Here is a 71,864-nt window from a genome sequence, read left to right as displayed (position 1 = left end):
ATTCAACAAATAACATAAACTATCTCATTCTCTCTTTTTTCATCTATCTTATATTATCTTTACATTGATACGTGATAATGATTAAAATAATAAAAGTTAATTTTCTATATTTGAATCATAATATTAATTATACAAAATCTATAAAATTACGTTCTTTTATGTCCTATATTAGATATGTTTTTATATTCATTTCCATTCTAAGTAAAACATTCTCACTTTATTAGATAACCTATAACTTTGTTTTCCTATTTTCTTAGATCATTTGTTTTGTTTTGTCTAGATAATATTTTTTTACTACATCATTCTTCATTTTTTCCATCAATTATTTGACCCATTTGATATTTATTAAAATAATTTGGATTCTTAATGCTTTTGTTTTATACAGTTTCAATTATTTGTTTTTTACTTTCTCCAAATGATGTATTATATTTTTAAAAATAAATAAATATTAATTTTATCAAATTAAACTATTTTTAGGATGAAAATTCGACAATTTATGTTTTTCTAAATATTCTTATTTTTTGTTTATTCTTATTATATATAAAAATGTCTACATATCAATTTTGATTGTTTAATTGCGTAAACTTTTAACAGTTTATTAGAAAACCTAAAATGTTTGCCTTCTCCTTTCATTTGGTTCTTTAATTTCATTTTATTTGAATAATTATTTTTTCATTACATAACTTTTCATTGTTTCAATGTTTAACTCAATCACAAAGTTGACTTAAATTCTTATAACATTTCAGTGAACCTTACAATTTAATGAATTACAAGATCAAATAAATTGGTATCAACCTTTTTGCATCTTGATCAATTACAATAAAAATAATTAATTTTTTTTTATTATAATTTAGACTATGAATACTAAATAACCAGTATTACAAACTCAAAATTAGTTGGTCAATATGGTTGAAACTCAAATTCATTTTTTTAATTATTTTCTCTCTTAATCCTTCTTTGTTATAAACTCTTGCAGCTATTGATGACATCTTCGACAATTGTTTGTGATGTTTGGTACTTTGGAACCACAAAATCTGAAGTCAGGAGAGATACCAATTGAGTTTGCAGAAAGATAAATAATGTTGTTCGTGATGGTGAGATATGTTTTTGGCTTTATCTTGGTCGTAAGATAGTCACTCTTGAATTAACTATGCAAGGTAAGAGACATAATCTCATTGCATGTTGGCATTAAAAAGGTTATTTGGGATGGATATCTAAAGTATTCTCATCCTATAGGCTAAAGCACAGAGAAAAGAAGTACATTAAGTTTCTTGAATTTTTTTTCTCTGGTGTGAAATTTGTTGTCATATGGTTTGTCACAAAGGTGTTATAGTTTAAAGGTTTAAATCAGATCAAGGTTCCTAAAAGTAATGTATTTTTGTTTTGTTTTAGTCTTTGCAAAAAAAAAATGCTATTTTTAGATATTGACATTTTGTAAAAAATGGTTCTTATATCCTTTACAAAAAAATATCAAAGAAATACTTTATCTAAAAGATTTCTTATAAAAAAAATTCTTTTTCAGATCTTGACATATTGTAAAAAAAATGGCAATAGCTATATCTAAGATAATATTAGATTGTGTTTTTAAAATAGATTTTTTTTTCTGTAACAGCTCATAATTTGAGTTAGGATGTACATGTTTTTTTATGTTTCTCTACAGATTTAACGAAGCTGTTAGAAAAAGAAAATAATTTTATATTTCTTGCTTCAATAATATGAATATGAAATATATATGATTGAAGGAAGTTAGAAAAAGAAAATAATTTTATATCTTTTGGTTCAATAATATGAATAGGAAATATACTTGAAGGAAGAATAGAAGCTATACCTCAAGGAAATGTTTATTCAATAATATGAATAGGAGATATATATTTTAAATTATCTAAATGGATAACTTAAAAGAATATAAAATAGATAAGTAATGTTATTACAAAAATATGCATTTGTAAGAACAATTTCAATGTCCAAATATAAATCCTGGTTTACTTCTTAAATGAATTTAGAAATTTGGAGGAGAGTGATTGAATGAATTTGAGAGGATTTGAAGGTAAATTTTTTATTGTTTATTTGAGTGAATTTTGAAGATAAATGAGAGTAGATCTGAAAGTAAGTTTTTTTAATGGGTGACATCAATCAAATTCTACACTAATTCTCACAAACTTTACTTCCAAATTCATTCTCACTTCTTCAAAATCCACTCAAATAACAACAAATTTATCTTCAAATCCTCTCAAATTCATTCAATCAATCTCTTTTAAATCTATTTAAGTGTACAAAACTTTAGGATACGAGATGAAATTGTCTATGCTTTTACGTAAGAGAACATTTGTACAATGATAGAAGAATCTATATGAACGCAGTTGTCCATTTTCAATTCCTTAAGGAAAGGAAGATCGCAAGTGTGCAGGAGAGTTTATAGCACATTGAAAAGTGAGTATTTTCGAGTGTGGTAGATGTGAGCTTAGGAATAGAAAGCACAATTTTGAGCTCAAAAGTTTGCCAGCAGACTATGTTTTTCAATTCTCAAAAACCGAAATGTTAGGGTTTGATATGCAAAGAGTATATGATGAATGACTAAGCATCGAATGTTCCAGGAGCAATTTGGAAGAGGCTCGACGTTAATATCATCTCTCAGTGTGAAAGTGATTTGAGAGATGGAAGGTTTTCAAAGACGGTAGCGGAAGAGATGAAAAGTCTCATGGGGGAGGAAGAGGAATTGGCGTAGAGGTCAATATATCATTCAAAATCGAAATGGATTTTATAATTATGATATTTAAAGCTGAAGTAAACGAGGTAATGGATTATTTAGTACGGAATTGTTAAGCAACAAATGTTAATGAGATAGTGCTAAAAAAAGTTATGTCCATGTTCGTAACTTTGTACTCTAATTGTCTTGTTTATGGTGTTTTATTGCTTGCTTTTGATATATGATAAGAACGGTTCAATATTTAATTTTGTTAAAAAGTTAAAGTGAAATTTGAATATATGACTTCAATTTTATCAATAGATTTCAAAATAATTTACTTTTATTTTGCTTTATGCAAAATTTAAAATTAAAATAATGTTTATAAATAGTATTTTAATTTAATGAAGTATTCTTTTAAAACATGATCTATTTATTTTTTCAAATTTTACTCATTTCAGTAATTTCAAACAACTTACACGAGATTGGTAGAGAAAATGGTGAGAATGTTCCCTAACTTTATTTGATTTCAAATTTAACATTGAAATTCACCTTGAATTACAGGTATCTTAGCTAGCTAAGCTAACATAACTCAAAATCTGGAACCTGCAGGAAGTCGAGTGAAAACTGAGGGGAATCAGTTCTTTATATATTTATTTATATTTTCTTTTTCCTTTACTCTTTCAATTTTCAAGCATTGAAACAGCGTCAAAGCCCAACCCGTTTGAGTTCTCACAAGGTAAAGTCCTCTTGTGTTCTTCTTTCGCGCCTGAAAGCTGATTGTGGTTGTGTTATTACAAAACCACGGGATTGTGCCTACTTTCAGAATGGAGAAGACAACACTTAAAGTTCGATGCCAGAGGATTGGGTGCGACGCCACCTTCTCCGAGGACGACAATCCCGACGGTTCCTGTCGATACCATGATTCGGTACTCTCTCTCTCTCTCTCTTGCTTTCTTGCATAACCCTCATGTCCAAGTTTCCACCTTTATCACAACCCACCTGCACTTTTCCCTTTCATTTCGGATAATTCTGCTCTGTAACTCCCCATCTTTAATTTTTCACCTAATGCCTAGCCCTAACTTATGCTCTTGTTTCAAGGGCACTTGATTTAATTTCCTAAGCCTGCGCACAATTATTCTATAATTAATTGATCTCTCTGCAAATTGGTTTGCGTCCAACCCTGTTCTTCTGCCTTCTCTTTTGTAATTCGTCATTGCAGTGTATTAAAGATCTTGGTTTCTTTAAGCTTGTGCCTTTTCTTGTGGGACTTGGCTCCGTGAAATATCGCGTTAGAGCAAATAGTAAGAAATCTGCATCATTGATGAGGAAATTAACTCGTGATATTACCTACAGATGGTATCTCCTGATGTTACATGCACGGGCAGGAGTGCAATAAACTGTGAAATGCTTACTATCTTTACTCGTTTGATTTTCTCTTTAACTGTTAAGAGTTGAGAACTTGAGATATTTCACTTTCACTTTTCTTTTCGAAGTGGTTTACTCATATTAGAGAAGTTAATTTCATTCTGTGGAAGCTATTCTATGTAGTGTAGTGGTTCAGTTCAGCTCGAGTGGCACATCTATGGTAGTACTTTAGCACTTTGGCCAAGGAACCGTATGATACTAAAACAATGTTAGAACTGATTGCTTTTGCATATCTGAAAGTTTGGAGTGATTTAGGTTAAATTAATGACTAAGGTAGTCATAATCGAGATCTTACCAAGGATTGACAAGGTTAGGGAAACAAGTTGGACCGTGCAGCTGAGAATCAGCCCATGCATTGCTGGATTGGCCATATAGCTTCCAACGAGCCTAGTGTCTAACAAATGTTGATGCAACTTGTTGACCGGTTGACCTCCGTAGACTGATCACTGTAACCAACTCACTCTCACATCCCTGTCTTAATACCTACGGGCCTCAAGCCCTTAGACCTATTACAAAAAGATTCTAGATTCTTCCAACCTATGATGCATGGATAATATATCAGATCAATGCCAAGACAATACGGTAATATGCTTATTATAAGAATAAACGGATACAATAAGTGACAAATGCATATTTAAAAATGTATAAAAATTCGTAAAACATAATAAATATATAATTACAATTGTACATATTCAAATTAAAATCACATTTCTTAGACACTGCCAAAATAAAAAATTATAAATTATTGTCGTCATAAAAGTACTCATGCTTCTGCTCCATAGGGCTGGATACTTCATCAATTTGTACCTAACAGTATTATAGAATATCGGATGGATATGTGAAACAAATTGTAGTATAGCTGCATCAGATCTTCACACACATGACTAAACCATTAATCACCTCCTCACGCGTGTGAAGTATTACATTATGTATGCCAGTCCTCGAGAAAAGGCAGGAACCACTGTAGAACCATTAAAACACATGTTAAATTGTGTTACCATTTAGGTCACGCCAGGTCAGACTGTGTAGAACTTGCCGTTGATTTTGAGTTCCCGCCTGGCTTTAGGACTCCCCAATGAGTGTGTTCTCTAGTATTAACACAAGTGAGTCATTTAATTGTAATGTGGATGCCTAAAATTCAACTATATTTGAAGACGCATGCATGCATTAAAAGTAACAAATGAGCAAAATCACTTTAAATTACTAACAGCTACAAACTTACAAGTCACGCCAATTCCAAATTTTGAACCCCACGAATGGCACCAACAGAGATGCTTCCAACTTTAAGAGTATCTGTAACCCCCTCCCCCCCCCCCCCCCCCCCCCCCCCCCCCCCCGCCCCTCTCCCCTCATCCTCCCTAGCAGTTCCTAGTTTCTTTTCCACTTAAAAACATTATGAATAGCAGAACAGATTGGGGGAGTGGAACCAGCAGTAATCAGAAACTTAAACCCGGGGTCCTAAACAGCTCAGTAACCACACCAAAATTCAAACAAGCATGCAAACCAAGCAGAAGAACACCATGCTGAGGTGCAGTTGAGTGTAGAGTGCTGAACTCAAGAAAAAGAACCGACTAGGGATTTGGAACTTTTATGTTTAATCAGAGGAGCCAAAAAAAAATAGTGCCAATGGTAAAGTGTTTGGGGCTTTAATGTAACGAGTCGGCCAAAATTATAATGCTTTTCATTCAACTCAATTGAAAGTGTACATATGCTCACGTATAATTTTGAGATTTTAGAAAGGGAATTCACATTAAAGCTTTAGGGGAAACACCACAATTATGATATTTTTGGATGTGAGATAATAGCCAATCCTTTATCATTTGGTTCTACATTTTCTTTTTCTTAATTAATGATATAATTGATTCTATTTTTCAGCTCTTAGGGCTTTAGTTAAGGAATTAAAAGAGAAAAAGTTTTTTTTTTATTTGGATGTGTAGATATGCGCTTCCCTCTGTTGTTTTAATGTGCCTGCATATGATTTCTAATAGAACTTTCTCCTTCTAATTCCCTAACTAGTGCTCAACACTAATAAGCATGATCCTTCTCTTTATGAGGTGTGTTTTCCATTTTCTTTTATCTAATATAGTTTGTAGCAATCATGCTTAATACTTATTTTCTAGGGGGCTTGATTTGTCATTTGGTTCTAGTTTTCAACATATCTCTTCATCTTTGGTTGCTAGCCCTAGTTTGTCAATAATGGCTTGGTAGTAGCAGCTAGCACTCTATATTGAAAGTTACTAAAACTAGTATTTTCTTCCATACTGTTCAGTTCCTATAAGAACTCTTTTGGCTTAAATTTTTGTTTGCGTTGTTTCATGAACTTTAGTAATTTCATTTTAGCTAATGCCATCATTAATGCATACTCATGCTTGTGAACTTTAGTACAATTTTGTATCCCTCCGATATATCATTTTGTTGATTTATGATACGGCATTTGTTTGAGATCTTACTGATTCACTTTCCATCTGGCATGTTTGGGATTTGAAATTTATGCTGCTGGGGCTTCTTCCATTGTTCAGGGGGTAAGTCCAATGTCTATAAATCTATTTCTTCACAATGTATTCTTTCTATTATGATTAGTTATCAGTTTATTGTAACTGATTACATTTATCTTTTAACTTCCAGCCTATATTTCATGATGGAACAAAAGAATGGAGTTGTTGCAAGAAAAGAAGTCATGATTTTAGCTTGTTTTTGGAAATTCCGGGGTGAGAGATCATTATTCAATTTCTTTTTTCTTTTCTGTGGTTTCCTGTTTTAGAATATAGAGTTTGGTCTGCGGTCGACTGGTCAATTTGAGAGAATTCAACTTTTTTGGGTAGAATCTACTAATAGGTCGTAGAGATGACTTTCTGTAATAGAGAAAGGAAAAGAATCGTAGAGAAGTATTGTCAAAATATCCTAGGTTGATTATGGATGTTTTACTCCAAATTTCATTTATCAGTTCCGCATGGGTTGATATCATCTTCATATTTGGGGAAGTAACATCACGTTACTCCTGTTTCAATGTGCAATGATCTGTATTTAGAATCTCCAATCTTTGTTTTACACTGGTATGAGTCCGCTCTTCATTGCAATTCGTGCTTCGAAGTTGCTTATGGTGGAAGAAAATGCTTACTGAGTAAATATGGTTTCTAAATTTAACATTAATGAAATGGAAATTAGAAGTGGATTCCACCTAGCAGTTATTCTTGTATAAACTTTCTTATAAAACATTTTCAATTGAAAATATTTGCTGCTCCTGGAGACATTTTCATTATCTCCTGCAGATGATTTTGCTTGTGTCTAATTTGATCTCTGGGATTCTTTATAGTATTAGATCTTACAAAATGTAATATGATCATATGTATGTTGAGTTTGAAAAACATGGTTCATTGGCTTAAATGTGCTAGCAATGAAACAGCGTATTTTACTTTTACTTGCGGCAATATTCTCGTAGTATAAAAAATTAAGTCGGTTATGTCCATTACTTTACAATTTCTTTTAATGTTCGCTGCATATATTGATCAAAGTTTCTCTCTGTGATCAAGATGTAAGACTGGAAAACATACAGCAGTCAAGCAAGTAATTGCTCCAGTGAAGAAGAACACCTCGCCCTCTCCAACTGCTGTTTCTTCAACCAATGCTTCATCAAAGGACTCTTGTTCTAGATGTAGGCAGGGTTTCTTTTGCTCAGATCATGGTATTTACATGCTTCTGCTCATGGCACTGTCTCAAGTCCTTTGATTAGTTACTTTTTGCTAATCCCCCATGTCGTGCTTTCAAAGCTAATTTTCTTTCTCCTATCCCTCTCTTCTTCATTAGGTTCTCAAAGCAAACCAGTTAACGTTGTAGACAAGTCCCCAAATCTTGTTGGAGATGCCTCTGCTATTAACAATTCAAGTGTTCAGGCTCCCAAACCTAAGAAGATAGTCGATATAAATGAGCCCCAAGTATGTAAAAATAAAGGATGCGGTCAAACTTTCAAGGAAAAGGATAATCATGACACTGCTTGCAGCTACCATCCCGGCCCTGCTGTTTTTCATGACCGGATGAGAGGGGTCAGTATTGAGTATTCCACTGTAGTTTGATCTCATTTCTTTCCAAATCAATGCTTGTACTGTAGCTGAGACATGTTCTCTGAGAACTGTATTTATTTTTCCCTTGTCACTCTTTTTTGTAGTGGAAGTGCTGTGATATTCATGTAAAAGAATTTGATGAGTTTATGAACATTCCTCCATGCTCAAAGGGATGGCATAGTGCAGATCCAGAGTCCTGATCACGGAAGACACCGAAGAACCTTTTTTTTCCTTACAGTAGCTGATACTTTCATTGAGATGGAAAAGGTATTGTTGATTGATGTTTTGGTGTCATTGATTAAATATTAGTGTCTACTCTTTTTGCATACCTCGCCTCCTTTCAATTGGCCATCCTTGATTGTTAATTTTCTTAGTCAATCCATCTGGATGGTTATTGTGTTACTATACTGTGTGAATCTGTTTTCCTTAGTTCTTCGAATGTCGTAATTTGCTTTTGTTGGACTGTGTTGGACTTGGCTAATCTTGAAAGATGTTAAACAATGGTCCCATTCACAATGGCCTTGTTTATTCAGAGCCAAAATATATGTTTTTCGGCTTAAAACACGGCATTGGGCTATCTTGATGATGTCATTGTTACTTAGCGATCACATTTATTCATGAAATATTTTTTTTAAGAGAAATGTTCATATATTAAAATTAGTTAAGGAGACAAAAGCTATAGGATGTGTTGTGTTACTAAAATGGTTGTACGAATGGTATAATTCATTGAGAGTAGTAATAAAGAGACCACTTATATATAATTTGTGGTAATTCTGAAATTAGTAAATTTTGATTTTAGTGCTTTTAAAAATGGAAAATTCCTATTATTAAGTGATATTATTTTCCTAATAGCAATGTCACACTTGTGTTTACTGGGAAAAAAAATATGGGTTCTTGCTATGAAGTTATTCATCTACTTTTAAAATAAATTTGAATAATGAAAATAACTACTTTAGACTTTTGCAGAGATTACGACTAAATAAATTATAGGGATCAAACCTAAAACTAACTCATTTTAAAGAGACCAAGTTATTTATTTTTTACACGGGTTTAGAGACCAACACTAAGGGTGTGTTCTTTTGGAGTGATTTGTGAGAGATGATTTGGGGGAGATGATTTGAATGGATTTGAGTGGATTTGAGGGTAATTTTTTAGTTGTTTTTTTTAGTGGATTTGTGGGTAATTGAGAGTGGATTTGGAAATAAAGTTTATGAGAATTAGTGTAGAATTTGATTGATGTGATAGATAAAAAAATTCTTTAAATGATAAAAATTGAAGATTATCAAAATGTCCTTAGTGATTATTATAATATAAAATTATATTTGTTAACTTTATATTTAATATTTTATATTTAATAAGTGAAGATAATTATTGTAATACATGATGCATGTTGCAGTGTGTTTCTAAAATGGACACGCAAACACAAACGTTGCAAGACATCATCTTTAGTGTTCCTCCCTTCCTTTAGACATAACACCAACATGCTCTTTCTTCCCCACCACTATCATCAACGCCTACCTCCTTTCTCCCTCATTCTTCATTTACAAACTCATCCTTTTCTCGAAATATTATTTTCTCCTTTTTCTTTGTAAAGGAAACAAAAAAAGGTCAATTTTTGTCATTCCTTTCCTCTACCCTTTCGATCGCACGCACGCTGCATTCTCTCCGCACCTAAATTCATCCAATGTCTACTAATTCAACCTTTTAAAACTCAATTTGGGATCTATTTGGTGGATCTCAATTACTGAAATCCCAATGCACAGTTACACCTGCCTGAGCGGAGCAGCGCGTTCGTCGTCGTCGCCGCGATTCCACCACGGTCGGAGCAAGAACGGAAGTTGGAATTCATCTAAGGAGAGCAATTCCATGGAGAAGTTGGTCTTTATTCTTATGTCGGCAGTTTTTAGAAGGCGGGGTTTGCTTCTGTTTGCGCCTTTGCTGTACATTTCTGGAATGTTGTTGTATATGGGTTCCTTCAGCTTCGATGTTGTACTTCATTTTCATAAATTCTTCACTCTCTGGAACCGAATACTGCTACAAATACACCTCCAGTTCTTCCTCTTCAAATGCTTCAAATTGTTCTTCGTCTTCAACCATTTGAAGATCAACTAGGACTGGAGTTGAAATTATAAAATACGCAAAGGGTAAATTAGATATTGTATGTAAATCTTTGCAAATCTTTGCACTTCAACGGGTGATGAAAAATATTCCAATCCCGCAAATCCGCGCCTTTCCATCGTCGCAATTCCGTTAATGTAAACATGCATCGTCCTGCAAATCCGCGCTCCCATTCTCTTTTGAACAGTGAAATCAGCTCAAACAAACAGAGCCTAAAATATTTCTTTACTATAAAATATTAAGTCATGTTTATCTTTATTATAAAATAAAGTTATTTGTCATTTCACCTTGAAATATTAATTATTTCACCTTTAATGTTAATATCAACAAAATTTTGACACTTTAACATTTTTTTCTGCGGTCCATGATCTTGTTACCGTACATGAATGTTGCAAATTTAGTAATACTTGGGGCTATATTTTGGAAAAGCAGTTTAATTGCTTTTTTATTTATTAAATTTACATGACATCTTATGTTATGAGTTTAATAATATAAAATTTATGGAGAGAAAGTGTTACAAAAATATTTTTATGCCTTTTTGAGAGAAATAAATAATAATAATAATAATAATAATAATGAAAAAGAAACTCATTTTCATGAATCTAAATATTTTTTTGTATTTGTTCTAATAATAGAAATATTAAAGGAGTCTAACCAATTTATATAAAGTTATATAATCAATTTTCAGTTCTATAAAATAATTTTGACATTGTATACTTTTTCCGTGCTGCTTCAATGTTTTATTCAAACAACGATTAGGATTAACTTGGTGTAAAAAGCATAAGAAAGTTGAATGCGATGTAGGTTCAAAGTTTATTAGGGATATGATACACATAACATTTGTTTTTTTAAATTCATATTTGAATGTTATGTTTTTTTATATTCATATTTGAAAACAAATGTCTGTACATGCCCCATGCGATATTTGCACAAATAATGATTTAAACTTCATGATATTTGTATTAAAGCTATCCAAATAACAATTTAAATTTTAAAAAATAATTGTAATTACAAATAATATATACTAATAAAATAACAGCATATTCATAATAATAATAGTTACTATATTGTACTTTAGATTTTAAAAAATAGTTTGCTATAAATTAAAATAAGGTACATCATATTTGAAGATCATGACGTGATACAAAAAATAATTATTTTAAGTTTTAAAATTGTAAAGTCTTGAAATATCAATCTCATCATAAATTGTGAGTAGATATTACTATGTGAAGGAGGGAGGGAGAGTGTAAAAGGACCGATAGATTTTATTTATTTTTCATCTACATGAAAGATAACTTCCAATGGGAGTGTTTCTTCTTGCACCTCCCGGTCTTTATTCCTGCAAACCCATAAAATTTATATCCTCATTCTATAATTAAATTAAATTATATTTATAGATGTCAAAAGGGGGACAGGTGGGCCTGTCAAGAGAAAGGTGAGTGAGGTTGCATTTTTAATGGGTGCAAGAAGAAAGACTCCTTCCAATGACTCTCTTTCCACTGTGAACAAGTCTTCATCATTCCAATAACTATGGGCTTGTATGTCTTACAACTCACCTAATATCTGTTGTCTATTTCTACAGTTGTATTATAAATGGTAGTGTGTTTCATCATGTCCTTATCTCCAACTTTTTCAAAAAATTTCTTTTTTAATCTTAATAAATATTTTTTTAATAAAATAATCCTGTATCTCTTTAACTTTGCACTCTTCTAGTAAAAAAATTTAAAATTTTGTTTCTTATTTATAATTTAATAACTATTTATAAAAATCTAATATTATTTAATATATTTTCATATTTTAATAATTACTAAAATATCATTTGTATTATTATAATAGTTATATTAAAAAAATTAAAATTAAAATAATTTAAATAAAAGTAATAATGATAAAAATAAAAAACAAAAATAATAATATAAAATTTGATTTAATCTTTGTACATTTTAAAAAATTATTAAATTAATTAATCACTTCTTCTGGAAAAAACTATTAGAAACAGGCACTGTGTACAATGTAAAAAATTGTGTACCAAACAAATCAGTCTCCAAGAACACGATATAGTATAAATTGTTTAAAACAAGTTCTGTATTGAGACATCGGTGTGGAGAATAATTTCGAGTAAAAAATGTTAAAAATCACAACATTTAAAGTCATATAAGAAATAGTACAACATAGACCCTATTTGTAGCAAATTCAATGTTTGCAAAATTATCAAACATTTAAAGTCCATTTATATAAAAATAAAATATTAATAAAAAATGCATTTTATCAACTTCCCACGTAAGATAAGATACATTGAGTTTACTCAAATATTATTATAAATATAATAGAATATTAATAATATTTTTTAAATTATTTGTCAACCAGACACATATATTTAAATTATTAAGATATTCTTCCCCTCTCGTATTATCTTATATTTTTTAGGAGACTATTCTAATGAAGTAATGAATTATGAAGTAATAAATTTAGATTAATATTTCTCTTAAATATGATAGAATAAACTTTTTATGCTATATAGTTCAATTATATCGAAGTTGTTATATTATAAAAAAATTCTCTCCCCTTCCCTCAAAATCACTGCAGTCTCATTTTCATTCCTCACATCTCTTATGTCAAACCATCACTAATCACCTGTATAAACCTAAAGCATACATCAATCATTTGTACATTATGTTAAATATATTATATTAAATAAATATATTATCTTTATTTTTTTATATTTAATTAGTTTGTTATCATTATTTATTTATATTTTAGAATTAATTTATTATTTTCTACTTAGATAAAAAAAATTAATAAAAAACACAGTTATAATTTCATGAACATACAATTTTTATATACCTTTCTTGTATCAACAAACAAATAGCTTTTTAAATTCACAAATATATTAGTTGCTACTTCCAAACACATATCCACAGTTTGCTGCGTTCATTTTAACATAATATCGAAGAAAAGGTGTATTTTGTGTGTTAGAAAAAAAAAACAAATAATTCAGAGTGCTAATGAAAACCTATGACATGGTATATACAATAGTATTAGGTCAAACTAAGAGCATTTACTAATAGATTGAGTCAAGATTCAGAAAAACACTATTTAGTCAAAAAAGAGGGTCTATTTTTGAGTCTTTTAAAAAGCTTTTTAAAGTTTGGTAGATTAGCTCATTTATATAAATATTATAACGCGTGATAATAATGTCATTGTGTAGGTATTAGACTCTTAAATAGCCTTTCAAATCACTCTGAATTTTGAAAAAGAGAAGAATCAAACCTAAAAAAATGGACTGCAAAACAAGCTAAGCAAATCAAACTTTTTCATTATATTAAATATCTAGATAGACTCAAACCATGCCAGCTTTAAAACAACTTATTTCCATCTTTCGTGTTATAGTTATAAATGATGTTCAAAAGGATGTGTTGAATCATATTTATATTTATAGATTAAAGATTTCATTGGTTTTATCTTACTTGTGATTCTTTAAATTTAAAGTAAACAACGGAATATTTTCAAAATCATTCTTTTACTCTTTTTATAGTAGTATATCATTGTTTATCAAAATATATTATACAAGTCGTATACAAATCATGTCTTACAATACAATTTATGAGATTTAGTAAGATATAAATTTATTTATTTAAATTATATTAAAGGATTTATTTTCACAATATTCGTTTAGATCACAAAATCAATTTCACTTCATAGATTAATTTATAAAATTAATTTATACACATATTTTGAATTAATAACAATAACATTTATTTTGGAAAATTTTAAAATTTTAAAATATTTATTGCGACTTTATTCGATCATGGTATTTAGAGCTGTCAAAACAGGCCACCCGACCCGACCACCACGGGTTGGTCACTTAGTGAGCCAACCCAACCCGGCTCATTTATTAGCGAGCCAGAAAAATTCGAACCCGGTCCGACCCACCACGGGTTGATGGGTAAACGGGTTGGCTCACTGGCTCACTTAATTACAATTTTTTTAAATAAAAAAATTACAAACTTTGTATAATTCAAATCTAAACAAATTTCACTCCTAAATTTCACTCCCAACATGGGTGTTTAGTTAATTTTGAAAATAAAGAACTTAAATCATTTTTTCAAGCAAAAAAAAAATAATAAATATTTTTTTATAAAATTAAATTTTAATAAAATAAAATTATGTAGGTGGGTTGGTGGGTCAACTCTGTCCACCACGGGTTCAACCCGCATAAGCCGGGTTTAAATGAGTCGAGTTGAAATCTGACCCGCATAAAAAAAATACAATTTTTTCAAACCCGTGGTGGACCGGGTTGACCCACAGATTATGACCTATTTTGACAGCTCTAATGGTATTTTTTTAATTATATCAATGTCAACATTTTTTTCAAGAATTGTTTTCTTTTATGGGTTGATATTAAATTATTCATTTATTACAATATTTATCTATTAAAAAATAATTATTCATAAAAAGTTACGATTTTATGTTAACAATGTGTTATTATATACTAACATGTTACCAGTTCATCAATTGATAATTCACTACATATTGCAGCAAGTGTAGATTTCATAATTTATATTGATAATTTTTTTAATAAAATTTATATAGTGATGAAATAATTTGTTTTTTTTATGACGTGAATATAAACTATTATTAAATATTGTTTTATCATACTAATGCGGTACGATTAATTACAGCATCCATAAATAATATTAAAAAGTAACTATATAATTACATTAAATGCACAAATATAACAAAGTTTGTAATATTGTAGAGTCCTCTAACATGAATATTTCAAATCTATATTTAACTTATGTTATTCTAAAATACATGTTAACATTAGATAACAACACCGCAGAAAAAACACGTAGATAAGTTAGAGTTAATTTAAAACATAAATTTTAAATAAAAGATATATATACTAACAATTTAGAAAATAATAACATGGCTTTCACAACACATGCAATATGCCTCTAAATATAAAGACTCTAGTAGTCTATTTATAAACCAAAAGCTATAAAAAATAATCCGTGAAGAATTAATATATTAATTAAATTTTAAAATCATACATCTCTCCTTACTCGTTTATTCTTATCTCTAAGTATGAACATGTTTTGACCTCTCCTCGATCCATAAACCATGACATAGTAAATTTTATATTTCACCAGCTTGACTTTAGTCGACTCATTTTATATATGAATATTTTGTTAACTCTTACAAATAGTTATTTCATATATGTGAATCAAATTACTAGTATAGCCAAAATGATTTAATTTTTGTCCATGTTGTTAATAAACTACACATGCACAATTATGCTAGTATTCTCATCCCATAAATAATTGTTTCCTCATTTCATTCAATTCACATAAATCATAACAAATTCTACCAGACATAGACTCTTTATACCAATTTAGATTAGTAAGTTATTGCTTAACAAAGTCTTGTATCACTCAACGAATGTTCATTGCAAGGAGACCTGCCTAAGGAACACAACACTCGCCTAGGGATAAGGTTACTCTAATACTCTTTGACTTGGCTAAAAAGCTATTACTCAGCAACATACAAACTCGCTTAGAGAGAAAACGTTGGAAATAAACTCCTTAAAAAATATATTCCAACTAGACTATCTTATTTAGAAAGACAAGCACACACCTTCCTTTTAAGTTTCTAACATTTATAGACTCTACGAACAATACTTTGACTTACTTAGTGAGTATATCCTTTGATATTACTTTTAATAAGCTTACTTAGCAAAATGATACTCACCCCGTAAATCCAAAAGTTTGATCTTTTTAATTTGCAAATTATGTATTTTTGTTCAACGAGCCAACTTCTCACTCAACAAGTCTATATAATCATGTAGCTTAGTTTTGCTAAGAGTATAATCATGTCCAGTTATTTACTATTATTACTATTATTTACTATTATAATTCAACATTTTAGTAACGAAGTAATCAAACATAATTTTTTAAAAACTACACATACTATCATTTACTATCTTTTTATATCCTTGAAAATGTTTATTAGGTTAAATTTCAAGTAAATAATTACAATGCATGATAAATTATAAAATTTAATTTAAATAGATACATAAATTCCTTATTAACCTTTTTACCAATCCATGTAATTTATGTTGATTTTCTAGTATGGTTTTCGTTTGAAATTTAAATTAAAGGTATTAAATATAGAAAACAGTAATACATAGTTATTTTATTAATAGGTGAAATTAAAATTAGTATAAATACTAAATTTTGTTTTACGTACAGATTTTGATACTTCGACATTTACTAAAATTTTCAACTAGATATAATTTTTTTTACAGATTATACTCTTTAAAAATAGTTATCACTTGATTAGTTGAATTTGAATTGAAAATTAGTTCTCATTGGCTAATTAATAAATACAATAATAATATAAAAAAAAAAAAGGAAGACGGAATGAGCTGCATTGGGATTGGCATGGGCTTCACGGATCGTATGATGGTACAGTCATTTATGAATCTCTTCTTTATATCTCAACAACATTTCTGTCCATTGTTATTATAAACTAAAATTAAACCAACAAAACGAAACAAACACTCTGTTAAAACCACTCATTTTAGGAATTCATGTCTGCAATTCAAAATCTACAATTCCGTCTTTTTATTCAAACTGCTCTCTCTTCAACTTCTTTAATTCCCTCCAACTTTTTGAAAGCCCTATTTAACTAGTTATTGGGCTACTCACTCTAAAATTATTATTTTTATTATTAACTATTAAATGCATGCTTTTTCCGGTTCATAAAAACGAACTAAACATTTATTTGCCCATGATAATAACTGCACGCTTTAATAATTATTTATTGACTATTCAATGTTTCCATTTTTATTCAAATCTCCACTGTATGCTTTATGTTTCTTGTTTATCACTGTTTTAATTAGTAATAATTAATATGTTTACCTTTTCTAAGAAAAATATTTAATCTGATGATGAGTAGCCGTTACCGTTCCATCTCCGTCCGATTGTTTTCGTGGGTCAGTGTATCCTTTATATAGTCCAATGGAACAAAATTTGTGTTTGTTTTTGGTGCATACGTCAAAACAAAACTCTAATCTATCGGCATGTTTTTTTCTTAAAAACAAAAATTTATTTTTTTAACAATTATTTTACTTCTAAAATAGATTGTCAAATGACCCTTTAAATATAAAAAAAAAAATGATTTTCCTTAAATAATACCTAAATCTGATACAAATACCTAAACCAGATAGATGGACTCATTTAGAGTTTCTGGTTAAAAACTAGTATTTCCAAGTTTATCCACAAAAATAGTTATGCCGTTATTGTATAAAATAATTTAAATATATAATTGTAAATTACATATGTAAATTAGTTACTAATAACCCAGATAAATAAACATTTTCTTACAACGAAATTATCTTTATCAGAAATTATATTATACCTATGAAACGTCAAAACAAAACTACAAAAGAAAATATAAATATTTAACTTTTTATATATTTTTTTAATTTTTCTTTTGTTGATAATTTTCATGTAACATTATTTATTGTCGTCACGTTTCATCTAATCATATAAAAGTAATAAGTAAAACATTGAAAGTTTGATAAATAAAAAGAGATAGTTATAAACATATATGATATTAATAAAATTATATAAAATAATAACTATAATAATAAAATATATACAAACTATTTATGAATCACGTAAATTTTTCAAAAAATAATAACTCTTATACAAAACAACTACTAAAAAGCTATAAAACTACTCAATAACAACATTACCTAAAGGTGTATCATTACCTAACTTTCAATACACTTATATTGTGAAGTGATCATTTGTAGAATAAAAAAAAATACAAATGAAAAACAGAGTAAGTTAGTGTGCAAAAGAATTATCCTAAATATTTAAACAATATAAATTATAATCTAAAGATGCATAAAATACAATAAATTGTGTATATTTACACAAATAATTAATATTAGTTTCAATTTTTATATGTATACTTTTGACATTAAGATTCAATGTAGACATACACTTGTATTAGTATTTATGTTCTGTAAAGTCATAAACAAAAATTAGCACTCTATTACTCACCATGTTAGTCTCATTCGTTCCTAAGATCAAATTGTATAGTTATTAAGAATTCATTCGACTCTCACCACAAAACTAATACTATATTTAAGTTTGAATAGTTATTAGAAATTACGATACTTCCTTATTGGCATTCATATGTTAATGCATACATTACTATTATCATCACAATAAATTTTTGCTTAAAATTATTCCAAAACATCATCTTAATATATGTCCACAACTATATTATCACTTTAATCAAACAAAATAATAATCATAAACATACATAAAGTATATTATAACTTTATCTCAAATGGTCAAAGAAGAAAACAAATCCAACATATAAATTGACGCTTAACTATCTGTTGACATTGATGTACTCATTACAAAGAAAAATCTTACCATTTTCGATTTAAAAATAAATGAACAAATTATAAGAAATATTAAAGATAAGGAAGAAAACTTTTATAAAAGAGTTTATAGAGAAATAAAGTGTTTTTAAATAATGAAACTTTTTTGAGTTTTTTTATTTAAATGAAAATATTTTATCATAAAAATTGTTGGAATTCTCACATCGACCAAAGATAAGGCCAAATTATAATATATAAGTGAGGTGCAAACCTCACCTTACAAGCCAGTTTTGTGGGGTTGAGTTAGGCTTAAACTCACCTTCTAATATGTTATCAGAGCCATAGAGCATATCCTAACGAGTCCTAAGTGGACATTCTATTATTCTATTCCACCCGCTATCGGGCCGTTATCGGACCACCCAATTTCTACTATCACGCATGAGATGTCTATACTATCATATATTATATAGGTTTGCTACCTCCCTCTTAAAGTGTATTAACTTTAAGTTCACAAAAATACTATCATATATTATGGATTTTAAGTTTTAAGGTTAATAATATTTAAATAATTTTTTTATTTTTTATTATTTTAAATTAAAAATAAAAAATATTAAAATATTCGTATGTCTTTTTTTTATGAATTCAAATTTTGTTGTCAACTAAAATTTAGTATACTTTAAAAAATTACATAAATTATATATATATATATATATATATATTACAATAATGGACAATAACTAAAATATTAATTAATTAATTAAGAATTTATTAAATATCAAATTTACATCTTCCAACCAAAAAACTATATATCATGTTATAAAAGTTATTAATATCCTATATTGATTATAATTTGAAAAAGATTATATATCATGTTATAAAAGTTATTAATATCATTATAATTTGAAAAAGATTATATATCATGTTAATAAAGTTATTAATATCCTACATTGATTCTATTTTGAAAAGACTCATTCACTTAATTAATCCTAAATATGTGTATTTATTATATAATTTCATTAAATTATTATCACAACAAAATTACATAAAAACTCAATCGCTTATATGACACAATAAATTTATATTACTTATCAGACACCATACACGTTATTCAATAATTTTCTTTAACTTTCAGTATTTAATATTATTTTCAACGTATCATTAGAAGCAAGATATCTGCTAGATACTTTCAAATTCATGTTTTATCCCAATTATACCACTTATACTCTTAAATAATTTATTACATCCTTACATAAAATATTAGTATAATTTATTACATCCTTACATCCTTAAATATTAAGTTGTTTTCAACATCAGAACAAAAAAATGTATTAAATAAATTAATAATACTATTAAAAATGTCGTAATAAACTTCATCTCTATTATTCTATATTTTAAATACCGTTGATTGGAAATTAATTAAACTAAGATATCAATTGTTTAATTAATCATACTAAAACACTTTGGGTTGAAAATTACAGTTTGGTGTAATCATTGTGACGGCACTAATCGTGTTATGCGTCATTTTTCACATTCGTTTTAAATGTTCGTTTAACCAAGGTAATCACAGGTCTTATTGATTTTTTTATTTTATTAAAAACAGATATTTTAGTCACTCTCAAGTAACGAGGTAGTGTGAATGTATTTATTGCATCACAGGTCATCATTTAGTAGTGAAAGACACTTTAAAATAAACAATTGTGAGAATTTAAAACATGCTAACAATTACTCTAAAAAGTAGGAATAGTTTCTCAGGAATAATGAAATACTGAATGCAAACATTATTTTAAATTTTTTATATATTCCGGACTTATTTAGATTAAGTAAGAAACAACATTTAGGGTGTGTTTACTTGGAGGAGAGGATTTGGAGGAGAGTGAGTGGATGGATTTGAGAGGATTTGAGGGTGAATTTTTTGTTATTTGTTTGAGTGGATTTGGAAGTAATTGATAGTGGATTTAGAAATAAAGTTTATCAGAATTAGTGTAAGATTTGATTAATGTTATAAATAAAAAAAATTGTTTAATGAATAAAAATGAAAGATTACCAAAATACCCCTAATTATTAAAGTAATATAAAATGATAATTATTAATATTATAATTAGTAAAAATTGAAGATTTTATATAGTAAAAATTGAAGATTTTAATTAGTAAAAATTGAAGATTTTAATTAGTAAAAATTGAAGATTTTAATTAGTAAAAATTGAAGATTATTAAAATATATTTAATAGTAAAAATAATATAAAATTATAATTATTAATATTATATATAATTCTAAAAATTATTATAAGAAAAGAAAAAAATAAAAATTAATTTTTAATATGAAAAAATTGTATTATTATTATTACTATTTATTATTATTATTATAATAATAATTATTTTATTATTATTATTATAATAATTACTTTATTATTATTATTATTATTATTATTATTATTATTAAAGCCATAAGGGTAATATAATAAAATTACACCAAATTCCTTCAAATCTCTCCTAACATGAGATATGGGAGTTGGTAAACAATCCCGCATTTCCATCCGTGGGAAATCCGCTCAGACGAACATAACATTAGGTGTGTGTTATTTTATAAAGATGAATATAAAAAAAAAGTAAATAAATTTATTTGTGAGGATTTGAAACTAAAATTTGTGTTAATTTTTTTGAAAGAAATAATAAAATACTGAATGCAAACATTAATTTTAATTTCTATTTATATATTCCGGACTTAATTAGTTTAAGTAAGAAACAACTTTTAGGTGTGTGTTATTTTATAAAGATGAATATGAAAAAATAAATAAATTTGTTTAAGAAAATTTGAAAGTAAAATTTATGTTAATTTTTTTTAAAGGATTTAGAAGTGAAAGTGACAGTGGTTTTGAATATAAAATTTTGTGAGTGATTTAACTGTTATAATAAATAAAAATAAATTTTAATAGAAATAAATAGAAACGATCAAATTATAATTTATGATAAAAGTAATATAAAATGATTTTTGGATGAATATAAAATATTTTTTTAATTTTTATTCAATTAGTTTGAAAAAAATGATTAATAATAAAAATAAATAAAGAATTGGTGTAAATTTTGATATAAAATAATTAAATATTTAGTTAGATACTAATCATCATCATTGATAAAAGTTTGTTGAATAAATAATGTTCAATTTTGTCACTAAAAATAATTGAAAAAGTTATTATTTATAAAAATTATTATTAGTTTTAAACAAATCGTGTTCGAAAATCATAATTAGTTTCAAGTGGCAAGAGAATCAATAACATCAACGTGATATCATGAAATCGTTTCCAACAAATTGAAAATCGATTCCATCGCACCTCAAACCATACTTACCATTCTGAATCTTCATTCTCATGATTTTATTGCATGACAAATCTTTATCTCATAAGACGAGATCAGTAGCTTATCATGCTAATAAATATATTGACACAGACGAAGACAGTCTTAATATGTATTTAGAAAAGAAAAAGGCCTTCCTTTTGGTTGGTGTTGTATTGAAGATTAACGAACTTGCCTAGGAACTTGAACCCTTATTAAACCATGTCGCAGCAACATGATGGGAAAAGTAAAGGGCTTAAGCATAATTAACTACAATGTTCAGAGATGGGTTTTTGAATTTCTTTTTTAAATGCATAAAGAAATAATGGTATGTTGGTAGTGTCAGAGGGAGGATATACGATAAGTAACCATCTATCATCATTTTCAAGTAATTTGTTGTTCCTGTGTCCCAAGAACAAATACATCTAACTTTGTCTTCACTGTCTGTGGGACCCACATCATGGTGTCACGCCGGCCAACCGTACCCTTCTGACGGCGGAATACCGGCGGATATGGTGCCGTCAGAATCTCTTTCTGAAGCACTGTCTCCACTGACTCTCCTGCTCTGCTCTTCCTCTTCCCCTTATTCATTTTATCATTCAACATCACAACCCTCACCCACAAATACCACAAAACTTTCTTTTAAATACACCTTATTACTCAATTAGGGTTTAGTTTTGCTTTATTATAATGATTTTTCAATGATAAATTAATGGACCATTTATAATTTTTAGTAACCGTTTCACCATTATTTAAAGATTAAATGGAAACGGATTTTTTTATTCTGATAGTTGAGAACTCACATCGCTCACCAATCATTAATTTGGATTTTAAATTTCACATAACTTTGTTAACTCAAAAAAGTACAGCCTAATAATTTGCTGCAAGATTTGGGAAAACGGAAAGTGTTTGGTGACGGATCATGAAACACGAATTGGTTTTGGACCCCTTTTATGAAACATTAGTTCAGAACTTTATTGTTCTTTTTTCTCTTCTGTTCCAATTTCAACAACTTGTGACTCTTTAGATCTAGGATAATTTCACAACCTGTTAAATTGTTTAATAGAATCAATATACTATGATATAATTAGTGGGTAATTTTATCCTCAGATATTTGATTACGAATTTGATGAAAACAGTTTTATACATACGAAAAAACAATCAGAAAAAGTGTATTTAAAAAAAAAATTCATATATCTACATAATAATCATTAAGATTCTCCATAATAAAAGATCGCTAAGGGTATAAATCAAATATACTCCGTCCAATACTTAATATAATCATACACAAAAAGAAAATCAATTATAGTAATTGTGATATTAGTTAATTCACCAAAAAAAATATAACAATACCCTTATTTTTAGAAAGCAAAAAGTAAGATTTATAATAAATAAATATTAAAATGTTAATAATCCAACCAATTAAAGAAAAATAATTAAATTTCGATTCAAACATTTGAAAACGTTTATTTATTTTTTAAAATTTTGATGAATTTACATATTCTTTTTCTCCTTAAACCGTATCCAACCGTTTGATTTAAAATCAAATAACTTATTAAGTTTGAACAAAATGCTACAGACATAAAATTAATTAATAACTCAGAAAAATTAAAAAAATGTTGCTAAAAAGTTAGATTGTGATTTAATTATATTTCACTTACCATCTAATGATAAATTTATGTTATATCTTTTTAACTATAAGATTATAAATATAAGAATAGTTATTTAAAAAACATATTCTTTTTATTTGATAATAATGTATGGTTATAAAATGTTTAATAATAAATGTTTTTATCAAATTGGATACCCGATGCCAAATACAAGAAATGGTAAAATATTGATTTGATTTGGTTTTAAATTTAAATAAAATAAAACTTTATTTTTGTGTTTGTAATGGAAAGAAAAGAAAGGTAGCAATAAAGACCGAAGTATGAAGCGGAGGAAGTAGTGTTGTCATTACTTACATTACATGGAAGAAAGGAAAAAGGCAAAAGCTTTTGCAGAGCATTAAAAACAAGAAAAAGAAAAGAAAGTAAAGAGATAATTACCAAATGAAGGGAAGACAGTTATAATTTAAGAGGAAAAGGACTCAGCGAAGTCAGCTTTATACATTGCTATATGCAAATCTCTTTTATTGCTCATCACTCCAAACACTTTCAGACACAGTTCAGTCTTCTTTCTTTACCATTCGCCACCAAAACAATTCTCATTGTTTTGTGTGTTTTTTTTTTTTAAATTTTCATGCACACCAACTTCTCACCACCACCCCTAGTCTGATTCGCTTCACATGCAAATAGTAATTATCGTCATACATTTCGTAAAATGTTGCTATTTTCTTTTCTTTTTCTGTCATCGACTTATGCTATGAATATTAATATATCTTAATAGATTGGAATTTGTAGATCAATAGATCAATTTCTAGAGATACTCTCTCATGACATAACCAATGCATGTGCATTGCTTTCTGGCATAACGACAAAACCCTTCCTTCAATTTTTCTTATTTCCATTTCATGCAATAGATTGAAACCCCTCAAATAATGTCAACACCCAAACTTTTCCTACCAAATAAGGACAAAACCTTCGGAAAGTGATCTTACACATATTTATCACGATTCACCAAGGCTGTCTTAATGTTTGTTTTCTTAAACAAAGCAATCTTTTCATTTTTTTTGGAAGATGATCATTCATAAGTTTCCAAGGAAGATACGATATTTCGTATCTGTTTTTTTTTCTTCTATTTTTTTTTAATTCTTTTTTATCTGCATTCAATCTTTGTTTTCTATTTATATTTTTGTTGACGTGATTTTTAATCATTAAATTTTATACTTTTTTTTTTATAATAAACAACAATTAATAAGTACACAATCAACTTTAACTCAATACAAGTTTGTATGGCAATAAAAGATAACCGTGTAAACATTTAATAAAAGTTAAAAATAAAACAGTTCAAAGAATTAATTTTGGACATTTTGTTTCTAGCTCTAACTTAAATGCTTTAAAATACACTATTATTTGTCAGTCTATATAAATTAAAGTTACCGTAAATAGGGTGCTACATTTCTGTTGCATATTGAAAAAAAATATATATACAGGATGAGATAATAATATTTTATTATTTTATAATGCAAAACTTAGATATAAACTGTTAAAAGGTAAGGCATTGACATCAAACATAAATAACATTTTGTAATTAAGTCAAATATTAACGGTAAATAACGGAAAGTCTTACTAAAATCGTAATTCGAATGAAAACATTTAACAATTATACTAAAGACTTTTATTGAACTTATTTTTCTTTTAAGAAAAAAGTCATTATATATGAGTTGAATGTAACTTGGTATTTAAATATTGAGAACTAAAATGAAAATTTTGACATATGAGATAACTTGTAAACAGCCAAATTAATCTATCTCTTAATAAATATAATTTTAGAGTTCAGAGAAATAAATTAAGCCTATGTTTAATTTAATTCACCAATCACGCTTTACTCTCTAATTATATATTAATTCTTTGGAGCTACAATTACATACATAATAGCCCATAACAAAGACTGCACTTATATCCTATGCCGTTATTCGTTATTCACTAAACATTATTTATTTGTATGTTAAATGAAATTATTAAGAAGATGCATTTATTAGAGCAACGTGAAATACAGATATGGTAAGTGAGTTTGAAACATGTGTTTTTCTACTAGTGTTTAAGTGTGTAGTAGATTTGTGAAGTATAAAAAAATATCAAAAATCCCATTATCATAATCTAGGAAAAAAAATGTAAGAACTGAAAGTAGGATTAAATATTCTTACTTTTATCTTAAAAAAAAAGATAGTATTCTTAGTTTCTATTATCAGTGCCTCCCTGGCACGCTCCGTGGACACGCGCTCCATAATCCAAATGCGTACGAACGACGCTGTCCGTGGCTCGTAGAGCGCGTAGTTATACTGTCTTATGCTTATATAGCCATTGTTCAGATTCGTTAGTGAGAAAACAAAAGGAAATTAAGGCTCACGCCAAGAGAGGCGCGTAAGTTGAGAAGAAAGAGATAGCTGTCAAATACGCTGGGAAACGGCGAGTACGAATGACGGCGGCTACCACCCTTATATACAGTGACAGTCTCCTATGCTAACGTCGCTTCACCGCCGTTTCCCATTATCTCTCATCATAACACTGTATTTTAAGGCTCACGCCTTAAGCCTGCAATCTCTCTTTCTCTCTCTACCAAGAAACCATTGTCGTTGTAATAATATTAACTACATTCCATCATACTTGGTCTTTTCGCTACGTGCTGTGGTTGGCGACCATGGAAGATAATGGCCTGGCGCCGTTGTTCAATGTTGGCCCCCACAAGTTGAAGCTTCTCATGTCTCTTCTTCTGCTCATGCTCTTCCTTCTCTTTCCATTTGCTTTGCCCCTCAGCGAAGAAGGTTTGTGTTTTGTGGGTGCATTGCCATTTTGACTCACCCCTTCGGTTCTTTTTTGGTTTATTCGTTTGCTTCACCCGTCAAATCTTTGTGCATGTCTTTTTTTTTTGTCTGTTGTTCCTATGGGTAGTTGTTGCGGTTGTGGTGATTCCTTTTCCTCGTATCTTTTCCACCCCCTTTGTGGCTCTCCTCAAACAATATTATTCTTTTTTTTCGTTAGTGTTGCTTTATACATACTTGAAAAACATTCTAGTGGAATGTTGTTTTCTGTTTGTTGCCCCACGTCAAATGCCGTTTTAGCTTCTCTTTATTTCGTTTGCGTTGTTCTCTTTAGACATTCGACTCCACGGTGTTTTTGTCGGGGTTTTAGATATTTACGATGCTGAATTTAGTGAAACAACCCTGGGTGTGTTTTATTTTAGTTGTGGGGGGAGGGGGGTGGGGGTCCTGGAATTAAGTGCCTTTTCCGTTCCAAGAAAGTGTTCACGTGTTTTGAGATTTTCCTTCATAACTGAGGTTGCTGCGTTACTTGGTTGAAGCATGAAAGAATCCGAATTTGGTATGGCATACCTTTTATACCTTTTTGCTCTCTTTTCCGGTGGATATTTCAAGCCATACCGGGCCAAAGGAAGAAACATTTTGAATAGATTCGAAACTGTAATTTGATGTTGATTTCTTTGTTGACCTGTTTTACGGACATTATTACATCAATGTGATTTATATAAGAGTGATGATACAGATTAAGGACATCTTAATTTCTAGTCGTTTTAATTTTTGGGTAAATGCATTACTGGTTAATTGTTTAGTGTGGAACAGTTTTGTCAATATTTTAATATGTATGGAAATTTTTTTACTTTGGGTTTGGCACTTGGACCGTTGTTCTACTGTTTCAGGGTATTCCGGTTCTGCTTTTTTATTTGGACGCCTTTCTGCATTTGAGTGCCTTTTTAGATTTTTTATCCATTACAATTACAACTTTGACATTATAATATTGAAATTTATGTAACCTAGACCACATGGATAAATTGAGTTCTTTCACTGCCACACTCTTACTCGTGTTCTTCCATTAAATAATTTCTTGAATAGGAAATTGGTATATCTCAATCTCGGTACTTGCTTGACTATTGCTTACAGAGATTGGATACTCGCTTTAAAAAAGAACTATGTTGCCCATGAAATGTTTTGTTATTTTCTGAACAACGTTTTCCCCCATTGCCGTGGTTTGATGATTGCAATTGTTTGCCGTAGGTCAATTAATTGTTTTTTTTTGGAAGTATTTTGTAGTTTGTTTTACAATGTTTTTTGTTGCATGATCTGTCCATATAATTACTAATCGTAGACGATGGAACACTATGTACTACTATGGAATTGATAATTGATAGATTTGTACGGTACTGAGCTCTGGAGATGCTTGAGTGTTGAACGGCCTTGAAAATGTGCAGGACAAGCATTAATGGCGATGAAGGCCACTTTCAGCAATATGGCAGACGTGCTTCTTGACTGGGATGACGTCCACAATGACGATTTTTGCTCTTGGCGTGGAGTTTCCTGCGATAATGGCAGCCTTGCTGTGATTTCTCTGTGAGCTTATTATCCTTTTGTGATTATTTGCTTCGTTTGTATTAATCTTTCTAATTAACAACCATTCGTGTTAATTAACTGTTTGTGTTGATTTAAAGTTCTTTGCTCTGTTCTTCTAGGAACTTGTCCAGCTTGAACCTCGGCGGGGAGATATCCCCAGCCATTGGTGACTTGAGAAGCTTGCAGTCCATGTATGTTTACGCTTAAATGATTTATCATTCTCATCTGAAATGCATGTGTGTTTAAGCTTGACCTTTGATTTATTTCTGAGATGTTTGCTTGTTTTTTCAACCAGAGACTTGCAAGGGAATAAATTAACGGGGCAAATCCCAGATGAAATTGGAAACTGTGCAGCACTTTTTCTTTTGTAGGACTCTATTCTTGCTTCTCGTATTACCTACTTCCATGTTGATCTTGTTTTACTGGGAAATATTTCTTTATATATTTGCTTATTTCATTTTTTTCTCTTTCAATTGAAGGGATTTGTCTGATAATCACCTTTATGGTGATATACCTTTCTCCCTGTCAAAGCTAAAGCAACTTGAGTTTTTGTAAGTTTGAAAGCAGAAGTGACGCTTTATTTTGTTGTTCGGCTTTAATTGAACGACGCTTAAATTGTATTGATGGATACAGGAATTTAAAGAGTAATCAGTTAACTGGTCCTATCCCTTCAACCCTAACCCAAATTCCAAATCTTAAGACTCTGTAAGTTCGGTTTCTCTTCTCAATACTAAATTTTATTGTGTTGGTATTTTTTAAAATGACACTTATCCATTCTAATAAAACGAGTAAATGACAGAAGTTTCTGTCACCTTAGTGTTTTAACGATCTGTTGCTTTAGCTGCCTCTAAATAAGTGCAATTACTGTTCTGTTATGTTTGCAGTGATCTTGCTCGAAATAGGCTCACTGGAGAGATCCCAAGATTACTCTATTGGAACGAAGTCTTGCAGTACCTGTGGGTTTTATCTTTTCTTTGTGTATTTTACTTTTACGTCTGGCTGTATCTTAGTAGTTCTTAAACTTTGGGAGTTTTTATTTGGGATTGTTCATTGATGCAGTGGATTACGAGGGAACATGTTGAGTGGTACTCTGTCTCCTGATATATGTCAATTAACTGGATTGTCGTATTTGTGAGTAATCCAACCCAAGCATGATGAAGCTTCACATTGGATCTTTCGTGTAACCTTACATCTGTTTTTACCTCTCTTTTTTTCTGTTGTTTTCCATGATTTCTAAGTGATGTGAGAGACAACAATTTGACTGGTACTATACCTGACAGCATAGGGAACTGTTCAAGTTTTGAAATCTTGTAAGCCAAGAAACTGGTGTTTGGTATGTTCTATATTTCATTTTCGATATTTGTCTCATCGTTGCCACCCTATTATTTCATTGAATTTCAGAGACATATCATATAATCAGATTAGTGGAGAGATTCCATATAATATTGGGTTTCTGCAAGTTGCTACGTTGTGAGTATTTTCACTGTGAGATTATTGTTTTATTGTTGTGAATTGACAAGTCACAATTAAAGGATATGTATATAAGCGAGTATTACTGTGATTTCTGCCCAGGTCACTTCAAGGAAATAGATTAACTGGGAAGATTCCGGAAGTGATTGGTTTGATGCAAGCCCTTGTAATATTGTAAGTATACTTCTTTATCATTATTCTAATTTGAAGATTATACTAATAATTTGACGCTCTGAGTAAGGCAATTACTTCTATATTTGTAATTTCTAAACATGTCTTTTGTACCTTAACGTGACATTGTTGTAGGGATTTGAGTGAGAATGAGTTAGTGGGATCAATTCCCCCAATACTTGGGAATCTGACTTTCACTGGAAAGCTGTGAGTGTAACTATACATTGACTTAAACTTTTAGCTATTCTGGTTTTCGTCTGAGAAATTTAATTGGTCAGGTACCTTCATGGAAACATGCTTACTGGCCCGATACCTCCTGAACTAGGCAATATGTCCAACCTGAGCTACTTGTGAGTTAACCTATATATTTGTATCAGAAGTGTATGTAATTTGTGAATGCACTTACGGATTGTCTTTTCTTCAGGATATTGAATGACAACCACCTAGTTGGAAAAATTCCAAATGAGTTTGGGAAGCTAGAACATCTTTTTGAATTGTAAGTTATAGTCAATCGGTTACACTGACAAAACCTGTTGCTGTGTCTTGTGTAAAGTAGCTTCATTTACTATTTTCAGGAATCTTGCCAATAATCATCTTGATGGAACTATTCCACATGACATAAGCTCCTGCACAGCCTTAAATCAGTTGTAAGATTTCCCATTGCTACCCGCAAGTTCTGTTGAGCTAGTTAGAATATCATGTTGTTTTCAATACCGTAGCACGACTTTTCAATGATTTGCTTAGTTTTATTTTCAGTAATGTGCATGGTAATCAATTGAGTGGTTCCATTCCATTGAGCTTCCGCAACCTTGGTAGTTTGACATACTTGTACGTTATCTAAAACTTGTTTCATTATATTCCTACCAGATTTCTTTGTTTTTACTAATTTAACAGTAAAAATTTTCACGTCCAGAAACCTCTCTGTGAACAACTTCAAGGGGAGCATACCTGTCGAGTTGGGGCATATTATTAATCTAGATACATTGTATGTTTCCTCAGAAGAACATATATAACCTGATGAATGTCAATGTGTGTGGAAGATAACCTTTAATTATTTTATACATTGTTTCAGGGATCTATCTTGCAATAATTTTTCAGGACTTGTGCCAGCCTCTGTTGGTTATCTGGAACATCTCTTGACCCTGTAAGAAAGAAATTGTAATGAACACTGATAATTGTTTTAGTTTTGTATTATTGCTTTCCTCAATAATATTTTCACGTTACAAATGCAGCAACTTAAGTCACAACCACCTTGGAGGTTCTTTGCCAGCTGAATTTGGGAATCTCAGAAGCATTCAAATTCTGTGAGTCTTGTATACTTCTGTGGAAGTATAAACTTCAACGTCTTGTTAAGATTTTTACATTAGTTAATTTATTAACATGTAATTTATTCTGCTTCTAGTGACATGTCATTCAACAATCTCTCTGGTAGCATTCCTCCGGAAATTGGACAGCTGCAGAACCTTATGTCTTTGTATGCATAACTTTGTACTATTTTATGTTTATGTAGTGTTGATCCATTAGTGGGTAATAGCTTCAACTTATTTTTACTTCAACTATATTGTAGGATTATGAACAAAAATGATCTGCGAGGGAAGATTCCTGATCAGATGACTAATTGTTTCAGTCTTACACTATTGTGAGTATCCCCGACAGCCACCTTTGTCCCTACGTCCCAATTTTGCTATCTTTGAACCGTTTTCTGTTCTTAAATATTTTTTTTTAGAAATTTGTCCTATAACAACCTTTCCGGAGTAATTCCTTCAATGAAGAACTTTTCAAGGTTTTCAGCTGACAGGTATTGTAGAGGCGCCTTTAGTTTAATGACATATTGTAACCTTTGCTTCTTTTATTTTATGTATTAATGACATATTGTAACCTTTGCCAGCTTCTTCGGAAATTCATTATTGTGTGGAGATTGGGTGGGATCAATATGTCGTCCTTACATTCCAAAATCAAGAGGTGTAATGCCAATTCCATATTAAAAAGCCTTTTTAGAAGTGAATTATTTTAATATATTGAGGTCAATTCTGTACATTTTTTTTTCAGTGATTTTCTCCAGAGTTGCTGTAGTATGTCTCACGCTTGGAATTATGATATTGTTAGCTATGGTCATTGTAGCCTTCTATAGATCCAGCCAATCTAAACAATTGATGAAGGGATCTAGCAGAACTGGGCAAGGTATGTTGAAAGGATCTACATTTACTTGTGGTATCAGTTTAATGCTGCCTTTGTTATATTGAGCTTGCCTCATTTCAGGTCCTCCAAGACTAGTTGTTCTGCACATGGATATGGCTATCCACACCTTGGATGATATAATGAGAAGCACTGAGAATCTCAATGAGAAATATATCATAGGTTATGGTGCCTCTAGTACTGTATACAAATGTGTTTTGAAGAATTCCCGACCAATTGCAATTAAGCGACTGTATAACCAACACCCACACAATTTAAGGGAGTTTGAGACCGAACTTGAGACAGTTGGTAGCATCAGACATAGAAACCTTGTCACCTTGCATGGATATGCACTCACTCCCGATGGAAATCTTCTTTTCTATGACTATATGGCGAATGGGTCATTGTGGGATCTTCTACACGGTAATGTTACTTAACTGTCTAGACATGTCTTAACTGAATTTGGTGGAAGTTTTTGAAATTATTCGTTACAAGTGTTCTCTTAATTGTTTTCGATTTCTAAATTCTGTATATTGTCAAATTGCTCTGTTGCTGTTTTGGCTTTGGTACCTTAGATGTTTCACCTGATGCAGGTCCCTCGAAGGTAAAACTTGATTGGGAAACACGCCTGAGGATTGCTGTTGGAGCAGCCGAAGGACTAGCTTATCTCCATCATGACTGTAACCCACGAATAGTTCACAGGGACATTAAATCTTCGAATATTTTACTGGATGAGAACTTTGAGGCTCATCTCTCTGATTTTGGTACTGCAAAGTGCATCTCGACTTCGAGAACTCATGCATCGACCTATGTCCTTGGAACTATTGGCTATATTGACCCCGAGTATGCCCGAACATCTAGGCTGAATGAAAAATCAGATGTGTATAGCTTTGGAATAGTTCTTTTGGAGCTACTAACTGGAAAGAAGGCAGTGGACAATGAGTCTAATTTGCATCAATTGGTACGTGTATTAATATTTGCACGCTCTTAATCTCTTTTTTGTTCATAGTCATTGTTCTTGTTATATATGGAAACCATTTGTGTAGTGCATTATATAGGGGTTAACAAAAAATGGATAATGTGATGTTCGCACTCAGCAGTTTTTTCATTTGGGGAGGGCCATTTACAGAGCACTGCGTGTATATTTAAATTATTAGCTCCATTTAACTCAATTTGGGGACTTTTTTTTGCATGAATTCAGATATTGGCCAAGGCAGATAACAACACTGTAATGGAGGCTGTTGATGCAGAGGTGTCCATAACCTGCATTGATCTAGCTCATGTTAAGAAGACCTTTCAGCTTGCTCTTCTTTGCACGAAAAAGAACCCTTCTGATAGGCCTACCATGCATGAAGTAGCCAGGGTTCTGGTATCACTGCTTCCTTCACCTCCAAGTAAGATCCTTGCTCCACCTGCGAAGAAATTTGACTATGCCCATTTTGTGATCGAGAAGGGACAACCTCGAAAAGTGGAAGCACAACCTCAACAAGAAGATAACAACTCAACCAATGCTCAATGGTTTGTTCGCTTTGGGGATGTTATATCCCAGAGTACTTGATTGCGATTCCTAATTTCGACATATGTACCTGCTGAAGGATTCATGTCTCCATGTCCATGACATTCACACTGCATGAAACCAGTTTCTTTTTGAGATTAGATATAATTGTTTACAACATTTAACAAATAGATGATGGAGCATATCGATAGGGGATAAAACACTTTATATTATAGAGCATATGCAAGTTTCTACTACTGTATACAAGCACTTGTTTTCGCATATTATTATCTGTCAAATGAATAGCTGCTGCTTTATATTATGCTGCTGCTTCTATTTATTATGCTTTTACTTTGATTTCGCAAAACAAGTTAGGGCTATATCTGACCATGAAATAATCCTTTAACTGAAGAAAATAACGAGTTTTGTGTTTTTTTTTGTCATTTAAGACAACAAAATTACGGGTACCGGCAAACTTGGCTTCTCCCTCGAAGTATGCATCTTATACGGTGCATTTGTTTGACAGCTTGTCTTCGACATGATTCTTCTGTGAAATGAATGGTGAATTTAGTAGTAAGTTTAAATAAACCATTATAGTTTTGTACTTTTAGTAAGAAAAATTAGAGGCAGAAAACCCTGTATTTGATGTTACAGCCTTAGAGAGGAAGTTTGACCCAGCACTCTTGTCCTCTGCGAGGCAAAGGGCTTTTAAGACAGCAAAATTATTTTAATGACATACATAGGTAAATTATTTTATTTGAAAGACTTTTTCTTATTTGTTACATGATTTTAGCATAGTTTTAATAACCACAAATTCAATAATTCTTTTAAAAATTTAAAAATTTATTATATAAGTTTCTATTATAATTATAATATAAGATATATAGTTTATAGTTTGAAATTAATATTTATCATTCAATATTTTTTCAATTTAATCGTATTTCTGTCTGTGTCATATATCTGGGTGTCATAGCTGATCATAAATTTGTAATGAGCAATGAATAGTTACGCGTACCAATGTCTTCCATAAATTCACTGCGCATGCATACAATTAATGCCTGAAGAAGAAGGAGAAGAATAAGACATTTTACTGTTTACAGCTAACGTCTCCGTTAGAAAACTTCACCTTCTTTTCATGGACAGAGTCTGCTACGTGCAATGTATGTATGCATATTGTTTCGCAATACTTTTACTTTGAAGTATTTTAATATGCGTGTCGTATAGGATAAACATATTTTTTGTCGTATAATTTATACTAAATAAATATTTTTAAAACATAAATTATATTATTATGAAATATATAATGAATATACATTATTAAAAATGTAAGTGATATTTCAGATTTCTGCTAAACACTTTAAAAATTTGAATTTAATTTAAAGACAGGGATAAAATATGACAGATTAAAATGAATATACTAAAATCAAATGGAATTAGTGTTTGAAATATATATCTAAATAATCGGACAGAAAGAATGTTAAAAGAATTTAGTTGGAAATGTGAGTAAAGTGGTTTTACTTTTTATTTCATTACATCAATATTCTACAGTTACACAATTTTTAAGAAAAATAATTCTGTCTCTTTTGTCTACCTCTGACACCCATAAAAAAAAAAACGAAAGTGTACCCTGGTCATTTTTCTACAGTATTTCTTTAGTTTTTATTGAATAGTACCAAAAGAATTGTTGAAACAGTAGACTTTGCTTTTGAAACTTGGTTATTTTCATGTAAATGTTGTTATTGGAGCCATTTTCAAAAAATACAGTCTACATACAATTCTTCAAGTGTCTTTATATCGTTTTCTGTTAGAAATTAACTGGTGCTGTTTTTAAAAATAAACCTTAATTTGGAGAGATTATCACACAAAAAGTAAGTTGTCTAAGAAGAACGTACACATTGACTATCTTTTGGAAGAAAGCAGTGAGGATATATTAGAGTGCAAAACTAAATAAAACCCATAAATTGCAAGACAATTTACATAGTAAATGAAAAGAGTCTGATTCAAAATCAATTGGCAGAGGGGCATTTTGTTCTGGAGCAGTCTTTTGGTACTTGTGTTTTTGATATTTCCTTCTGCATAATTGATTCTGTCTATATGAGTTTAAGTCTGGGGAAGTACTTTCGCTTCAGCAGCCCCTCAATCATTTTGCTATTAGTTACAATCGGGAAAAAACATCCAAAAATTTGTTGTCTTGGGATTTTCTGCACAAAATTGACATGCAAAGAAATTATCGTGACAATATCATTCATTACCATGCATCATGTGACAATTGGATGTTGAATTGTGTGATTACCTTTGGTGGATCCCATTTATTCATTTGAACTGTTTTTCTTCTGCAGCTTCTTCTCCGGCTCATCATAATTAGCTCTCCGAGTGTTGGTGGCCTCCTTATAATGTCACTGGCAATATCTTCATCACAGAAATCTTTGGGTCCTACTTCTTGTGTACTTGAAGTTTCTTTTTCCAGGTTCTGATCCCTTGCATACAGAGGAAAAAGGGTCTCAAGGAAAGTAGCACCAATTGGGCTTGACCTGCCAGTTGCATAGCTGCTTATGCTACTATCTGTCTCAGAGGAGGCTGGAGAGGAACTGGAAGCTTTTTCTGATGGCACAACACAGTTTGAGAGTAGTGAGGGAACCGAACCAAACGACTGGTCTGCATCAAATGTAAAAGCTTCAAGGTCTAAACTAGTTATGCTTTCACTGTCATAATTGCATGTTCCTTTGTCTTTGCCATCATGGCCAAAGTTGCATGCAACAGAAAAACATGAAGATGATGCTACATGAATGAGTATTTTCTCGGGTTTGGGAAGCACAGGATGAACTGATACATCTGAGAAATTAGGAAGAGGTTTTCCTGGTTTTTCTTCCCAAAGAAATGGAACTGAGGCAATTAGCTTGAGAGGAGTTTGAGGGAAGTGGGCAACTGAAGAGACCTCTGTCTCTGGCTTCCAATGTTTCTTAGCAATGCCCGGCTTTACTTCCCATATGAAAGGAACTGAAGGTGCTTCCCTCACATGCTTTTTCTTTTCTCTTTCATTCATTTTTCATTGCTTTCGTTTTTCTGCATTTGCAGACAACTCCATTTTATACTGCTTCTCTCTGAATACGTATAGGAGTGGTTTACTACCAACTTTTCTTAACTGTACCATTTTATTTTCTTAAGAGATTAGGCATACCTACCCTCTATTCAAAACCTTCTCTCTATGGAGCAAGTTCAATTCCAATATTGCTTCCCAAACTTTACCATCCACATGTTTTCTTTTTCATATACACTCTAGTGTATAACAAAAAAAGAAGTTGATTTTAAGATATAATGATAATGCTTAAATTAGAAACAAAACTTACATTTAATTACATTTAGGAATGATTAGGCATAAATTATTTTACTGTTCTGTCATGGTGAAAATTTGCTTGTGTTACAACTTACAACCTTCCCTTAACTAAACAGATAGAATTGACTAATCTTAAGAACATTATTGTTAAGCAATTTGAAATAAAATCTTCTTTTCACACCGCTACAAATATGAAAATATTGACAATGGATATTTTTTTTTCAGATAAATTCAAAATGATAAATTTGTTTTCTGGATTTAATTGAAGTACGAGTTCTTGTAATTATATTATATCTTAATTTTCATTGAAAACTTTTTTTTTCTTTTGAATAACATGATCATAAATCTAGAAATTTTTATTTAGAAAAGAAAAAGTCAATTATGGGTCAACTTGCACTGATACAGTAATGACCCACAAATGCCGTCTATTATGTACAAATCCACTCACATTCATAAAACGATATTAACTTAGTATGTATAAAATTTACACTGTCCTCTCTCAATGATATTACATGTTCTTCTTAATTTTCATAAAAACTAGGGGTTACAAAACTCACAAATAAGCAAGATTAATTCACAACATAAAAAAGAGAACGTGGGAATGAAAATGATCTATACAAAATGTTCTCTAAAATGATTATTTATAATAATAAAAAAAATCTTAAAATTGACTCAAGAGATAAGATGAGACTAAATCAAGAACATAATTTAATTAATGAAATAGTATGTTAAAGATCCAATGTCACCTTACCATAATTTTACGACACAGTTGTGTTGCTCTAAATTTGGGCCGCTGTGAAGCCCATTATAAAAAACGAAGGGTTTCTTCTTTCAGGACCCCCATAAATATATTCGGTGAAGGAAAGGTATTTCAAAATAAAAAAAGAGGTGCCCAAAAAACGAACACTTAAATTGGAGGGTGGTTCTAATTCACTAACGTTGAATCATCGAATTCATAGATTTGTTGGGTCTGTTTCTGATTCAAAGGCGAGAGCAAGGTCGTGTATCAGTCCTAACCTCACCAAATTTAGTTTTTGAAACTCCCAGTTGTTCTTGCAGCTAAGAGAGTACCGATTCCATGGCCACTCAAATCGAAAGCGACAATTCAACCCATACTTCTCCATCATCGTAAGCTAAATTTTCCGACTATTTGCTTGCTTTATACCACATTATCATAGCCTAACATGTTTGAGCTGATGATATTCAAAGGGCTGTTGTCCTCTGGTTTATTTGAAGTGTACCCTATTTTAAGGGCTTTACTTTTATTCTCCAAATTCGTTTTTTTTTTTGGGTATTGGTGAATTTCTTCTTTTGTGGAAAAAGGTGTGATTTTGGGTTCAGTGGCATGTGGTCAGCTAATTATGGCTATTGGTGGTTGTGTTTAATTCAGGCCGAAGAACACATACAAAGATCCAGATGATGGGCGGCAACGGTTTTTGCTTGAATTGGAGTTTGTTCAGTGCCTTGCCAATCCTACCTATATCCACTGTATGATTTTCACTTCACTTCATTTGTATGCTTTGATAGTATGGACTTCATTGAGCAATAGTTCAAGGGGTCTAGCTTAGTTAGTGAGTTGTGTAAATCCAAACACGTGTTTAATTTCTACGGATGAAAAAATTGTGTAGTTGGACAGCTAGAATAAGTAGTGAAAAATGGGTTTTGCAAGTAATTGGGATTCTTGGATACAACACAGCTTATTTTGGACAAGATTAGGCAATTTGGCTCCTATTCTGCATAAAATAATTTTTTGGGGGATAAGATTTTAAATTGTTGTCATGGTTGGATTTCATTGTGATTCTTGATATTGCGGAAAGTTGCATACAGATGCAGCTGATGGAGCCAGAATTCTGGTACCTAAAATCCTTTATGTTGTTCTCACAATTGTGGTCGTCATTCCTTTTTAAAATCTGACAGAAACATGTTTGAGGATTTGAGAGCTTTCCATCGATCTTTTCTTTTATCTTTGTTTTGTGTTTTGCCTTTATCTGAGGAGGATTCCTCATTCTCCTATCCCTGCAATTTCTACTGTCTTTATCAAATTTCTTTTTCACATTTTTAAAAAGTGGCATGCTTGGTCTTTTGAACGTGTGATTTACTTTTGTAGTTTTTATTTTACCTTATTCTTATATCTGTTTCACTTTTAAACAGATTTGGCTCAGAATCGTTATTTTGAGGATGAAGCATTCATTGGATACTTAAAGTATCTTCAATATTGGCAGCGCCCTGAATATATTAAATTTATTATGTAAGAATTATCTTCAAATAAGGGATTATGTAATGCAATTCTACTTAAGGCATTCAGTTGTTTCAATTAGGGTAAAAGGATTAAAAGACTTAGTCTAAGAGGAATACATCGAAATCAACAGTTAATGTAAGTCATGTAACTACGAGAATAAATTGGTTCTGGCACCTTTTACTATTTTGTGTCCATCCTTACTTTCAGGGATGTTGTTCTCTGACTAAGCTGGATTCCTATCCTGATTTGGTCATGTTCTATGAATGCTAGGTATCCTCATTGTCTTTATTTTCTTGAGCTGCTTCAGAATGCAAACTTTCGCAATGCAATGGCACATCCTATCAATAAGGTACATGGCAGTATCTGTTTGCTCTCGTATAAAATCATGCTTTCTCCTGGAATTCATGTGAGTTTGCTCCTGTCTGAGTTACGCCATTCTCTTTTTTTTTGTAGAACACATTCCTCCTTTGGTACTACTTTTAGACTCAAATATAAGCAAAATAATTTAATTTTACATTGAATAAGATTGTTAGTTAAGTTCATGATTTCAAAAAATAAACAGGTATATTTTCTAAATTACCCCCATTCATATTTATTGGAGATGGTGTTGGATTTATAAAGGTATTTTTAAGAAAATAACATTTAATAAGGTTGATTTAGCTGGAATTTGTTTATATTTATGTCCACTAATCTTTACCTTTTTCCCCTTATATTTGAGCCCAAAGAGAAGAGCAAATTTTTCTTGTTACTGTATAAAATGAAACAGAGGCGGAGGTAATTCCTTGAGTCATTCTGCTTGAAACTCCTCTTTTGGGAATCAGCAATCTTTTAATGTATTCGTGATACTGTGAGTCGATTGGTATTTATAAGAGTATGCTTAATGCCACCGTGATACATATATATATCATGTGTCACTAATAGTTACCAGATGGCCTGCATTACTGGACTTCTTTGAAACAAATAACCGAAAATAGTTGCTTTGCTTTACCTGTATCTCACGGATTGTCCAAACACCATTGTCTCTGTATTTTAGGAACTGGCACATAGACAACAATTCTACTTCTGGAAGAATTATAGGAACAATCGGCTAAAACACATTTTACCAAGATCACTTCCTGAACCTAGTGCCACATCTGCAGTTCCTGCTCCCCTTTCAACTCCAGCTCAGGCACCTGCATCTGCACTACCACCAGTACCTGCTACAAGCGTTGCTGTCACAGCAACACCCTCGCAAGCTCCTTCTCCTATGTCATACGGTATGCCCCCTGGCTCTGGTCTAGCTAAAAATGACATGAGGAATCCTACAGTTGACAATAGAAGGAAGAGAAAGTGAGTGTTTAATACCTCGTGTAAATTGATTATAAAAATAGTTCGATGTGGCTGGATAAGGAATCAGTATGCTTGAGAGATGGAAGTAGGGACAATGATAAAGCAAAGTTGTTATGCAAATTAATTTTGTTGTTATCTTAAAATATTAGTTAATATTCAGTTGGGCCGACAAGTTCTTCTTGAAAATCCATACGCAGTTAGTGAAAAATCATTATTTTTATACAAATAATTTGTGAAATGATTTTCGATTGAAATAATGGCTTTGATGGTTTCTACTTAAATTTCTTTTGTTATGGTGATCAAAAGGAATGAAAGACAGTGCCTTGTACTCTTGCTGAGGATTTTGATTGAGTAGTCCATAGCTAGTGTATTTAATTTGAAATTTTGGGGTCATCAAAATGGGGAAAGGAGTTTGCAGGCTGCGCTAGGGGCAGTAATGGTTGAAATATCGTATAATATGTAAATCGAGTTCAATTGGTGTGGTTGGAAATTTTAGAAGGCTGAGATTGCCTTGTCCATGGTACACTGGTATTGATAGCTGAGTAAATTGCGAGAGACAAATTTAAAACTTATTCTAAAGTAACTATTTTTGGCGGCAGTATTCCTTCTTTTGGTTGCAGTCTGAAGTAAACTTTGATATTTCATGATTGATAACACTCTTTAATATTAAAAGAATGTGATATCTGTATGCTTAAGTGTGCTATCCTTCTAATCTAACCTACTCACTTTATAGTCTACATGATAAGTCTTGCTTTTGCCATTCCTTCGAAACAGTATTAAAGTTTTTTCGTGACATTCTTACTGTTTAACTTTTTAAAACTGATTTCACTTTAGAAGTGTGAAACATGATTATTGGTTAAGTATTTGGATTGCCAATTCTTAAAATGTCAACTGTTTTTAATAATCGTTACAAATTTACACTTTTTGTCTTAGACCCCATTATCAATTATTACACTCATAGCAGCTAATTGTAATGCATATTATCTATTAATGTTCATTCTCTTCAACTGTCAACTAATATAGCTGTCCATTTATAACTAGCATAAGGAAAGTTAGTTAGAGTGGGCGGTGTTAATAAAAGTGAGATATTGTATTTGGGATTATAATTTGTGATCAAGATTTCTCGAGGAGGCCATTAAATTGTATCCATATTCTGTGCTTTAAAAGTGATGTGGGTGCCTTTATTCTTTACTTGGTCCTATCCTACTGCATTTCCTTGTGGGTTTTTCAGAAAATTTTCCTTCAAAGCAAGTAAAGAATAAAGGACAACATTTTCACAATAACACTCTCGTGTGCTTTACATTTGTTCTCCTAGGTATGTGTCGTGTGAACATATGCAGAAATTCTGTCACATGTATTAATACACTTCTTTTTTTCAATATTTGAATTTGGAGATCTATGCTCTTTAATTTTCCCATTCTTGTTAGTGTAATAACTGTTTGTGACAATTTAATGCATTTGACCCGCCACAAATACTAACCAATTTTTCCATCTTGTTTTGCTAAATATCCCAGGTGTCCAAGAATCACACATTCATGTTTAAAAACTCCTCGCACAACCGGAAATAGTGGGAACAAATTATTTAATAAACATTATCACTACACAAATATGATTTTACACCTTCTTACATTGGAGTCAATATATAAATTTAAGGGACGCAATACTTAATATAATTTCATGCAATTTGAAAAAAATAAAAGGTTTAAATGTCCACCCAGGTCCGCCAGTAACTTACATAAATAACGTAATTGTAATAATGTGTAAGTGACGCCTAAGAATAATGGACCAATTACTATGGAATAATCTTATGTGCGTAATAATATCAATTTTTGGTTGAAGTGAGTTTTAAATTGATAAAAAGGACCGCACGACTAAAACAACGATGAAATAAAGTGTTGTAAACGAAAACTATCCAACCAAATAATCAGCACAACCAGATTATATTACAAAGCTGGCAAGCTCAATTGCACTGCAAGTGCAAAAGGTGAGTAAATGCCATACATACAGAGAGAGGCAATTTGTATGTGCTTCTGCCTCTCCAAACTTTTCATTATTATTATTAGAGAGATTGGACCACAGGATCCTGGAGGAATATATGGCCTTTAGAAGGAGAATATGTAAGCTTAAGGTTTCTCCCAATCATCATGAGATATACATTATGATACAACATTAAGCTGGAACAGCTTCCGGCACTTTGCCATTGCTTGAGGGTACCAAGCTATCATAATATTCAACCAGCACCTTCCATCCACCGGGGCACATAAATCCATCTGGAGGACTTTCTTTATTCCTTGCGAGTGTACGCATCTGAAAATGCAAGTAACCCTTGTTAACATAATATTCAACCAGCAAGAACATCTACTCCAAGGTTTGGTATTCTGAGAATAAACATACCTTTGTGCCTGAGATGAACAGGAAGTCCTGAGGCCTTGAAGGGTCAAAGAATGCCATTTTACCCTGAGTCTTGTCATATGCAGCAACCTGCAAAAGAATGAAAATGATCATCACCGCATACATCGAAGAGGCCAAGTGAACTTTTTACTTCACTCAACATCAGTGAGAAGGCAATTCTCAATCTCAATTACCCTGAAAGGAAGAATGTTCAGTCGTTCTAATCCTGGTGCCATGCTCAATACTTTCTTCCCATGGTCAGCATCATACAGATCTCTTTTCTCAACTGGATGGCTCATGCCTGCAGGGTCACGACCAACAATGTAGAAGTTAGCCCCTGCATTTATCCTAGCCTTTGCATGCCACTGCACCTCTGTGGGTCCAGCATAGTGCATGGGAGAAGGGAATATAGATACAACAGTTGTCTCTGGATCAAGAACACCATCCTCCAGTACCTAAACAAAAAACAGATTGATAGAGCTGAGTTTTTCTGTTGAAAGAAACAATGCTAATTAGGAAGACGGGCATCTTTGCAGTCAGTGTGTGTGTGAAGAAAATTTGCAAACCAACGGGATTATTAAAATCCAATAGAAAAGGCAAAGAAAGTAAATGGGTTTAGTAAACACACCTTTTCGTGTTGTTTCATTCTCCAGTCAAGGGGGACATCATCAGCTTTGGTATAGCCTCCCAGTGGATGAAGCAAGAGAACAGGATTCTTATAGCCCATCTCAAGAAGCCTCCTTCGGGTGTCGGTCATCAGCAAAGCATGGCCATTGTGAACAGGATTCCGGAGCTGGAAGGCAAAAACAGCATCAGCATTGCGCCTTGTAAACTCTGAACGAAGTTCTGCAGGGGACAGCCGAAAATGATCAAGTCCATCATTGTACTTGATAGGTTCAATGACCTCTAGGTCACCCCCAATCAACCAATTTCCAGCATTGGTTATTGTTTGTTCAACATAAGGTAGGCCAGGGGCAGTGGTTCCCCAAGTTCGGGCTATTCTTTCTTCTTTAGGGTGCTTATAAATTTCAATACTGAAATAACCAAAAGAAAAATATAAGTCATAGGAATGGCTGATAATAAAACAGTTAAAGAGAAGGAATGTAGAATAAATAAAAATCACACATACAGATATTACTAACATGCGCACATATAAAGCTGTTCAAAGCATCAACTTCAACTGTAATAGCAGACCAAATTAATCGGGAAATGATTGTGTTATTGACATTTGACACATCCTAAGTGTAAGAATCCTAATGATATTCATAATACAAGTCCCTAGAACTTTGTCAAGCCATATTATCTCAGGTTTCGTATCAATGTTAACTTGAATATCTGAATTAGGTACGTGCTTTTGGACAGCACTGTCTTAATACGGGTCAAATGGATAAGGCACGCAAACTTTATTGTCCAGGAACCTATACCAACATGCTTTCAAACCTAAGAAGCCTGAATAAATCTGTTAATCCAGGGATATTTTAGAACAAGAAAGTCCAACTACAATCTGCTGTCGTGTATTCTGGGACCACGGAAATCGGCAAAGCCATATACATATGTCCGTACAAGCACAATATCTATTGAATACTTTATAGTTACAGCAAACTATAGAAATTCTCATATCCTCGACTGGATCTTCTTATGTTAACTTTTCCAATAGAAGTCACCAAGTTGAAAGTAGAACAATATTATAACCTCAATAAGATTGGATCGACATGGATGAAAATAATGATGAGAAAATCAACAAAGTGGAGAAAACGACAGTAGTGGAAACGGTCTCAAATCCCACTACGGCATTGTATAAGTGATGGACTATTCAACCAATAGCATCACAATACAAAACGAACAGGATTTGACCAAAGAAACAAAAACATATACGGAAATCCTAATTCCCAGCAAATTCGTCCCCAATTTTCGCAACTCCCCCTTTCCCGGTATGAATTAAATCCAATTGCACACGAAAACTTCAGTTCTCAATAGTTGACATTTAAACTGCACATAGCTCAAGAAACAAATCACACCTACATATATGAGAAGCGCACAACAACCTACCATTGCGTCACAGCAATTTTTTTGTACCACTAGTGTACCTCTTCACAGTTAATACTCTTAATTTCATATTTTTCTCATACCATTGTAAAAAATAATAATAAGAGTATGATTCCCATAAACTCAAATAATCAATAAGAAATCTGAGTACCACTTATTAGGACTACTAACACGGTTATTTACAAGTCAACACAATGACAATTTCTGATTGAATAACAGTGTGTCAAAAATATAAAATCACGTAAGTACATTCTAATTAAATAAAAAATATACATATAAAAATCCTTCTTCCCCTCCTACTTGATTATTGATGAACTAAGCACAAGAAGAAAAATTAAAAACCACAAAGAACAAGGCACAAAAACATGCTAATTGAGCATGGAATCAAAGCATGATATAATATAAACATAAACGAGGGGCAGATGTGTGAGTGTCTTACTCATTGAGAATGGCAACAGGGTCTCCTTTGGAATCGAAAAGAGCTACCCTTTTGTTATCCCCGATCCGATGCTTCTGTTCATCATCGATGGCGAGGACGATAGGCACCGACATGTTGACGATGGAGCCATCGTCGAGTCGGAGCGAGTTGAAATGAAGCGTTTGGAGGAACTCGGCTTCCTTCATGAAGCCCTTGAGGGGTGTGGCCCATCCTTCACTGAGGACGTGAACGCACTGCAAGTCGATTCGCGAAAGCTTGATCCTTGGCAACGACAGCGCCTCGCCCTTCTTCAAATCTCTCTCCGAATCCTTCACCACGAGCTCAACCAGCTTCCCTCCGTCAGGTTCGATCAACCCGCTCGAAACACGCACCCCCACTTGCCTCCTCGCCCTGAAACTGACACAGGAGTTGACTTTCGGGGCAGTGGCGAAATGGGTGTCGAAGGTTTTTGAGAGAGAATGGGAGGGAAAGGAGGTTTGGGTGAAAAAAGTGGCCATGGACGCCATTGAAGTGAGTTGTGTTGTGTTGAGGACCCTTATTAAAATGTGCTTTATAAAATAGAAAAGGTTGAGTTAGTGGAGAAGGAGGGGCAGATGGGTAATTGAAGGAGGCCCAAATTGTGAACTTGCTTTCTTACTCTGATTGATGCTGATCGTAACAGACAACCTGGGTTGCTCAAAAACGATGAGTTTGGGATTTTATATTTAAAGGGGTTCCTTTGATAGAGACTGGTTCAAGAGGATGAACCTAGACACTTTCTTTTTTACCCGTGTTAGAGAGAGATACTTTTGTCTTTACTGTGCATTTAATTTTCTTCACTTTTACCAATTAATATATTAATTAATTGTCATCATTGTGTTCTGTGTATTGCTGATCTGTTTCATGACCTCGCTGCCTCTTCTTTATGTTGTTTTTCTTTTTATCAATCAATCAATCAATTAATTCATATTCTTTCCATATTTTAAGAGTGTTATTAGTAACTTTTTTAACAAAAAATTTTATATTCGTAGATGCTAAATAAGCAATTGAATAAAAAAAATCATAATTTTTTAATTTATACTTTATCAACAGTCTACAAAAAAGTATACTTCATCTTTAATTTTTTCTCATGCTGTCATTCAATTTTCCAACTTTCTACATTTTTATTATCTTTTAACCTTTCAATGAAGTGAAAATGATACTATTTTTAAAAAAATTTGAAAACAAAAATTATGTTATTTTATTAAAATTTCTATGAAACGTTAGAAGTTTGATGAATTGATGAAATCGTGAAGATTAAAAAATAGTCATAAAGTATATAATATATATACATACATAGTATAAATAATTTTAGAAAATAATTATAGTGGTTAAATGATCAAATCGATTATTAAGTGAAATGACTTAAAAAGGGTAGCATTTGACCATTTTGAAGCTCGAATTAGTTTGAAATGAACAGTGAACACACGGTTGGTACACAAATCCTTGACTTACTTTATCAATAATTAGTGGTAGGAACAAGGCGGCAAGCGTTAGCCAAAGCCAAGTTGATAACTTTATCAATAATCAAATTAATTATTATTAACATCGATTTACTTTTCATTAATGAGCAAAAAATCAATCATTCAAATAAAATATATTCTAAATTAATACACAAATAGTTTAGCGACTATTTCTTATTTAAATGAAAACATTTAGATAAAATGTCTAATAAACTTATAGAAAATATTAAAATTATTCAAAAAACATTAGCAAATCAATTACTATGATTTTGAAACGGGTTTTAATTTGGATGTGTTAGCAATTTTTCATAATAACTTTTAACAATAAAATAAATTACGTGTTTCTATTTTATTAATTTGATTGAATTTATTTTTAAAAAAATATTTAAAACAGATCCACTACATACCATCACATACATTATAAAAAAGTTATTAAAAAAATATTTTTTATTAAAATATCCAACACACATCCTCTCTGTCTAAACACAGCCAACATCATTATACACGAAAGAAACCCCTTTTCCACTATCTAAATGTCAAACAAACTGTGGAACTTTTTAAGATTTAAAAAAAAAAAACTTTATTATATATTCTATATTTATAGTAATTAAAAAAAAATTGTGATAGTGGTGCTGCATGCCTCTGTTTTGAATAAATGAAAAGCACGAAGCGAAAGCAAACTAGTTGGCTAAAAAGGTGGCAGCAGCCTCTTAAATAAAGTTTACAGATAATGAATGAATTTTATTTAGTATATGTAAATGGTTTTACCTAAACCTCTTATATTTATATATTATTGAATGAGAAATGTGGGTGAATTATGGCTGGAAGTGTCCCTCTGGCAGTTACCGTGAATCTTCTTGATTTGAAATTGGAGATTCAAAAAGTAGACAATTTCTTGGTGTGGGGTAGGAGAAGGAGAAAGCGACGTCGTTCCTTTGCTCATTCCAAGACCAACAATACAGTGAACGTTTCCTCTTTCACGTCCTCATTCATGCTAAATTCCAATTCTTCCTTTTCTTAAGGTGGACTTTCCAAAGGTTTCAAACTTTCAATTTCTTTCTTCTGTTAAAATTTGCCCTATCTCCTTATTTATTGTGTTTTTTTTTAATATATTCAATGCTGTCGGAAGCATTCGTTTTAATTAAATAAGGTCAGATTCCTTTGCAAGGTTATAGATATGCTGTTGTATTACTCCACATTCTCCCGCTTATGTTTTTTTAGCGTGATTTAAATATTTTCTGAAAACACAAAATCTAATAAATTCTATTCATTCTCATATTTTTTATGAAAATATTTTTTTATTTGTTTCATTTATACATTATAATTACAAATTTAAATAAAAAATAAGGCTATCTTAAATGTAAAAGTGAAAGTTAAACAAAATAAAAAAAACTTTAATGAAAAGGAGCATATATGGAGTGTTATAGAACATAAATATTTATTTTATATTACTTTTGTCCAATTTTTAAAATAAGATTATATATTTTTTCGAGACTTAGACAATTTTATAAATCTCCTTCTCTGAATTGTTGTCTTCTTCTTTTGTCTTCCCTTCTAGTTAGTCAGGAAAATGTATCTACAAAATATGTTTCGATGTTTAATTTAATGTTATGTTTTTGTCGCTCTCAGAGAAATATTTTACGGGTTTATGACATTTGCTACCACTATCTATATTTATAGGAGTGTTTGAGGAGCTTATTGGTAATCACATGCTAATATCGATCCAAACACGATATAATCATGTTTATTGCTAAACTTCTCTTGAATATTTCTATGAATATTCGGTCGGTGATTGGTCAGTTGAAAAACGCTATTGAAATATCCGATCAATTTATTATCAATTTTCAAAATTTAGTTGACTTTTAATAAAATTCTTGTTATTTATAAAAGAAATACGCATGGTTTATAATGTTTAATGAAAATAAAGGAAAACAAGTTTAATACCTTATATAAAATAATGTCTTGGAGACTGGCATTTTTTTTTTAATTATGTCTATTATACCTAAGATAAAAGGGTTATATTTTAATATGTGTATATATTATATAAAGAAATATAAAGTAAATTATAATTAATAAATATTTTTAATATAAATAAGTTATATTTTAAGTTTATAATAAAAAATATATTTATTCTATTTGCTCTTTTATAATGCTTGTTTAAATTTTCTTTATCTAAGGAAAACATCCAATTTTCTTTATTTTGAATGCAATTTTAATTTAGTTATCTTTTATTGTAACATCCCAAAATATAGTAATTACCATAATCAGAATTTATTACATTAAGCAAATAAACAGTGCAGTCTTACAGGAAAACCGAACGAGAGTTAAATGTCGAATGGCCAAAATATACAGAAAATGACGAACGTTAAAAACATACAAGAGTTCAGGGACGAACGGCCTTACAAAACTATAACCGACGTCCACAAAATAAACTTAGCGAAACTAAAATACATGAGCGAGCGATCTAGGGCTCGGCTTTAACTTCAACGTCCACCAGAGTCGCGTCCTCCAAATTTTCTTCTTCTAGCATTTCTTCTAGTGACGCTCCACCGTCTGCTCACATCCAGACGGATGATCATTGCAAGGACAGGACAGACGTACAGAAACGATCGACAACGCAAGGAAGAGAACACAGGGTAAGCTTATTGAATTTAATTCAAGTAAAATCATTAATTTCATAATACATCAAACATATCAAATAATTCACAACATATAATTAAATCAATCCCTTAACTCCATTCAATTCCTGATACTAGACTGACCGTCCGGACTGTATGAATCTGTGTAGCTACAGGCGTCCTTGCACCCGAGTGGTGTAATAACTGGGAGACCCTCAACAGCTGCCACTCGAGGTTAGTCCGTTCTTACGTCGCCCATGTTAACTTATGGACTAAGGACCTCCCGCCATTCCCACACATGAACTACTCTCCTCTACATGAAGATGAGTATCACGGAATATCAGGATGGACCAAGCCAGCATTAGCAATAGCCACAGTCATACTTTACCAATTTAATATCCAACATTATGAGACGTTCCACCCTGGAACGCTCGTCCAAATTCCATAATCATATAATCATGTAATATAGTGTTCACACATCTTAATTCATCCTCTTAATTACATTTTCATTCCATGTTCCACTTTCTTAAAGGAGACGAACGTTCAGCCCCCTTCATAATGAGGACAACCGTGGAGAACAAAACCGAAGAACTTACTCCGTTCCAAAACAGAATAGAACCAATTACCAAATAGATGGACGACCTGTATTAATCAAGGTTACTCGACACTGTCGGTCGACACAGAGAGATGATCTGTAGTCACAAGGGTGATCGACACAGTAGGTCGGCACAGATGGATGATCTGTAGTCATAAGGGTGATCGACACAGTAGGTCGACACAGATGGGTGATCTGTAGTCACAAGGGTGATCGACACAGTAGGTCGACACAGATGGATGATCTGTAGTCATAAGGGTGATCGACACAGTAGGTCGACACAGATGGGTGATCTGTAGTCACAAGGGTGATCGACACAGTAGGTCGACACAGATGGATGATCTGTAGTCACAAGGGTGATCGACACAGTAGGTCGACACAGATGGATGATCTGTAGTCACAAGGGTGATCGACACAGTAGGTCGACACAGATGGATGATCTGTAGTCACAAGGGTGATCGACACAGTAGGTCGACACAGATGGATGATCTGTAGTCACAAGGGTGATCGACACAGTAGGTCGACACAGATGGATGATCTGTAGTCACAAGGGTGATCGACACAGTAGGTCGACACAGATGGATGATCTGTAGTCACCAGGGTGATCGACACAGTAGGTCGACACAGATGGATGATCTGTAGTCACAAGGGTGATCGACACAGTAGGTCGACACAGATGGATGATCTGTAGTCACCAGGGTGATCGACACAGTAGGTCGACACAGTTCAACCTCGACCAGAAATCTTCCCGAATGAAAGTATTTCAATTCAAAGAGTTTTACTAGAACACCAAACGGTCAAGAACCGTTTGATGTCGGACGTACGTTATCATAGAGAAGTTCATATTCAAGTTTCACTTACATTTACTCATTTCTCAGCATACATATATATATTTCATATATTCAAATACTCATATCAACTCATACTTATGATCATATAACAACAATCAAATAACACAGTTCATATTTCATGCGACACACATAATGTTCATACAGTACACGACAAACATACGAATTAAATTTAATAAGCTTCCCTTACCTGGATAGCAGTGTTCGCCCAAAATGCAAGGGTTTAGTTCGACCTCTAACAGCGTTCTACCCTCAGGTTTCGCTCAACAACTTTCACTTAATCTAAAACACCAAAATCAGAACAACTCAAACCTACAACCCATGCATGCAACCAGAACTTGGGTTCGCATGAAACTAAATGGTCGAACGGTTAGAGACGAGAACTTACCAGCTCAAATCCCAATTCTGTTCGGTTCAGATTGAAGCTCACGACACCAGGAATGGTTCTACGGTTTCTGAAACGAGAACGGAGAAGAGAAAGGAGAAGTTTCAGTAGAGAGAAGGTGGAGAAGAAGAAAGGTCAGAGTTTTGGTAAGGAAGAAAGTGAATGCAGAGAGTGGAGTAGACTCTTCTGAGATTCAAATTTGGCTCCACAGTCGAGGACGAACATCCCCTCTTCAGCCGACACCTGTTTTCCACTAACTGGTTTCTGACTCCCCTCGGCATGACACCTGGCGTCCGTTGTTGAAGTGTCGCGTTCTCAGAGTAACACGCAACTGCACTGCGCTCCTTACTCCAGACTCCATGCGACGTGACACCTGGCGTCCGTAGGTGAAGTGTCGCGCTCTGCGGTTGCCACGTACTTGTTGGGGTGTCTCGATCTCCAGTTGCCACGCGTACTCTAGCGTACGTTATTTTCCAGGGTCTTATATTTATATTTTCTTTCAGATTTATTTAATGTATATTTCTGTATTATTACATTTTCTCTTCTTATTTTTATTAATTAAATTAAAGATATAACTGAGAAATAAATGGTATCTTGAGATTTGAAAATAACATATAATGTGGTATAAAATAATTTATGTGTTACAGTCATAATAATAAGAATATTTAATATGTGTTGGAATTGTCATTAAATTATTCAGAAGTTTTAAAATTCAATATTTACACAATTATGCATTTATAATTTGCTATTTTTAGCACTTTATCAAAATCATAATATATTAGACTTTTCTCCAACAATATAAAATAGATTACACTCAAACATTTGTTCATATTCAAAATTAACACCATTCAAGTTTTGTTATCTCTGGTGGTAAATCTTGACATGTCTTTACAAAAATTTGAGTTTAAAAAATGTCTTCTTATTGAGAATTTTTTTTTTAATAAATTTGAATTTGGATATATATAGAAATTGTATGCAAGTTAGAGAAGTTATTGTCCGAAATGAAACCATCCTCGTGAACATGATTTGACAGATTCACTAAGATAGTGTTTGTTTTTGGATATCTATAAAGCAATTAAGATTATTCCTTATTTCTAAAAGAAAAAGAAAAAGATTATCTTTCTTATTGTTTATGTTGGTAATATAATGGTTAAGAGAAGTGATCTAAGAAAACGCAAGACATTAAATGAATACTTGTCAAAGTATATATTATATTTATTGAAAGAAAGTGGATGAGAACATAAAATTAAAATTAAATTGAAACAATTTAAAATAATGAGATTAAATAATTTTATTTAACTAAGAATGATAAGATATATTTTACTAGTTAATACAAATTAACAATTTTATTAGTTAAATAATTTTATCATTATTAATTTAATTAATATTGATTAACAAAGAAAGCATTAAATTTTAAACTATACGTTTATTTTAAAATATAGTTTAATTCTTAATTTTTTGTAACTTTGTGTTACTCGTTAATTTCATATATGATGTGAAATAAAATGTAATCAATAATTTGTTATATATTTTATTTTAATCTGTATGAGTAAATTAAAATTTAAGAGAAGTGTAATGAGTTTCCTGCTTATTATTCTTAACTAATTCCAGTGGAAATCATAATGAGTTTTAAAATGTCAAGTTTTCTCTTTCAAATTTTGAACCCACAGTTGTCCATTGCTATACTTAATAACTATTATCAATCCTTAATTAACAGTTCAGTAGTTGACTTTTTAATTTGTTGCATATGTCTTTTTTTTTTATTTAGAGATAAATATTTTTAATACAAAAATACTGTAATTTTGAACATGTTTTTAGGCAAACTTGTTTTAAAAATTAGTATTATCTTCTGGTAAAAACAACTTTTTAAAAAACAGATGCAGTAAAAAAGTGGAACTTTTCTAAAAATACGAAGCTAAACACATTAGTTTTTAGTTGTATAAAAATCACTTAAAAACAAGTAACTTTTTTGCTATCACACTTTTTCTAGAGAAAATAAAACACGAAAAAAAACAACAAAACATAAAACATTTTTTTCTATCAAGTCCAAAAGACCTATTAAATATACTTTCAAATAAATTTATTTAAATTCTTCACTATAAAATAAGTTAAACCTATTGAATTATACTCACGTATTATAATTAAATATTAATAATTTAATATATTAATTATTATTTATCCTTTTCTTAATATTATTAAATTGTTATTATATTTTTTTTAAAGAATTATTCAAAATCAAGCATTGATTAAAGATTCATGTTATTTTTATAAATACAATTAGTATTTTTTTAAAAATATTAATAATTACTCTCATATAATATATTTTAATTCTTTTATTAGTTTGAGCATAAAAAAAAATCTTCCCCTCTTATCCTTTTTAGATAAAAAGAATCACTAATCTACGAAGTGCATGTTTAATATCTTAGTAAAATTACCTTATATTATTTGTTAAAAAATTATCATAACTAATGCCAAAAAATTCTTTTCTGTTCATTCAGTATTTTTAAATAATTCAACAAAAAGTGAGGAAGAGACCCGTCATAAAAAGAGTTTACAATTTTACTAATTACCTTTCAGTTTGTATAAACAAAAACGCATAATTAAACTTAATAAAAAATAAGAGAGACACGCTTGCACTTATTGAGAGGGCATCAAATTATGCAATATAATTTGTACCCGCATCATTATTTTTCTATAATTACAACTGTTGTGAATTTAATATGGAATACAGAAATGCAAATAGGGTTAAAATTAGTCAAATAATTCTCCCAACCACATGTTTGACCTAGATTGGGTAGGGAGAAAATGTAAGCTAATTACATTAAAACAAAACTTAATGGACTTAAGACAACTCATCTCTATAACTTCAAAAATCAATAAAATTCAATTGAAATTTAAAAAGAATAAATACACTATAAAAAAATTAAGTATTTTATTTGTAAAAAATTCCTAATATGGAAAAATGTCAAGAATTACTCCAATATCAAATAACCATAACTCAGTCATAATAATACGAAAATTGTTTTTTAAAATAATATTAATGTCTAATGTGATTTTTTATCATTTTCACTTCTACTTTCAACTACAAATTTCCCAATTTATAAAGGATGTTCATAATAAATCAAACTAATGTAATATTAGCCAGATTTTTAATTTGGGTTTCTCTATTATTCTAATATATTTAATCATTTTCTTCATAGCATAAATAAAATCATCTTTGATACGATATTGTCTAAAAGAAAAATATGAATTTGAACCTATAAAGAGACACAACAAAAATAAACCAAAAAAAAACGTGAAGTAAGAAGATAAGGATGAGGACGCGCGTGAAATTCCAAAAAAAAATGTTAACTTTTAATAATAATCATAGTTTTAATTCAATAACCAATAAAATTCTGTTAAATAATACAAATATATATAATACGACTCAAAATAAATTTTTAATACCCTATAGTATTGCAAATTTTCTTTTACAATAATTTAATATTTCCTTAAAAATAAAAAGAATGAATTAATATAATTGATATTGGTTAATCGATTAATCTCTTTAATATAATAATTTTTTTTAATAATTATATATTTTGTAAATAAATAATAAAATAGTAATTTTTTTTAAAATTTAATGTTAAATAAAATAATTTATTTTAATATATTATTTTTTAATGTAATTTTTATATATTAAAATTTTCTAATATATTTTTTTAATTTATATTTTCTAATTTGTAATTATATCAAATTATATTTAAAAAATTATACAAGTTTTAAAACATATTAATATAAAATAAAATTATTCTGTTATATCAGTCAAAATTAACATAAACTTTTGTCTCATTTACTTTTCTTAACAATCTCACTTTTGGTTTTTTTTCTTTCTTTTTCCACTCTCCCCTCAATTCAACTCAAATAAAGGCTAAGCGAATCAGTTCATGTATTCCACCAACATGGAATGTATCAATTAAATTAGTTAAGGTGAGTTAAGTCTTAACATGTTGGAGTGTTTTCTTCTTACACCCCTCTAGCATAATTGATATAAAATCATGAAAGAATAAAGGCTTAATACCTGTTTTTGTCCCTCTTTTTAAGGGAAATGTTCACTTTCGTCCTACCTTTTTAAAAAAGTTCAATTTGGTCCCACGTTGTGAAAAAAGTGTCCAAGTTAATCCTTTTTGGTCACGGCGTTAAATATTTAACGATTCTGCTGTCAGCTAGGAGTGTGGTGTGCAACGTGGCTTTTTACTTGCGTAACGTGGCAGTGACAGTTTTCCATTAACTGAGAACGTGGCAGTGAGATTAAAATTGTGATTGTTAGGGTTTGATTTGGGAGCCTATTTCAAAATTGCTCAGTGAAACAGGACCAATACACCACACTCTACCCTTTCTGGCCTTCTTGTAAGCGCTGGCATAATCCGCTTCCAACTCCTCAAAGGAATTCATTACCACCCCATAAGAAACCCCTTCAGCTGCACCTGTTCTGGCATAAAATTTTCTCCATTCAGCATCTGTTTTTTGCGCTGGAAGTTGTGCTTTGGTCATCTCAACCTTGTCGGGCAAACCAGGCAAAACGAAGTACTCAGTGTTCGACGTTATGCCTGAGAGAAGTCTGGATTTTCCCAGGCTGTACATACAGAAGAGACTGAAGCAACTTTGTCCCAAGAAAGAGATACTGGGGATGTTGAATCTGGTAGCAATGGTGGCTGTATAATGTAAACACATGTCTGAAACTATGCAGCTTGGTGGGGGCGTTAGATCTTCCAAGAGTTTCTCTACTTGCTCCTTTTGGGTGTTGCTGTTGGCAGCATTGAAGAAATCCAAGCCAGCGCCCAGTGAAGGTAACATGTCAAGATTCTCACACCCTTCTGGCAATCCAGCTTCTTGATATGGGAATTGGATTTCAAGTAGTTTGATTTGAGACCCTAAATCAATGGAATGGGCAAAAGTTGATTTGAAACGGGATGCATTTTGGAGTGTGGTGATCACTGTGACAGAGACACCCTGCTCCCAAATCAAACCCTAACAATCACAATTTTAATCTCATTGTCACGTTCTCAGTTAATGGAAAACTGTCACTGCCACGTTACGCAAGTAAAAAGCCACGTTGCACACCACACTCCTAGCTGGCAGCATAATCGTTAAATATTTAACGCCGTGACCAAAAAGGATTAACTTGGACACTTTTTTCACAACGTGGGACCAAATTGAACTTTTTTAAAAAGGTATGACGAAAGTGAACATTTCCCTTAAAAAGAGAGACAAAAACAGGTATTAAGCCAAGAATAAATGAATGAAATGGTTTTTGAAGTTATCTCATTCGATAAGAAGTTAAAATAATAATATAAAGAAATTAGCCACATTTAGATTTTTAATACTATTATTTTAAGTGTTTTAGTTAATGTGATATACTATTAATTAAAGTTTAATCAAAATCCTCAATTTTGAAAATACAAAATATCATTTTCTTAATTAATAATAATAAAATGAAAATTTGAACAGGTGATTGCTCACAACGGACATCAGAAGAAACACAATAGGGTATCTTATCTTGGATGTGCTTAATTAGTCGACAAACATGTATGTGTGGGAATTAATAACAAAGTAAATAATATTGGTGATTGAATATCTATTATGTATCTTAATAATGCTTATCTGACACATATGGGGCAAGCATAGCATAAATATCGTATCAGGAAGTGACAATTTGATTCTAATCACTACCAAAAACAATTAATTTAATCAAACCTGCTATATTTAATGTAAAAGCAATGTCCATCAGTAAAACAAAAGGTAGTGGAGTGGGGAATCTATTGCTACAACTTACAACACATACTAATCTTATTTTCCAATAACCCAAAACTAATCTAAAAAATATGCCACGTAATTGCATAGAATACGACCCACAAAGACTCGTAAGAAAAATATTCCAGGGTTCACAATGACTAAAATAAAATTATATGCATACAAGTTTATATTTTAATTAATCGGTTTTTATGAGTGTTGGAGTCATTTATTAATTAAAAATAAAATCAATTTAAAATATATAAATAGATATAAGTTAAACTTTAAAAGTAATTTTATAAAATTAAATTACATTTAAAATTCATTTTTCCGTGTTTTTGAAAATTACATTAGTTTAGAAATCAAATTTCTGTCTGGAGATATTTGAGGTTTATGAATAGTTGCAAAGCTTTTATTCATTTGAATCTAATTAACAGAGGTAGAGAAGTTGAATAAATTATAATAGCATGCGCTAGTTCTGCTTTTTATTTCTTTGTCCACACATAAAATGTGTCAATTCAGTCAGAAAGGATTGACCCAATTAACAATAATTGAGTTGCTATGATGATTAAATTATTGATAACGTACACGAGAAAGCTTTGTTTAGAGACATAAAGGATTACATTTTGCTTAAGTTGTAAGAGTTTGTTATCAAAGAAAAACAAACATATTTTTCAATTTTTCTCTTTGTGTTAAATAACACGAGAGCGACAGAAAATAAATGGGCCTTATATATTTTACTTTATGCACTCCACTCAAGAAAAGAAACGGAACAAAAAACCATGAAAAGGACAAAACTATATAATTCTCCTGTATTTGTTAAATTGGAAAAGACATCATTTTTTTCCTTTTCAATTTCTTTCTCTTTTAATCCTCTTTCATTTCTCTCGTATTAAAGAAATATAATTTTTTTTTTCTCATCGCTTTTTTGACTTGAGATTTGTGTGCCAACAATTTGATTCATTGGTTTTTAGTTCAAAATTAGGTTCATTGCTTGGTAACAGCCAGCCGCTTTTTTCAAACCGGGCCTCAACATGCTTGAATTGGGTGTCGTTGATTTAGGCTTTCCTAATTCCCTGATTTAGAAGGCACTTTCTGTTTTTACCTCTTTATTTTACTTTTGTACCTCCCACTATTCTTTTTATTTCAAAAATACTCTACATCTCTCCATTATTTTTTTTATTTCAAAAATACTCTACATCTCTCCACTATCCTCAATAATCTTTCTCTCTGCATTAATGTTGTGATTTAAACTTGTGATATATTACAAAATATAAAATTCAGAGGAAACTTCAATATTAGTGCTTCTACCACTTTCATTTTATAAACTTAAAAGTTAGATGCAAATACAAAATAATAAACATAATAATATTAATAGTAAATAATATATTATTATTATTATTATTATTATTATTATTATATACTAACTTTATAATGACGAAAGAACTAAATAAATTCCAAATCTTTAATAAATAACTTTTTTTTTATATTTTAAGTATTTAATAATATTTTTTATATTATTTATCTAATAAATTAAATATTTTATTCAAGTTATTTGAGTCAAACATGTCGGTAAGTTAAAACATAATATAATGTTAAAAATTATAGATATTAAATGTAAAAAAAAAAACACACACATATATATAAACATTTTTCTACAAATTTAAAACAAATTTTTACCATTTATTAAGTAATTTGAAAAATATATATATATTGAACATAAAAATAAGATTGAATCAAACTTATTTAAGGTAAAGTGTAAATAAAATTTTGCAATATATTACAAGTTTAAATCTGAGCCATGTGAATGTTCCATTAATATAGAGAGAGAAAGAGAAAGATTGTTGAATATAATGGGGAGGTATAGGGCATTTTTGGAATAAAAGAAAATAGTAAAGAGGTGCAGGAGCACTTGTGGTGAAAATTACTATTTTACCTTGTATTTCCAATTTTTCTTTTTAATTTCAAAACTTTTCTTCTATTAAAAACCCTACACCCCATTTTTTTGTGTTTTATTAGATATTAAAATCCCACGAAGGATTATTTTTTATTGAATTTTAAAATTTAATAAAGAATTTTTATTTTTTTATCAGATTTGGAAATTTAATAAAAAAAAATTATTTTTGAAATTCGATAAAAAAAAATAAAAAATTATTTTTAAAACAAATTTTACGAAAATGAGATTCATAAAACAAATTTTGCGATAGAAAAATATTGTGGTTGAATAAGAATAAAAATGTAATAAACTTTTTTACGGAGTAAATTTAATTGATGTTAAAGTATGATACGTGAAAAAATATTCATGATAACTTCCTTAAAAAATATTTTTAATTGGAAAACTTTTTGACGGAGTAAATTTAATTGGAAAACTGTTTCATTTTTTCCCTTAATTTTGAGCTTTTTTTTATAAATAAGTTTATCTATTTAAAAATTTGACAAATTAATTTTCATAAATGAAAAGGTTAAAATTATATTTTCAGGCGAAAGAAATCTGCATTCCTTAAAAATAAGAAGAAGAAGGTGGTTTGTATAATACCCCAACCTTTCTAATTTTCTGATTTTCTTTTTTATAATTAAATGTAGGTTCTATTTAGGGGGCTTCTTTCTGCACACCTCCACTCCCAAATTTTGCTGCGGTTTTCATTTTACTCCAACAAAATATATATTAAATAAATAAATTATTATTATTATTATATGTGTGGTATGGGATGTGTGTAATTTGGACGATATACATTGGATTTCAAAATCCAGATTTCATAATAACAAGAATTCAGATAATTGAATTTCAAAATCTTTTAAAAAAAATCAACACCTGTTCGGATTTTAAAATTAGATAAACATTGACCCTTTAAGTGAATTTCAAAATCTGATAAACAAAATAATTGATGCTTTAATTTATTTCGAAATTGTTAAACAAAATAAATTAACTCTTAATTTGATTTTAAAATATGATGAAAGAAAAAAATTTACACATGATTGGACTTTGAAATTTAGTAAACAAAATTAAAATCAAACTTCAAAATTTGGTCAATAAAATAAATTAACACTTATCCCAATTTCAAATTTTAAAAAATAAAAATAATATTAATCAAATTTTAAAGGTTAAATATATTTTTAATCCCTAAAGTATCAAACCATTTTGGGTTTCATCCCTCTTCGAAATGTCTGTTCATTTTAGTCCTCTTATTTTTGAAACTTTTATGTTTAGTCCTTAAAATTAAACGGTGTTAAGTCTTTGTATGAGGTGGCTAACGGTGAGTCAAGTGTATGCCACGTTTTTTCTAAAATATTTGTCACGTTTTCCCCAAACCATTCCTTCTTCTCCCCCAATTACTTAGAACGTCCGCTCACCTCTTTCACACCTACCATTATTCCTCTCCTTCCATCATTGTTTCTCCTTCGAAACAACTTCCCCATAGTGAAGCCACCTTCACCGCAAACCACCATGGCACTTGCGAAGCAGAAACCCAAGTCTAAGAATTGCAAAATCTGCAAACTGCGAGCAAACCTACCACCGTGCCTAATGAACCAGCAAACCAGAAAATCACATCGCAAGACCTCCATGAACCCAAATCGCGATCATTATCTTCCTTCGTCCTAATCAGAAACCTAGAAATCCCAAACACCTTCATCGCGAATATGAAAGAATAAAAAAAAAACCACAATCATGATTTTCATCCTCTACCACAAGATCAAATTGCGAACCTTAACTCGCGCTACCATGGTCATCCCTAAACCAGAACCAGTTCGAAACCCTTAACCCATCGCGACTTTCTCCTCCATCAACCCTCACGCCTAACAACCACCACCATCCACTGCATTCATCTACGTCACCAACATGCACAAAAACCAAAAACCAAAAAGAATCACAAACTCCACGCGCCTCTACCAATCAGAAATCGCGAGTGTGAGATCGTCATTCTTATCGTGCACCTCAGTTTTGCAGTGTCATTGTGAAAAGCCACTTGTAAATTAAAACCAGGAAATCCAACTAAAATATAAGCAATTGATCAATGCAAAAAATGTCAACTTGTATTAAAACTAGTAGAAGATCCATATCCCATTAACAGTAGTGGGTGTGAAAGAGATGAGCGAACGTTTTGAGTGATCTGAGGGAGAAGAAGGAAGGGTTTGGAAAAAACATGGCAAATATTTTAGAAAAAAAAGAAAAAACGTGGCATTCACCTGGCTCACCGTTAGCTACATCATAAAAAAAAAACTTAACGTCGTTCAATTTTAAGGACTAAACATAAGAGTTTCAAAACTAAGAAGACTAAAATAAACAAACCTTTCGAAGAGGGACGAAACCCAAAATCACCTTATAATTTAGGGACTAAAAACATATTTAACCCAATTTTAAAATATGATGAATAACAATATCCGATAAAAAAATTCAAAAAAAAACTTACGGATTTTCAAATTCGATAATACACCGACTTACATATTTTTTTTCTTTTACATAGCCTCATCTTTCTCTATTATATGTCAAACAACAAGTAGTTGGATTTTTTTTCACTAACGTGAACTACTAAAAGTTGATCCCGTTGTGGTAGTTTCAATAAATTATGGCTAAATTCTCCATTTCAAATTTCTTTATAGCTTAATATGACTTCATTACATTCTCTTTTGCTTCTTACATTTGGAACATATTATAGTTTTTCCAAGCCGATTTAAAGAAACGTCTTTTTCTCTCCTGCACACACTCATCCTCTTTTTATTATGAACTAGAGTAATTTTTTGTTAGAAAAATTATATTGCCTTATTTACTTGGATATACATGTCGCATTTGCTGTAACTTGTCATGATTTTTCTTTCTTTCTTTTAATGACATGAAGGATGAAATATGTTATTATGGAAAGAGTGGTTTATTTGCGGGACGAACATGGTTTGCATATGAAATGAAAGCTTTGAGTGATGATTGTGAAAGATTCATGTCATTTATGGTTAAAATTTGTGTTATCATGGGCTTATAGTCGACCGACGGATCAGTGACGAACTGGAGGGAAAGGATTGAGCGGTTGACGTGCAAGAAAGCGTCACACAGGGTCCCGACAACAGTTGAACGGAGTTAAAGCGCAATTAATGTTGCAACGACTATTGTTGAGTGATTAATGTTTGCATTGATGATCATTAAGAGGTAAATTAATTAGTCAGATTCTTATAAATTCTATAAATAGAAGACTAATTTCGAGGTAAACCCACTTTGATTCATAACTAAATTACTATAGACCTACAGATAAAGATTATGTCTTGAGCGTCAGAGTGTATTCTGCAGGTCATCCTCCACACTCATCGGTTACACAAAATAAGGAACAGGGCGGACGTTTAGCGAAGACAAGAACTTCACACAGGTCCTCGTCTCATTTTAGCAGAAACAATTTATTATATTTGTTGAAGGACTAAGAAACTGGTATCAATTCCCTATTATTTAATACTTTTACGCGAGACGTTGGAGAGGGTAAACTATTATATATTGTGAATCATGGTATTTGTCTTACCATTTCTGAAAACTCAATTCTAGTGCATTGGCTTGAAAATTGTTTAAAACTTTAGGTGATCAAATTCATCCTTTCTCTATGAAACTTTCTTTGGTGTAATGGAGTCACAATCTAATTGATGCCACGGTTGGTTATCATAACATCTCGTTTATTTAATATATATTTTGTAAGGGTAAAATGAGAAATGAAGCAAAAGTTGGAGGTACAGGAAAAAAACAATGGAATGCAGGAAGAAAGCCCCTTCTAATTAACTTGGCGACTTTAAGTTGAACTGCCCAATGCTCTGGATTTGGGCCATTGTTATCTTCGAATCCCACGTACGGTTGGAGTCCATCCAATAATTACCCCTGTACGGTCCACTATCGGATTATTCTAACCCATTTCTTATAATTACTTATTTATAAATGTACGACAACTTTAAAATAAAAAATTTCATTAAAAAACTTGTATTTTTTTATATTAATATTATAAACGGGTGTGTTACCCATTTTTTATTTATTTTATTTGGAGACTTTTTGTGCACTAGTTTAATGTTGCACAAAAACATTGATATTAGAAAGTAATGTAAAATAACAATAATGTATAGTTTATGAGGAAATTCATACTCGCTGATTTGAAACATGAACTTTTAATGTCAATATTTAGCTGTCATGTTTAGAATCACTCTGTGTAAAATGAATGGCTAACTATTCAAATTTAATTTCCAAAAAAAATGTACATTATTATTTATTTTTATGAAGTGATAGTTTTTTTAATAAGTTGTTTTACCCTATCAAATTTTTTTGAAATAAATTCAAGTAATCTCAGTCTTTCTAACCTAATTATACCCATCTTAACATTATTTATACTTAAACGGTGAAATAAAAATATATAAACTTGGACTAAAATACATTTTTACAACAAATAACAAATCATAAATATAATACGTGTTTTCAAAATACAATGTCTTAAATAAAAAATGGTTTGAAAAAGTGGATTTTAAACAAAAGAAAGGATATTATATTTTGAAATGAAAGGGAAGAAGAGTGTCTACTAATATTTGGCAACCTGAAAGATAGACGGTAGAAAACTCCTGATTGAACGGGTGATGTTTGGCTGGAACATGTTATATGCACAGTTGCAGTCAAAGTAAAGCATAAAGAATCATCTTTTTTTCTTTAAAAGATAGAGAATCATCTTGTGTTGTGTTTTAAATGTTACTCTCTCACACAGACACACTCGCGCCAGATTCACCTTTAACTATGCAACTCATTGGTCCCATCACCATCTACAACCTTTTGCCTTCTCCAATAAAAGTATAAAGTGGAAACTAAAACACTTACAAAAGTTTTGCACACTTTTAATGCAAATAAAGTCACTTACTATTGTGCTGACACCCTCTTCCTTCGTCTTTTTTTTCCTTTTCTTTTCTTTTCTTTTCATCAACATCATCTCCATTATTTCAAACCAAACACCCCAATTCAAACCACAAAGATGTTGCGTGGATTCATATCCATAAATCTTCCCATTAATAATATATTGTCCGTTTTGGGCTAAACTCTCACAGATTTGTTTGTGGTACTATTTCAAAAAAACATATTTTTAAGGAATGTATTTTATATGTATATAAACACATATGTATTTCATATTTGATCTGATGTGCGACTTTGTTTGTAGCCAACAAACTTTTCACATAACACACAAGTTTTCAATATTTTAATGTTTAACAGTGCACCTCCTTCATTTCTCTTACAATCTAAATCTGTCTATATTCGTTCAAATTTTAGCACTTAAATGTCATTGTCAAATTCAAAGTACATAATTTGCAACAAAAACAGCAACCAACATATAGTCTTCGTTTCATCCACTAGATTACTGAACTCCAACACAATACAGAATTTAATACAATCAAATGTTAATAACCTTCACAAATTATGGTAAAACGATCAAGAAAAAATAAACTCATTTTCATATAAACACTTTTGTGGGGGTAATTAATAATATAATTTATTTTATCTTTTCCTCGTTTATCACGTATACTTTTTAGTACTACATTTACTCATCAAAAGATGCCATGAACATACTAAGAAGGAAAGCCCATATTACAAGTGTATGGAATCCATGGCCCCAGCAGAAGCAATTCAATCGTCCAAGGACTTTTGGGCTGGTGTGGGGCCCAAATAAGAGACCGAAAAAACAAATCTGTGTCTGAGCTGTGGACAAAATTGTCCTTGGCTGGCTGTTTTGTTTGACAGAAAGAAAAAAATGAGTGAAGTATGGTTGGGCAGTCTGTGGATTGTGTTGTGTTGTGGATAATAATGAAATGAACAATAAACATTATTAAACAAACAGGATGAAAAGGAAGGTAAAGTGAAAGTAGTCATTGGCCTTGTTTTGGGGTTTCTGACCATTTTTCTTTTGAATGAATGATGAAAGTTTTTGGTGCCTTCTGATACCGACATAAGCTGTGTTTGGTTCAAAGATAGAAGGCATGCAGATGCAGGAATGGCATCTGCTTCTGCTGCCAAAACAGAAAAAAGACACATATTCTTGGCATCAGTGTAACTATTCTCAGCATTCTGGACCAACACATGCTCTAAATAAAAATAGATAAAATACTAAGTTCATATTACTTCAACTTAAAACTTTCAACCCTCAAAATTCAGCGCTGTGATGCAAACAATTTACGGGTTATCCACACACAAAATAAATTTCGTTGATTTTGATTGAGGAAAAGACTAAAGGCTATAAAGCCAGAGTCTCCTTAAAAAGCACGAATCTTTTTTCTGCAAGGAGTAACGTTTTTAGGAATTTATTAGTATAGTGCATCAAAATGGAGCAAATTGAAAAAAAAAAGAAAAAAAGATGTTGGTAAAGGCATTCTAACGTTGTCACATTAGAGTTTCTTACCCCAGGAGAGAAACAAGGTTCTTTACAAGGCTGCGGTTCTATCCATTATTTAAGGAGAAAAAAACTGTTTTGTTGCCGTTTTTGTCTATCCACTTCTCCATGACAAAGCTATGTATAAAGTTAAAGGCAGAAAAATTATTTGATACCTTATATGACCTACTCTGTAAAAGTCTTTCACAACAATCTATGCTTTTGTGTTTGCTTCATACATGACACAGTAATTGACATGTTCAGCAGCGGAAGATAATTTGATTCCTTTTATTCTTTTAAAAAAAACATTTTGATATTTAAATTAAGTAAATTACATATTGTTTATATGCCAACTATGTGTGAGAAAAATGGGTTACAAAAGGTTGGCCTAATTAATCTCAACCTCAGAAAATTACTGTATTTTTTCCCATAAACTATACATGCTCTAATTTATTTACTGAGGTCGATCTGTCTTTAATTTTTTCTTAATTTCCACAAAACAATTATATATGTTCCAACTATTTATTTATTTATTTTTTATCAAAAAGAGTAATGTTTGAAAATATGATCACGTGATGTTAAAATTTGATATGACACCGTCGATATTAAAAATGTTGATGAAAAAAAAAATCATCCTAGACCTACCTATCCCTAGTGAGTGACCATGCTAAAGTTCTCCATGTCTCTGTATTTAATTGCCCCTTAGCAGGAGGTTGAGTACCCAGTTCCCATGGCATGCTTCCATGAATATATATGAGAAATGCTACAATTTTTTTTGCATATTTTAATGGCAAAAGGCCTCAAACTGTTCCTGCAATTATTATCCCAACTACAAAGTGCAGGCAGAAAGGTTAGAAGAAGAAACAATTATCCACACCCACATCATGAGTGGAATTGCAGGCGTGCATTTGCAAACACAGCTCTATTCAAATTCACATTAAAATACTAATGCTTTTTGTGGTTCATTCCATATTAATAATTTAATGCTAATTAATTAATTAATTAATGTGGTGTGGGTGTTAATGGGTATAATATTTATGGCAACCTTCCTCCATCATATCGGAGGATTTCATTGACATTCTATTACCACACTCTTTTATATTCCTTTTACCATAATCCTTCACTCACGTGTATATCACTTCTCACTTTCATACCATCTCATTCTTTAAAAATTCTTGGTCAGTGACACTGCCTCGATTCATCTTACATATCTTTGTAAAGAAAGAAAGCGACAGTTATTTCATATCTGTTTCAATGTGACTGAAATTTTCATAATACTTTAAGAAATAAGTTATGTATATTGAGATATTTTTAAAAAATTAAAACAAAATTAACTTAAATTTTAAAACGTACAGTATTTGAAATAAGGATTACCTACCAACAAAAACTATAACCTTTGGGTTTTAAAGCTTGTGTTGATGGGAAGACAACAACACATGAAAGGGACATAATTGAATAAAGGTTTGTAGCATGAGATTTTGGAGTAAATGAACTTTTTTTTAGCGTACCAAACGAAACGTTTAAGAATGAATTGTTTGTGAGTGTATGAGGGGTAAATGAGTAGTGGTTTGCCGGGAAGGGTGTTGTCTTGGTATGGGTTTCACGTGATGGAAGAAAATGTTAAAAATTGAAAGTTGATAGATAGGTTAGCTAGGTACATTGTTTATGTGAAAGTCGAAGGCCATGGTGCTGTGGGTCGTGTCCATGAATAATGTAAGCACAACACAATGGACACCACTCAGTCCTATATCCTTTGATTGAGAAGGGAAGAACATTGAAATGGAGAAGGATGATATGATATGATATGATAGGATGCAATGCAATGCAACAGTGGAAAATGTGGAATATTGTTGGGATGTGTTGTGTGTGTGGAAATAATGGGCCCACCACACGCACTTGAGTTGGCCGTGTTTGGTTTGCTTGGGAACTCACGTCTCCACCACTGGGAAGCATCATCAATCTCAAACATGCCCCTTCCTTGTCCTCAAGCAGGAGCACAAATCAAACACACTTACATTATTTTAGTCCATTGTACCAAAAACAAATCCCAAAGCCCAAAAAAGAACCACTACCTTGCCCATCATCCTCCTCTCTCTCCTTCTTAATCCACTACAACTTTTGTGTCATCAAAATTACCATGTGTTTGTCTACGTGCCGGAACAAAACACGCCCATGCCGCCTAACAAAAACAATTCTCAATGCTCTCTCTCGGATGATTTACTGAATAAAATGTGTCATGGAACATTGTGAGCGTGCAGACAATCCCAAACATTAACTATTGCTGTCTTCTTTCTCCTGAAATTAATATACTTTCTTTTATTATTCAATTTTTAATTATTAGTTCCTATTAGTTCCACACATGAAAATATAATAACTATTAGCCTATTGCAATATTTAAATGAATATGAAAAGTAAAATCGAATGAAATTTTAAAACTATCAACACCAGGAGTTTGAAATAAAATTAACCATTCTGTGAAGTAAACGACATCCATCCGAATGGTCCTCACTCGGTCTTAGCAGGCTGCTAAAGTTGTTGTAGTTAAATATATCTCTTTAGACATTGAATTCTTTGACTTGATGTTCAGGTTGGATTCTGTGAGAATGTAATGAGTGGTCCCTACACTGTAGGTGTTGGCTCGCTAACATCAAGCGACAACGTCTGAAATATACATTGTACCAAGTAGTCTTTTAGGTATTGAACCTCTCTCTAATCTTTTGGTATTTTTAATATTTATTTTATTCAGATTCAGTTGTACATAACACAAGCTTGCTTTTCATTGAGAAACATATAAACAAATTGCCATTTATTCTATTTAATGATATGATTTCAAAACTATAATTTAATTAATGGGTTAAATATGTTTTTAGTCCCTAAACTATCAAACGAATTTGTTTTTAGTCTCTCTTTCAAATTAGGCTACATTTTGATCCTTCTCCTTACTCTTTAAGGAAATCATAATTTTTCATCCTCCAAAACTAACAGTGTTAAAAAAATGCTGAGCTGGCTGACGGTGGAATGCCACATCATTTTTTTTCTGACATCAATCTTCCCAGATTTTCTCCCGTTCCACCAACCCAACCCCATTCCCCCACCATGGATGTTCCCACAGCCTCCTCAGCCATCGACGACCCTCCCCTCCCTTCCGCATCACAAATACCAACACAAGCTGAATTCATTAGCTACAACTTAACAACAACTCATTCAACCCATTCAACCCATTATCTGATTACCACTCCTATTTCTGAATTCATTTGAACAAAATGAAGTAATTGGCATTCAAGAAGGAAAGAGTAAAACACCCAACCGGGCAAACCCGGGTACGAATTGGGATCGATGGTGACAATGTCAGCGATTTCGGGATTGGGTCCTACACCAACAATTGCATAGCCACGCTCTTCGAAAATGCCTCTGATAGCGGCGGACTCGGGGTCCTCGTTGGGCTTCATCTTCTCCGATAAGGGCCTGCCACGCTTTCGAATGTTGCCATCGGACAACTCCTGGTGCGACTCGACGAGGACCTTGCCATGTTTGGCGGTGACACAGATGAGGACTGTCCGAATCGAAGGACTAGAATCGGTGAGGGAAGTTTCTTCATGGGAGAGTTTGAGCCAGAGGTTGTGCACGTTTTTGGTGTCGGGCTTGACGCTCAATGAGGCGAAGGACTCGGAGGAGAGGCAGGGTTTGAGCCAATCAGAGAAGGATTGGGGAGACGCGAAGTTGTGGGGGCTCGGGTGTTGAGGGTAGTGGTTGTGGTGGTATTTTTGGAAGGTGTTGCGGTGAGGGACATGGCGAGGAATTTGAGGAAGCGGCGCGAGAAGGGACAACGGGTGGAAGCGATGTTGGGCTGATGAGGCGGTGGGTGGGTGGGGGGGCGTTGCGCTGATGAAGGTTTGGGTGGTTTTAGTTTTCTGATTTGGGTCTCTATGGTGGTGGGAGGAGATGAACTGATACGCGTTGGGGATTTTCTGGGCAGTGGAGATGGAGGTTTTACGTTGGCTATGGAGGTGAGCGTGGTGGAGGGTGGTTGCACATAGGGTTTTCACAGTTGATGGTGGCGCCGGAGGTGGCTATGGTAGAGTCGGAGGGAGAGGGAGGGAGAGGAGCTGAGAAAGATTAACTGGTGTCAAAAAAAAAACGACTTGTCATACCACCGTTAGCCACCTCAACTTATTTTTAACGCCGTTAGCTTTGGAGGACGAAAAATTATGGTTTCCTTAAGGAAAATGATCAAAATGTAGCTTAGTTTGAAAGAGAGACTAAAAACAAATTCGCTTGATAGTTTATGAACTAAAAACATATTTAATCATTAATTAATTGATATGTCATTTTTAACATTTTTTTAATGAAGGTATTTTAGAAAAGAAAATTCAATTAATAAATTAAATAATAGTAACTAACTTTCTTAATCAGTATACAAAATAGTTCATTTTACTAGTAAATAAATTCAAAAATAGATATAATGATTAGTATAATACAAATAATGGATCTTGCTAAAAATTGGGTTAAGGATATAATATAAGAGAATGATAATAGTATCATGGTAAAAAAAATTTATTGTACAATTTTGTATCTTCTAATAAGAATTACACTTATATAATATGTTAGGATTATATATAAGACTTTCCTCTTTTTGCTTATTTGTATTTATTAGAAATTCAAGTATATCTCAAAGTCTTTTATTATAAATGTAAAAAATTAGTAACATGTTTATGTAATTCTCACTTTACTTGTTTATTTAAAATTTTGAGTTTGAGTGGATGTAATATATATTTATGTAATTCTCACTTGACTTGTTTATTTAAAATTAATACATAACAAAAAAAAAACATATTTGATAAATGTAAAATACATGTATCTAATAAACATAGTTAATGTCACAATAAATATATATGTTCGGTTTCTTTTATTATTATTATTATGCTGAGGGTTAGTTTTTTTTATCCGTGCAAGAAAATAACTTGTAAGGGAAAAATATCGTTATATTTAAGCGAACATGTCTTAATTTAATTGGTTATAAAAATTTAAATAGAAATGTAGTTAAGAAGAAAATATAATTTGAATTTGATTTTATAAAATGCTAATTGTATAAAAAAATATTATAAGTCTCATTTTGATTATAAATGAGAAAGAAAAACATATAAAAAAAATTAAAACTCATAAATTTACATTGTTGTATATATTTAAAATTATTTATATAAATCTGACTCATGGATCATTGTTGTATATATTTAAAATTAGTACATGAATGTGAAGAAAATATATTAAGATAATGTCCTGATAAATATATATTCAGTTTTTATTATGTACTAAGTTTTGTTATTGTATCGTGAAGTGGTTTAGTTTATTATATATATAAAAAAAAACTTGTAGTAGAAAAATGTCGTCGTATTTAAATTAACACGTCTTAATTTAATACCTCAGTCTTTAGATTGATAATAAGATTTTAGATAAAAGTTTAATTGAGAAGAAAATGATAATTTAAATTTGATTTTATTAAATACTAATTATATAAAAAGATATTTAAACAAATTAGTTTATAAATTAATCAAAAATAACTTTTAAGTTCTAAAATATCAAAACAGAAAAAGTATTCTGGTTCATTGATTGCAGGTCAAATTTGCAATCTCTCATGTGCAAGAATATCTTTTTCTCCACTCAATCAATTCCATAAAATTAGAGGTAGGTATTGGAACATAGACATTAATGCATAAAGATAAAGATGAAAATAAAAATGATTAATTATCATATATTTTTTAAATAATTGTAGGTGACGTTGGAAAATGAAATAAAAAATATTTGTGTTGTTTAGTATAAAAAATGTTATAAATACAATATGAAAATCTATAGTCTAAACTTTCCAATTCTATTTGTAAAGAGTATTTGATCACTAGCTTCACCTGAATAGAATTAACACATTCAGTGAGAAACAGAGTGGAAATCATGTTAAATCATTGACTAAATTCGATAATGGATTTCATTTGCAAGTCAATATTCCAAATCATATTAACCTTGATTCCAATTTCAGGCCATAAAGTCCAAATCATATTTACCTTTATTAAATTTCAACTAGCTTATCATGTTTGATTAGAAAGTGTCTATAAGAAAACCCTCTTTTTTTTCAAAAGGAAAAAAAAATTGTATTGAAAGGTATAATATTTTATCCGTAATCGATACTTATGTATATAGGATAACTGTTGGATGTGTGGCAGCATCCTTTACTTTGATAAAGTTCTGTAAATGTATGGAGACAAGGGTCAGACGAGGCATATAACAATACAAACTTTTGTTTTAGGCCATCAGGAAAAAAGTATTATTTATTTAATTTGTATTAATAGTTGGTTTAATAAATAGTCTTAATTGAAGTGTATTTTTTAATGAATTTGAATCATAATAAAGTAAAAAGCTTTTTTAGTTGGAGTGAGATGATCACCACAGTTTTTATGATATTGTTTTTATTGTTTATAGGATTAAGATTATAAAAAAGATATTTCGTCAAGTCTTTAATAACATGTGCGATGTTTTTTTTAAGTATCTTCTCTTTATATAAAAAAGATGTGATATCTGTATATATTTTTTTAATAAGATTATCGTCTTGAAACATAGAAGTGTAAAATTTATTTGCATTGAATAATTTTGTTAACAAAAGGAGATAAACTTATCCTTTGTAAAGAACATGACTTAAAAACATTAGATC

At 31.2% G+C, this 71,864-nt stretch overlaps 6 protein-coding genes and 1 pseudogene across 9 annotated transcripts; 4 read left to right on the top strand and 3 right to left on the bottom strand.

Annotated features, from left to right (window-relative positions):
* The first annotated feature begins 3,289 nt into the window (after positions 1-3,289).
* On the top strand, positions 3,290-8,712 carry LOC108324119 (cysteine and histidine-rich domain-containing protein RAR1). Its single transcript, XM_052875214.1, has 6 exons — positions 3,290-3,612; positions 6,631-6,633; positions 6,737-6,819; positions 7,642-7,793; positions 7,916-8,151; positions 8,274-8,712. The coding sequence occupies exons 1-6, from the start codon at positions 3,511-3,513 to the stop codon at positions 8,367-8,369; spliced, it is 672 nt and encodes a 223-aa protein (XP_052731174.1). The 5' UTR covers positions 3,290-3,510; the 3' UTR covers positions 8,370-8,712.
* Positions 8,713-25,943: 17,231 nt separating this feature from the next.
* On the top strand, positions 25,944-33,655 carry LOC108324142 (LRR receptor-like serine/threonine-protein kinase ERL2). 4 transcript variants are annotated; one of them, XM_017556987.2, is made up of 27 exons: positions 25,944-26,444; positions 27,884-28,022; positions 28,142-28,213; positions 28,318-28,389; positions 28,502-28,573; positions 28,656-28,727; positions 28,907-28,978; positions 29,082-29,153; positions 29,261-29,332; positions 29,424-29,492; positions 29,595-29,666; positions 29,799-29,870; positions 29,942-30,013; positions 30,088-30,159; positions 30,239-30,310; positions 30,420-30,491; positions 30,577-30,648; positions 30,736-30,807; positions 30,896-30,967; positions 31,066-31,137; positions 31,231-31,302; positions 31,390-31,461; positions 31,552-31,625; positions 31,713-31,844; positions 31,923-32,261; positions 32,432-32,799; positions 33,040-33,655. In XM_017556987.2, exons 1-27 carry the CDS (start codon positions 26,321-26,323, stop codon positions 33,394-33,396), a joined length of 2,970 nt encoding a protein of 989 aa, XP_017412476.1. In that variant the 5' UTR covers positions 25,944-26,320; the 3' UTR covers positions 33,397-33,655. The 4 variants fall into 4 exon arrangements, with proteins under 4 accessions (XP_017412476.1, XP_017412478.1, XP_017412477.1 ...); XM_017556989.2 differs by lacking the exon at positions 25,944-26,444 and adding an exon at positions 27,476-27,534; XM_017556988.2 differs by lacking the exon at positions 25,944-26,444 and adding an exon at positions 27,595-27,685.
* A 1,491-nt stretch (positions 33,656-35,146) lies between these two features.
* LOC108325673 (uncharacterized) lies at positions 35,147-36,382 on the bottom strand. The gene is made up of 2 exons (XM_017558769.2): positions 35,627-36,382; positions 35,147-35,534 (listed from the first exon to the last, which is right to left on the bottom strand). Exons 1-2 carry the CDS (start codon positions 36,374-36,376, stop codon positions 35,424-35,426), a joined length of 861 nt encoding a protein of 286 aa, XP_017414258.1. The 5' UTR covers positions 36,377-36,382; the 3' UTR covers positions 35,147-35,423.
* Positions 36,383-37,538: 1,156 nt separating this feature from the next.
* LOC108325045 (mediator of RNA polymerase II transcription subunit 31) lies at positions 37,539-40,440 on the top strand. The gene is made up of 5 exons (XM_017558032.2): positions 37,539-37,795; positions 38,058-38,155; positions 38,819-38,915; positions 39,177-39,255; positions 39,940-40,440. The coding sequence occupies exons 1-5, from the start codon at positions 37,746-37,748 to the stop codon at positions 40,237-40,239; spliced, it is 624 nt and encodes a 207-aa protein (XP_017413521.1). The 5' UTR covers positions 37,539-37,745; the 3' UTR covers positions 40,240-40,440.
* Positions 40,441-42,156: 1,716 nt separating this feature from the next.
* LOC108326227 (ATP sulfurylase 1, chloroplastic) lies at positions 42,157-45,955 on the bottom strand. The gene is made up of 5 exons (XM_052875598.1): positions 45,112-45,955; positions 43,255-43,660; positions 42,821-43,081; positions 42,630-42,716; positions 42,157-42,542 (listed from the first exon to the last, which is right to left on the bottom strand). The coding sequence occupies exons 1-5, from the start codon at positions 45,615-45,617 to the stop codon at positions 42,405-42,407; spliced, it is 1,398 nt and encodes a 465-aa protein (XP_052731558.1). The 5' UTR covers positions 45,618-45,955; the 3' UTR covers positions 42,157-42,404.
* A 9,388-nt stretch (positions 45,956-55,343) lies between these two features.
* On the bottom strand, positions 55,344-68,346 carry LOC108324761 (UDP-glycosyltransferase 73C7-like). The gene is made up of 3 exons (XM_017557693.1): positions 68,210-68,346; positions 60,162-60,330; positions 55,344-56,048 (listed from the first exon to the last, which is right to left on the bottom strand). The coding sequence occupies exons 1-3, from the start codon at positions 68,344-68,346 to the stop codon at positions 55,344-55,346; spliced, it is 1,011 nt and encodes a 336-aa protein (XP_017413182.1).
* A 157-nt stretch (positions 68,347-68,503) lies between these two features.
* On the top strand, positions 68,504-69,018 carry LOC108324762 (uncharacterized; annotated as a pseudogene).
* Positions 69,019-71,864: the final 2,846 nt, after the last annotated feature.

This window comes from Vigna angularis, chromosome 3 (genome assembly GCF_016808095.1).
Source record: "Vigna angularis cultivar LongXiaoDou No.4 chromosome 3, ASM1680809v1, whole genome shotgun sequence".
NCBI lineage: Eukaryota > Viridiplantae > Streptophyta > Magnoliopsida > Fabales > Fabaceae > Vigna > Vigna angularis.
The sequence above is the reverse complement of the archived record's forward strand: the minus strand, read 5'-3'. Positions and strand labels throughout refer to the sequence as shown.

What these genes read in the sequence shown, in the direction of transcription:
- LOC108324119 (XM_052875214.1), top strand. Translation starts at nt 3,511, where the DNA reads ATGGAGAAGACAACACTTAAAGTTCGATGCCAGAGGATTGGGTGCGAC. An exon ending in TTGTTTTTGGAAATTCCGGG is followed by an intron (nt 6,820 to 7,641) that starts GTGAGAGATCAT and finishes TCTGTGATCAAG; the next exon opens with ATGTAAGACTGGAAAACATA. An exon ending in TTTCTTTTGCTCAGATCATG is followed by an intron (nt 7,794 to 7,915) that starts GTATTTACATGC and finishes CTTCTTCATTAG; the next exon opens with GTTCTCAAAGCAAACCAGTT.
- LOC108324142 (XM_017556987.2), top strand. Translation starts at nt 26,321, where the DNA reads ATGGAAGATAATGGCCTGGCGCCGTTGTTCAATGTTGGCCCCCACAAG. An exon ending in CTAAAGCAACTTGAGTTTTT is followed by an intron (nt 28,574 to 28,655) that starts GTAAGTTTGAAA and finishes TGATGGATACAG; the next exon opens with GAATTTAAAGAGTAATCAGT. An exon ending in AGTCTAATTTGCATCAATTG is followed by an intron (nt 32,800 to 33,039) that starts GTACGTGTATTA and finishes GCATGAATTCAG; the next exon opens with ATATTGGCCAAGGCAGATAA.
- LOC108325673 (XM_017558769.2), bottom strand. Translation starts at nt 36,376, where the DNA reads ATGAATGAAAGAGAAAAGAAAAAGCATGTGAGGGAAGCACCTTCAGTT. An exon ending in ATAAATGGGATCCACCAAAG is followed by an intron (nt 35,535 to 35,626) that starts GTAATCACACAA and finishes AATTTTGTGCAG; the next exon opens with AAAATCCCAAGACAACAAAT.
- LOC108325045 (XM_017558032.2), top strand. Translation starts at nt 37,746, where the DNA reads ATGGCCACTCAAATCGAAAGCGACAATTCAACCCATACTTCTCCATCA. An exon ending in ACCCATACTTCTCCATCATC is followed by an intron (nt 37,796 to 38,057) that starts GTAAGCTAAATT and finishes TGTTTAATTCAG; the next exon opens with GCCGAAGAACACATACAAAG. An exon ending in TGGCACATCCTATCAATAAG is followed by an intron (nt 39,256 to 39,939) that starts GTACATGGCAGT and finishes TCTGTATTTTAG; the next exon opens with GAACTGGCACATAGACAACA.
- LOC108326227 (XM_052875598.1), bottom strand. Translation starts at nt 45,617, where the DNA reads ATGGCGTCCATGGCCACTTTTTTCACCCAAACCTCCTTTCCCTCCCAT. An exon ending in CCTGTTGCCATTCTCAATGA is followed by an intron (nt 43,661 to 45,111) that starts GTAAGACACTCA and finishes TGGTTATTTCAG; the next exon opens with TATTGAAATTTATAAGCACC. An exon ending in TGAACATTCTTCCTTTCAGG is followed by an intron (nt 42,717 to 42,820) that starts GTAATTGAGATT and finishes ATTCTTTTGCAG; the next exon opens with GTTGCTGCATATGACAAGAC.
- LOC108324761 (XM_017557693.1), bottom strand. Translation starts at nt 68,346, where the DNA reads ATGAATTCAGCTTGTGTTGGTATTTGTGATGCGGAAGGGAGGGGAGGG. An exon ending in GAAAATCTGGGAAGATTGAT is followed by an intron (nt 60,331 to 68,209) that starts GTCAGAAAAAAA and finishes CTGGTTCATTAG; the next exon opens with GCACGGTGGTAGGTTTGCTC. An exon ending in TAATGGTAGGTGTGAAAGAG is followed by an intron (nt 56,049 to 60,161) that starts GTGAGCGGACGT and finishes TGTGATTGTTAG; the next exon opens with GGTTTGATTTGGGAGCAGGG.